Source organism: Ylistrum balloti, unplaced genomic scaffold (assembly GCF_031769215.1).
Source record: "Ylistrum balloti isolate Yb309-2 unplaced genomic scaffold, AGI_CSIRO_Ybal_v1 Utg370314, whole genome shotgun sequence".
NCBI classification, from domain to species: Eukaryota; Metazoa; Mollusca; class Bivalvia; order Pectinida; family Pectinidae; genus Ylistrum; species Ylistrum balloti.
The window spans coordinates 258120-330208 of NW_026782232.1; the positions used below are offsets into that span (position 1 = coordinate 258120).

Here is a 72089-nt window from a genome sequence, read left to right on the forward strand (position 1 = left end):
ACAAAGATTGATAAAAACACAAATGTGAGAACGGATTTCTAATACAACAAGTCACAAAAGTTTTTGGTATGACCAGTTTTGTAGAAGGACAAATATAACATTTTAGAGTGGAAACACTATAACTGAAGATATGAAAATGGAAAATAGAGTCAACCGATATGGAAGTATCACTGAGGCGATAAAATTACCTTGGATAAGTGCCCATCAACACTGGACATTTGTTATTATCACTACCTAATGTCACATCCTTTCTAAATAATCCAATCTTAACAAGAAATAATGTACCGTGCTTACTTTACGTTCTCGTCAATTGTCCTTTTCTATTACTCTTGATGAAAAGTTTCCATTTCCATGCTTACTCAACGGAATGTTCATATCTGTTGATTTTGCAACAACAGCAATCCACAGAAACAATAAATTTTTTCGTCAGTTAAAATAGATCTACAAGGAAATCGAAATTGTCCTGGTAATTAGGTCTCTTAGGACACGGTTATAACACCATACAGTGGGTATTCCTGGCCTAAGTGGATCAGAGCCCACACAGGGGAGTCGACGACAGATAATGACCCCCGACAGTTGTACATGTAAGCTTCCATAATACGACAGCTATATCAACGTATATTAACCATCGGTATTTTAAAGCTGACACTGCATTTATAAAAAGCTTTCCAAAACCTGTATTCTATAGCAAAGCAGTCCCCCGCAGCAGAAGGAACTGCCTCTTAACTCAATTCGCTGGTATGTAAGGAGAGGTAACCAAGTGCACCGGTACTACAGTCTGTCAGATTGTAACATCTACCCTACTAACCTACATCGGGTATACACCGAATTTGCACTTTAGTGTAATACTGATATTTACACTTGAGTGTGGCACTGATATTTACACTTGAGTGTGATACTGATATTTACACTTGAGTGTGATACTGATATTTACACATGAGAGTGATATTGATATTTACACTTGAGTGTGGCACTGATATTTACACATGAGTGTAATATTGATATTTACACTTGAGTGTGGCACTGATATTTACACTTGAGTGTGATACTGATATTTACACTTGAGTGTGGCACTGATATTTACACATGAGTGTAATATTGATATTTACACTTGAGTGTGGCACTGATATTTACACTTGAGTGTGACACTGATATTTACACATGAGTATGGCACTGATATTTACACATGAGTGTGATACTGATATTTACACTTTAGTGTGGCACTGATATTTACACTTGAGTGTGGCACTGATATTTACACATGAGTGTGGCACTGATATTTACACATGAGTGTGATACTGATATTTACACTTTAGTGTGGCACTGATATTTACACTTGAGTGTGGCACTGATATTTACACATGAGTGTAATATTGATATTTACACTTGAGTGTGGCACTGATATTTACACATGAGTATGGCACTGATATTTACACATGAGTGTAATACTGATATTTACACTTGAGTGTGGCACTGATATTTACACATGAGAATGGCACTGATATTTACACATGAGTGTGATACTGATATTTACACTTTAGTGTGGCACTGATATTTACACTTGAGTGTGGCACTGATATTTACACATGAGTGTGATACTGATATTTACACATGAGTGTGATACTGATATTTACACTTTATTGTGGCACTGATATTTACACTTGAGTGTGGCACTGATATTTACACATGAGTGTAATATTGATATTTACACTTGAGTGTGGCACCGATATTTACACTTGAGTGTGGCACTGATATTTACACATGAGTATGGCACTGATATTTACACATGAGTGTAATACTGATATTTACACATGAGTGTGATACTGATATTTACACATGAGTGTAATACTGATATTTACACATGAGTGTGATACTGATATTTACACATGAGTGTGATACTGATATTTACACATGAGTGTGATACTGATATTTACACTTTAGTGTGGCATTGATATTTACACTTGAATGTGGCACTGATATTTATACATGAGTGTGATACTGATATTTACACTTTAGTGTGGCACTGATATTTACACTTTAGTGTGGCACTGATATCTACACTTGAGTGTAATATTGATATTTACACTTGATTGTGATACTGATTTTTAAACTTGAGAATGATACTGATATATACACTTGAGTGAAGCTGTTTTACACTATGATGAGACGCAGACTGTTACTGTTAAATGTGACAAATATAGTAACACTCCGGAATGATACAGCTATCAAGAGATATCGGACAGTAGGTCAGTGGTGTATGTTGATGTACACCTGAAGGAAACATTACTCTTTACGTCTGTCTCGGTTCCGCGTTTGATGGTACTATAATGGACTCATCGACATAGCGGCCAATTAGGGTGACGATGTCCTTCCTCTTTCGCGTTCTAAACGTCCAATTGATATTGCTTTACAACGATATAAAGATTAAAAGACTGTCTACGAATCTAAGGGATTCAAACAAATCGGCAAAGAATTGATACTTAATGTTTTGTCGATCAAGTTGGTGCGTTTTTCAAAGGGACACCTGAGCTTCTTCATCAAGGTGCCTCAACGAAGGTGGCGGTATATCGGTTCACATCTAAATACCAGGTCGTCCATAGATAATGTGTGAATCTCCGGCCAGCAGCTTCTAATAAGGTACTTTAATGATGATGATTACCAAAAATATAGCACTCAAAATTACAAACGAAGAAGAGGTCTTATTATAAACTTTAGTTTATTTTGGATCTTCATTTTGAGCTTGAAATTGCATATATGGAAGAGACATTTTCACATGAAATAAGAAATAAAACATTTCTTAACAATGTTTTCGTCATCTTGTGACTTTTGCACCGATGTTAAGCGCACCGATGTTGTAAGGTATAGCATTCTAAAACAGAATTACTTATTATAGTTAATGTAGGTATAAACAATGCTTTCATTGAAACAATAGCTAAAGTTCTAATACAACAGTAGCCAATGTTCTATTAGTCGAACAGTACCCAAAGTTCAAGTATAACAGTACCCAAAGTTCTAGTATAACAGTACCCAAAGTTCTAGTACAACAGTACCCAAAGTTCTAGTACAACAGTAGCCAATGTTCTATTAGTCGAACAGTACCCAAAGTTCTAGTATAACAGTAGCCAATGTTCTAGTACAACTGTACCCAAAGTTCTAGTACAACAGTACCCAAAGTTCTAGTACAACAGTACCCAAAGTTCCAGTATAACAGTACCCAAAGTTCCAGTATAACAGTACGCAAAGTTCTAGTACAACAGTACCCAAAGTTCCAGTACAACAGTACCCAAAGTTCCAGTATAACAGTACGCAAAGTTCCAGTATAACAGTACGCAAAGTTCTAGTACAACAGTACCCAAAGTTCTAGTATAACAGTACCCAAAGTTCTAGTACAACAGTACCCAAAGTTCTAGTACAACAGTAGCCAATGTTCTATTAGTCGAACAGTACCCAAAGTTCTAGTATAACAGTAGCCAATGTTCTAGTACAACTGTACCCAAAGTTCTAGTACAACAGTACCCAAAGTTCTAGTACAACAGTACCCAAAGTTCCAGTATAACAGTACCCAAAGTTCCAGTATAACAGTACGCAAAGTTCTAGTACAACAGTACCCAAAGTTCTAGTACAACAGTACCCAAAGTTCCAGTATAACAGTACCCAAAGTTCCAGTATAACAGTACGCAAAGTTCTAGTACAACAGTACCCAAAGTTCTAGTACAACAGTACCCAAAGTTCCAGTATAACAGTACCCAAAGTTCCAGTATAACAGTACGCAAAGTTCTAGTACAACAGTACCCAAAGTTCCAGTATAACAGTACCCAAAGTTCTAGTACAACAGTACCCAAAGTTCTAGTACAACAGTACCCAAAGTTCCAGTATAACAGTACCCAAAGTTCCAGTATAACAGTACGCAAAGTTCTAGTACAACAGTACCCAAAGTTCCAGTATAACAGTACGCAAAGTTCTAGTACAACAGTACCCAAAGTTCTAGTACAACAGTACCCAAAGTTCCAGTATAACAGTACGCAAAGTTCCAGTATAACAGTACGCAAAGTTCTAGTACAACAGTACCCAAAGTTCTAGTACAACAGTACCCAAAGTTCTAGTATAACAGTACCCAAAGTTCTAGTACAACAGTACCCAAAGTTCTAGTACAACAGTAGCCAATGTTCTATTAGTCGAACAGTACCCAAAGTTCTAGTATAACAGTACCCAAAGTTCTAGTATAACAGTACCCAAAGTTCCAGTATAACAGTACGCAAAGTTCTAGTACAACAGTACCCAAAGTTCTAGTACAACAGTACCCAAAGTTCCAGTATAACAGTACGCAAAGTTCCAGTATAACAGTACGCAAAGTTCTAGTACAACAGTACCCAAAGTTCTAGTACAACAGTACCCAAAGTTCCAGTATAACAGTACCCAAAGTTCCAGTATAACAGTACGCAAAGTTCCAGTATAACAGTACCCAAAGTTCTAGTACAACAGTAGCCAATGTTCTAGTACAACTGTACCCAAAGTTCTAGTACAACAGTACCCAAAGTTCTAGTACAACAGTACCAAAAGTTCTAGTACAACAGTACCCAAAGTTCCAGTATAACAGTACGCAAAGTTCCAGTATAACAGTACGCAAAGTTCTAGTACAACAGTACCCAAAGTTCTAGTATATCAAAGCGATTTCTATGAAGCTGAAGTGCCACGCTCAACATTTCAAGTTCCTCAATTAAACAAGACGAAAGACAGAAAGTCAAAACGAATCGTCAGATTGTCTTTCTGAGTGCTCCCGTTAGAGTCAGCATTTATATGTTTTTGTTTTATGTTTTATGATTTTTTTTTGGGGGGGGGAGGGTGGTCTGCCTGTTTTCATCAATGACTTTATTTGACACATAATCAGCTGTTTCTCCCAGAGGTGGGACATTTGGAGACAACAGCGAAATCTGCACGCCAAATAGTTTCCTGTGTAGAGTCTCGTAATCTGTTTAAATAACATTTTAAAAAAAGGTTTCACTTTTTCGTGGCGCGACTAACCAATTCTTTCCTTTATAACGTTTTCAGTCATATACGAATAAAGTGTTCGACTAATTAGATTTAAAGTGCTGTCATGATGTATTGTAAAAGATTGCTCTCAATTGGTTTTATTCGACAATATGATATATTGGGACTAGTTTCCAATATAACACCATTAGTAACAAGTATGACCACCGTTTACGAGATTAACAGAATTACAGCGTCGTCGTAAGGTCGTTATCTGGCAGAGAACTCGGGGAATGATACTGGTCCATTCATCGTTCAAGACGTTGGCCAGCTCCTGTAAGTTTGAAGGTTGATTTTGATGTTCTCCCACGCGTTGCTCATGAACGTCCCTAATATGCTCAAATGGTTAGAAATAATGTAATTACGATGTACTATTAAATCTGCACGTTATTCTGCTGCAGAAAAATAATGGTTGCGTCTCTGATGTATGCTGGGAAAAAATTACGCCAACGCCATGACATCTTGGTAGAATTACTAGTCATCATCATCATCAGTCATCATCATCATCATCATCATCATATCAGAAGTCTGGTAGGATTTCCTGCGTAAATACCCCGAAACCCACTACACTCCCGCCGCCAAATTGGTCCCGTTCTGCAACCCAGCAATTCACTAGACACTTCCATCGTCGCTTCGATGCTCTGCGCCTTCCGTCACCGTATTCTATAAATATTCATTCTGTTTTGGAAAGAACATGACGCCCCAAAAATGTACTTGTTGTCTCTACGGCGATTTCGAACCCATTCGCAAGCGTTCTAAGTTTTATTAACGATAGTCGTTGCTGGCAGTCATTTTTTCGGGGTTCGCGGACGACCAAATGGTGACCCGGTTTTTATTCTTATAATACTGCAACCAAAATAGTGCCACTCGACGCCGAGACTCTTCATCCTGGATTGTACCTGGGACCCTTTCTCTCCGATGGAAGGGCTATTATTTTATGTGAACATGTATTCTTACTTTGATGGATGGGCTATCTCTTATGTTAATACGTAGTCTTACTTTGATGGATGGGCTATCTCTTATGTTAATACGTAGTCTTACTTTGATGGAAGGGATATAAATTTTATGTTTTAACCTGTATACCTTTTTCGATAGAAGAAATATTGTTTTATCTGAACATGTTTTCCTTCTTTGATAATTGATAATTTTAATTTTGGCCTGTATTCCGTCTTCGATTGAAGTGATAATACATTCATTACCCTATAGTTATAGTTTTCTACTAACCCTTATTCCTACTTTTGATGGAAGGAAGATCACTTTCTGTTTACATGCATTCTTACTTTGATGGGAGGGGTATCATTAACCTGTGCCTTACCTTTTTCGGTACTTTTTGTTAACCTGTTTCTGATATAAGGGATATTGATATATATGTTAATGTGTGTTCCTCATTCCGTTTAAGGAATATTGTACGAAGTTAACTATATTCCTGCCGATGCTGTGCGAAGCTGTTGTGAGTTTGACAAATCATCTGTTTGTTTTTGTAAGCTTAAGATGGTTTTCTTTGATTCAGGAAGACTTGAAAATAAGATTAAGTGCTTTGTTTTTCCACCATCGATCTCACTAACTTACTATCGACATCCATGGATATCGATTCTATAATGTTGTTTGGTATATCTTGTAGCAGACATTCTTTTATATCCTGTTTTATTTTGTGATCTAAAGCACTGTCAATCCCGTCGAGTCAGGTTTAATTTCTGACGTCAAGGTTAGATAAGGAAGGTCAGGTTTGTGTTTATTGACAGGGGTTAAATTTTATACGTAAAGCATGATGACAAACAATAATGAATGGTAATTCCGTGACTGCTGAACAGAATATTCAATACAATCGATACCCACATTTAGATCAGCTATCGAAATTGTTGTATCTTTTGCTACATAGTTTTCTGTAAGATTTCACAACCCAAACCCATCGCACTAATGACCATTTTATGAACTTTGAGAGATATTTTACAGGGAGTTTCCATCTATATATATATATATATATATATATAGCTGCTCTAGCAACATAGAATTACATTTTGTAAATGTCTAACTAAACTGCCCGTATCAGAGTTTAGGACTCATGGTCAAGTCTCTTAATAGTTTAGCTCCTCATGTCACTTTCTTTTAAAGATTTGAGGGTAAAACGAGTTTTCTTCCGGTTCCATTTAGATATGGAACGTAAGAGGGATGCCACCTTTGTACTTTTCAAGATTAGCGCTCGTGTGGTGCAATTTGTGTGTGAAGTGTTGACTTACTTTTATTAAGTTTCCTTCATCCTATAAAATTCTAACTAACAGTATTTCCTATTATTACGAAGACAATCGCACACGTTACATATTTGTATATCTGTCGTAGCGGACAAAATTCATGTCTTTTTAGAAAGCGAAAAGACAGCTTTGGTATATTTCTGTAGAGCTGATGTTTCCCTCACAAATATCTTCTTATTTATTTACATAACAGTACTTAGATAAGATGCATTTCTTTATGTTGAGCTTAAATGCTATTGAAATCGTGATCTAGTTCCCCTTATACATTTTCAGGAGTCTTCTAGCAAATCTTTCATTTGTTCATGTTTTAGCCTGGTTATATCAAACGTTTGTGTGAATTAAAATTTTATTTACAAATCTTTTTTTTTCCTTTGTTGTTTTTGATTAAATAAATCAAAAGTTGAATCGAAACAGAGAATCATTGGCCTACATAACAAACTGTATATAAAATCATTGATCAGAGGACATCATCATGCATAAAATATAGATAAATGCTCGATTCAATCCAATATATTTAGACTCAAGTGTACATTACTATACAACAGGATACAATATACACAGCTAGGTTTTAGTTAAACAGTCGGTTTATGGATCTTGGCAGCGTAAGATTTTATCAGTAAAAGATTCTCTCTCGCTGGAAATATCCATCTTCTTTCTCGGAACTGGATCCATTGTTTGGCATTAAGAACATCAGTAAGCTTTCATGTTATTTCTACGATATTATCCCACAGTCATTTATAGCCACAAGATCTGCGATTGCGCGCTGGTTCCTTTCAGACCGTAAGGATAAGGTTTGTTTCACATGGTGGTTGATATGTGCCATTGTGCTATTTCTTTATTTTTCGCCCCGATAAACATCGTCTACAAAATATCGACAAAACCTTTACGCGAAATAACTAAAAGACCAAGTTGTTATTTAGCGACCTGAAATAGCTGCACCGTTAATCATCGTGTTATCGTCCCACGAGACGAATAGACCATGATGTGAACAATGATTTATTTTTCGTTATATCGCAGAACAGTTTTTCGTTATTTCGTTCTGTTGCTGCGAAAAGATGGAGATAAGTGATGCACAATAACAAAATGGTACATAACTGGTTTCAGCATTTGTGTACCTATCTTTTTTATAAATTACTTCTTGAAAGAACTAGATACACCATTGATTGGTGCCAGAACACTGTCATCCAGTGATCATGGATAACTTCCAGAAAATAAATTTTTTTCCTGTGCTCAAACATATCTCATATCTATTTCCGGGAAAAGGCAAGTAAAAATCCATTAATGGATATTTGATAAAATATTTTTTTCAGATTAAAAACGACTGGGAAGTTCGTCGTGTCATTGCCAAATAAGGAAACGTTGTTTTAATAGCATTATTCGGATAATATCGACCAACACTTGTTAAACCAGCCAAAGGTAATTTTGAGGCGGTCCTCCCTGTAGTATCTGGTGGATACCCACCTACCAACCAATGACAGGCACATGCCGCATGCCATCCACAGCAAATAGGTTCGACTGTCTTGTCCAGGAACACAACCACGTCAGTATCCCCCAATACCGAATCAGTAACACAGAGTCGTTATCTCGCAAGACCATAGTATCTCGTGTAACATAACGTATGATACTGAGGAATGGGAATAAATGATTCTCCTTCGATTCGATATCAATTGAGTACGTCACATTCAGACTCCAGAGACTTAATTCAGATATAGCCCAAAATCAGTCTCCGTTCCTTCATCCACTGATCAAATATGATAAACTATCTCCATGAACACGATTATAGAAGATTTATACAGACATGGAGGGGGTGGGTGTGTTGGCTTGGAGGAGGAGGATGTCTCCGCAGGAATGTACTAGCATGATTACAATGTCATCTCGTGAGATACTGGAACCGTGTGCAAAAATAGTGGACTTCATTTGAAAAAAGAAAGTACAGAAACCGCTCTAAAGAACGGTCTAATTCAACACAGAAAACACAACAAAAACCGCTCTAAAGAACGGCTTAATTCAACACAGAAAACACAAAAAAACCGCTCTAAAGAACGGCTTAATTCAACACAGAAAATACAAAAACCGCTTCAAAGAAGGGCTTGATTCAACACAGAAAATACAAAAACCGCTCTAAAGAACGGCTTAATTCAACACAGAAAATACAAAAACCGCTTTAAAGAAGGGCTTGATTCAACACAGAAAATACAAAAACCGCTCTAAAGAACGGCTTAATTCAACACAGAAAATACAAAAACCGCTTTAAAGAAGGGCTTGATTCAACACAGAAAATACAAAAACCGCTCTAAAGAACGGCTTAATTCAACACAGAAAATACAAAAACCGCTTCAAAGAAGGGCTTGATTCAACACAGAAAATACAAAAACCGCTCTAAAGAACGGCTTAATTCAACACAGAAAATACAAAAACCGCTCTAAAGAAGGGCTTGATTCAACACAGAAAATACAAAAACCGCTTTAAAGAAGGGCTTGATTCAACACAGAAAATACAAAAACCGCTCTAAAGAAGGGCTTGATTCAACACAGAAAATACAAAAACCGCTCTAAAGAACGGCTTAATTCAACACAGAAAATACAAAAACCGCTTTAAAGAAGGGCTTGATTCAACACAGAAAATACAAAAACCGCTTTAAAGAAGGGCTTGATTCAACACAGAAAATACAAAAAACGTTTTAAAGAAGGGCTTGATTCAACACAACACAGAAAATACAAAAACCGCTTTAAAGAAGGGCTTTATTCAACACAGAAAATACAAAAACCGCTCTAAAGAAGGGCTTGATTCAACACAGAAAATACAAAAACCGCTTTAAAGAAGGGCTTGATTCAACACAGAAAAACCGCTCTAAAGAAAATCAACACAGAAAATACAAAAACCGCTTTAAAGAAGGGCTTGATTCAACACAGAAAATACAAAAACCGCTTTAAAGAAGGGCTTGATTCAACACAGAAAATACAAAAACCGCTTTAAAGAAGGGCTTGATTCAACACAGAAAATACAAAAACCGCTCTAAAGAACGGCTTAATTCAACACAGAAAATACAAAAACCGCTTTAAAGAAGGGCTTGATTCAACACAGAAAATACAAAAACCGCTCTAAAGAACGGCTTAATTCAACACAGGCTTAATTCAACACAGAAAATACAAAAACCGCTTTAAAGAAGGGCTTGATTCAACACAGAAAATACAAAAACCGCTCTAAAGAAGGGCTTGATTCAACACAGAAAATACAAAAACCGCTTTAAAGAAGGGCTTGATTCAACACAGAAAATACAAAAACCGCTCTAAAGAACGGCTTAATTCAACACAGAAAATACAAAAACCGCTTTAAAGAAGGGCTTGATTCAACACAGAAAATACAAAAAACGCTTTAAAGAAGGGCTTGATTCAACACAGAAAATACAAAAAACGTTTTTAAGAAGGGCTTGATTCAACACAGAAAATACAAAAACCGCTCTAAAGAACGGCTTAATTCAACACAGAAAATACAAAAACCGCTTTAAAGAAGGGCTTGATTCAACACAGAAAATACAAAAACCGCTCTAAAGAACGGCTTAATTCAACACAGAAAATACAAAAACCGCTTTAAAGAAGGGCTTGATTCAACACAGAAAATACAAAAACCGCTCTAAAGAACGGCTTAATTCAACACAGAAAATACAAAAACCGCTTCAAAGAAGGGCTTGATTCAACACAGAAAATACAAAAACCGCTCTAAAGAACGGCTTAATTCAACACAGAAAATACAAAAACCGCTTTAAAAAAGGGCTTGATTCAACACAGAAAATACAAAAACCGCTCTAAAGAACAGCCTAATTCAACACAGAAAATACAAAAACCGCTCTAAAGAAGGGCTTGATTCAACACAGAAAATACAAAAACCGCTTTAAAGAAGGGCTTGATTCAACACAGAAAATACAAAAACCGCTCTAAAGAACGGCTTAATTCAACACAGAAAATACAAAAACCGCTTTAAAGAAGGGCTTGATTCAACACAGAAAATACAAAAACCGCTCTAAAGAACGGCTTAATTCAACACAGAAAATACAAAAACCGCTTTAAAGAAGGGCTTGATTCAACACAGAAAATACAAAAACCGCTCTAAAGAACGGCTTAATTCAACACAGAAAATACAAAAACCGCTTTAAAGAAGGGCTTGATTCAACACAGAAAATACAAAAAACGCTTTAAAGAAGGGCTTGATTCAACACAGAAAATACAAAAAACGTTTTTAAGAAGGGCTTGATTCAACACAGAAAAAACAAAAAATTGCTCAGAGAAGGGATTAATTTAACAATGAAAATACAAAAAAACCGTTCTATAGAAGAGCTTATTTCGAACACTAAAATACTGCTTTAAAGAAGAACTTAATTCAACACAGAAAAATGAAAACCGCATAAACGGTGGGCTTAATAAAACACAGAAAATACAGAAATTGCTCTAAAGAAGAGCTTATTTCGAAAATAGAAAATGCAGAAACTGCTCCAAAGAAGGGCTTGATTCAACACAGAAAATACAAAAACCGCTTTAAAGAAGGGCTTGATTCAACACAGAAAATACAAAAACCGCTTTAAAGAAGGGCTTGATTCAACACAGAAAATACAAAAACCGCTCGAAAGAAGGGCTTGATTCAACACAGAAAATACAAAAACCGCTCTAAAGAACGGCTTATTTTGAAAACAGAAAATACACAAACCGCTTAAAGATGGGCTTAATCCGAACACGGACATTCGAATGAAATTTTCTGATACCATTTTAGCAGTGTATTTTTTTACGATATTTTACAGGAATTTTTATTTGTTGACTTTCTCTGAGATGATGATAAAGAAACCATATCTCACCGCTGGTTAATAAGTACTAACCTTAACGGGTTAACTTGTTTCCATTGGTTAATTCGTACTAACCTTAACGAGTTAACTTGTTTCCACTGGTTAATTCGTACTAACCTTAACGGGTTAACTTGTTTCCACTGGTTAATTCGTACTAACTTTAACGAGTTAACTTGTTTCCATTGGTTAATAAGCACTAACCTTAACGGGTTAACTTGTTTCCACTGGTTAATTAGCACTAACCTTAACGAATTAACTTGTTTCCATTGGTTAATAAGCACTAACCTTAACGGGTTAACTTGTTTCCACTGGTTAATTCGTACTAACTTCAAAGAGTTCAACGTGTTTCTTGAATCCTTTATGAACTCGTCATCACACAAATGATCAATGCGCGAGATATCAATTATATTTTGCTTTTGGTACGGTGTAGACTTTGTAAAGTAAACAACTCTTATTTACCACTACATTTCATTATTGCAAAGCTATAAACTATTTAAAAACGATTGTCTTACGGTCTCAAGTATTTTTAACACTGTATATGTCTAAACAGTGTTGTGTGGAATCTCCTTGAAAAATATTTGTGTGAAAACTTTATTTTCTTTTGGTTGTCTTTGAAGTCCTGAAAATGGGCCTCAGCGATTTTCGTTAAAAGTTTCAAAATATGTTTAAATATCATTCAGAGTTTTAGCTATTAATGTTGTTGTAAGTTCAATTAATTGATTTCGTATATATGAAATAACTTTGTATAAGAATGTTACTTTACAGGGTTAGGTGTTGTGACGTATGTGATAACCTACAGAGTTTTTTAATTCTTCCAAATTTAGTTGTAGGTTGGTTGTTCTTTGCTAAAACACAGACCGGAACAAAAATATTAGCAATGTAATTCATCTTTGATATCACAATTAAGCAGTTAACATTTTATCGTAATATTTATTGGATTACCCTGTGCTAATTGATATATCAGTATTGCCGAGTACAGGTACAAATCTATTTGATACTCATTAGTTCAGTGTTTGTTTCATTCCGACGGTGTCTAAGTTATGTGGAACATTGATTCTATCCCTGAGAAGTCAAGACTCTGGTGACCAGGTCAACAGGCAGATTATCCCCACAATCCAAGCAATCTTTTTTCCCGATATCACCCCCGAGAAGTACAATTAAGTATGAAAGAGAGATCAGACCATGGGCTGGCCACTGACGTCATGCCACAAACAGTGTACGTAGGAGTGTGTCACCTTATTTGACTGATCACGACTCAGCGGGCTCTAAAAGTTCAATCTGATGACATCCCACCAACCGACCCAATGAGAACAAAACAACAAGTTTGGAGGCGAATTCACGTGTCAAATTGCTTTCTTATCTCTGTATAGGATTAGAAATACGATCCAACACAATACTGTTGGTTTTTACAAACCATACATAGATCATACCGTACCAACATTGATGTGCTAGTAATTATATAGGAGATATTCCTTAATAAATTGAGTATTTGTACTGGTAAAATATTAGAAATAATGTGTAACATGTTGTCACACCATTTGTACCGCCAGTTACACCTTGTTTTAGCATAACATGTCACTCCCTGATACAGTATCACACTTTCGCTACCAATGTAAGTACCAAACTGTCACACTCTATTCTAGCACAGAACTGTGACTTCCTGTAATAGTACCGCACAGTCGGACCCCGTGCAGGTACCACACTGTCACACAATGTGCTAGTATCAGGCTGTCACGCATTGTGATAGTACCACACTGTCACACAATGTGCTAGTATCAGGCTGTCACACATTGTGATAGTACCACACTGTCACACAATGTGCTAGTATCAGGCTGTCACGCATTGTGTTAGTACCACACTGTCACACAATGTGCCAGTATCAGGCCGTCACACATTGTGTTAGTACCACACTGTCACACAATGTGTCCAGTATCAGGCTGTCACACATTGTGTTAGTACCAGACTGTCACACATTGTGTTAATACATCATGGTTACACCTTGTGTTAATATCCTACTGTCACATCCTGTGTTAATACATCATGGTCACACCTTGTGTTAATACCTAATGGTCACACATTATGTTATGACCTCATGGTCACATCTTGTATTAATACTTCATGGTCACACCTTGTATTAACACCTCATGGTCACACCTTGTATTAATACCTCATGGTCACACCTTGTATTAATACCTCATGGTCACACATTTTGTTAGTACCACACATTCACAGCCTGTGTTAATACCTAATGGTCACACATTGTGTTCATACCACACAGTCACAACCTGTGTTCGGACCACACTGCCACAACCTGTGTTCGGACCACACTGTCACACCCTGTGTTCGGACCAGACTGTCACACCCTGTTTTCGGACCACACTGTCACACCTTGTTTCCGGGTCACACTGTCACACAGAATGTTATCATCGCACGTCACAATCCTAATACCGCACCCTCACCCCTGTATTAGTGCCACAATGTCACGTACCCTCTAGCACATCTGACGTGTCACGATGTTAGAGTGCGTGGGAGACACATTCTCTGACCTTCCGAACCAATCTGTTTAACTAGGAGAGCTAACTCTCTCCCACGATATCATAATAAAGCACAAACATAGTTTTATTAGTATCGAATAGCTGACTTGGACAAAAGTAAAACAAAATGTTATGTTTATTGATCTTTCTAGTTAAGTAAAATACTTCCGCATCATCAACATCAAAGCTATGAAATTGTCCTATTGTCCTTACAAAATTAGGTCATAAAATTTCGTAGTTATAGAAAGCAAAACAACAGCTCTTAAAGAAACACTAAAGCCCCTTGTTTCGGACAAATTCAAAACAAATCAAGTATCGTTACTTTATGAGGACAAACTAAGACAACACCAGTATCGATCTACAGCCGGGCAAACTGAAAGACAATAGAATCAAATGTTTCTGCTACGGTACATGGGGACAACAGCTGATGTCTCAACACAGTAGCAGCAATTCGACAACATCAGAGCTCATGCCTCTGCGTCATAGCATTAATCGAACAATATCAGAATTGAGACCTCTGTATCCTAGCAACAGAAGCATAACATCGGAACTGAGGACTCTGTATCCTAGCAACAGAAGCATAACATCGGAACTGAGGACTCTGTATCCTAGCAACAGAAGCATAACATCGGAACTGAGGACTCTGTATCCTATTAACAAAAAGCAAAAGATCAGAACTAAGGCCTCTGTATCCGAGCAACAGAAGCATAACATCAGAAATGAGGTATCTGCATCAAAAACCAGTAGACCAATATAAGCATAACTAGCAACAACAAAATATAATTCAAGTAGGAGTATCATAACAGAATTGAGGTATTTATCTGTTGGCAACAAACGTCCAATATAAACATTGAGGCGACTACTTCCTAGTAACAAAAAAGATCAGAATTGAAGCCTTTATCTCATAGTAAAAAAGACCAATATAAATATTGAGACATATATCTCCTAGTAACAAAATACCTACATAGACATTAAGGCCTCTACCTCCTAGTAACAAAATGACCAATATGAATATTGAGGAATATATCTCCTAGTAACAACAGACCTATATAGACCTTGAGGCCTCTACCTCCTAGTAACAAAAAGACCAATATAAATATTGAGGCATATACATCCTAGTAACAAAATACCTATATAGACCTTGAGGCCTCTACCTCCTAGTAACAAAAAGACCAATATGATTGTTGAGGCATATGTCTTCTGGTAACAAGACCAATATGAATATTGTGGCTTCTACCCCCTAGTAACAATAAGTGATTATTTTATCAACAGCACAACATCAAAATTGTGGTTTTAACATTCTTAAAACAATAACAACAGTATTAATACATTGGGACTGAAATGTCTACATCCTAGTTACCATAACATTTACATCCTCTTCAACAACACAATAAAGACATCAGAATAGACAACAATAACAAAGAGATAAGATGTGTGGTCCCTTGATACTGATAATAAAAACAAAGGGTAACATCAAAATTCATGCTCATAGTCACCAGATATGTTTTGTAGAAAATATAGGCTTACAATGCATAGAGGTATGTGTATTAATGTTACTGAGAGGGGAAATGTCTCTTAAACAACGCCGTCAGTCCAACACATTGACTGGACTGATACCTGCCGTAAATTGATATGGTGATATATCGCGCTGTTATCCATTACCGCGTCTGCTATTAAACCAAATATTTCATTATATTTAGGAAATGCGGAACCGAATGTGAATGTATGCAATATTTGTGCGCAGTACCTATTCTTTTAACAAACACATAAGATAGTTCGCTAATATTACCGTCGCCATCATCCCCCTTCATGCGTACCCAACTCACCTGTCTCTCATTCACATATGCTTTGTAATTCCGTGAACCTTTTCTGCACAAACAGCATAACATATAAACAACTCCTAGGCTGTTAGATTGTCTCCAGCTTTGTCCATACTTATCATTCAAATGTCTTCCAAGTAGCCATCATTGAAACCTCACGTGTGTTCACTTCTCAGTAGCTGTCATCGATAGCAGACGACCTCGATTAGAAGCGTCGCAAAATTGTCTCCCCTTCATGGATATAACTCCAGGTTAATTGAAAATTGGCGGCGCCCTCTGAAAATGCGCCACTGTAGCGTTCCAGCGAAACGTCAGTACTGCAGGCCTTCAGTACTGCGAAGTGTGTGTGACATTAGGGCGCCAGACAGTCAAACGGATGTCATCCATCCTCGTATTGATTGACATACTTGTTGGCTCGCGTCGCCTGTTAGAAATTATTGTTATAGATGCAAATATCACAAGGAAGTTGACAGAAGAATTATCCGCACGTGATAAAACCGAGACACCATAATTTACGATCCTGATATAGCATGGTCAATGACCCTCCGTTATATACAATCGTGCTGTAACAGTGACACGTCGTCATATACCACCCTGCTGTAACAGTGACACGCCGTCATATACCACCCTGCTGTAACAGTGACACGCCGTCATATACCATTCTACTGAAACAGTGACACGCCGTCATATACCACGCTGCTGTAACAGTGACACGCCGTCATATACCATCCTGCTGTAACAGTTACACGCCGTCATATACAATTCTACTGTAACAGTGACACGTCGTCACACACCATCCTACTATAACAGTGACACGCCGTCATATACCATCCTGCTGTAACAGTTAAACGTCGTCACACATCGCCCCTCTTTCATAATATTTCGCCATAATATACCATCCCGCATGACTGAAATGGTTTCCATTCTATACATGTGTTTGTAATTGGTTTCCATGGAGATATCTGTTTTTACTTCAGTGCCAGATATTTTTTTCTTCCATGCCTGCTAAATTTCATTTGTGTATTGTTATTTTCTCTGTCTCTTTCTCAATACAGTCGTCTCCACAATGCACATCTGCATACGTCATCAGTCAGGCTCACCTGTCCCATGACGTCATGACACCTTACAGTGAATTCCTCAAGGTGACGAGTAGAGAGTGTTTGACCAAATTCTTGCCATCTGTAGATGGATTTTACCTACTGTTTTGTCGTCACTACCATAGCCAGTCTGCTTGATTCGGACACAGAAAATACAAAAACCACTTTATTAAGGCCCTTAGTATTACTGATGCGTCCTATCAGAAGGACGAAACAACTGTATGATTTAGGTTAAATCATTGCATTGCTCCACTCTATCTAGCCCTAAAGTCGCATTAAAAGGTGCTGTCCACCTGTGTGCTTTTGGTACAATATTCTGTCTGTAATATTGACCCCTAGAAAAATCTCCACAGAAGTTGTGCAGGAAATCAAATCAAATTATTAATTTTGAAATACTTTCTATCCCATTGCTCTGAAATCTTCTGTCATTTTGTTACCTCTATACATCATCGGGGTTTCGATTAATTTCTTTTATCAGTTTGGATTGTCCTCAGTCGCCTCCTTGGTATTAACAATTTACGCCCTTGGAATCGCTGACAAGTCATAAAAAGACGAAACAGCTGTATGTTGTAGGTTAATTCATTATTTACTGTACCATGACTGTGACCAGATCATAACTTAAATTTGTGTAAACAACGCCTCGCGCAAAAAAATTTTGTCCAGGTCGACCTTCCTGTCCCAGTTACGTGCAAGGTCAAAGATCTAGTATGGCAAGTCGTCGCTGCCTCCCTGCCGCCCCGCAATGTACAAAGTTAATGAATGGTTTCTCTTTAACAGACCTCCGTTTCTCTACGTTTTTTTAATGTCTCAACATGTTTCCTCAGGATTTCGTCATGTCTCAATCTGTATTTTTCACTCAGTGAGAGTGGCGTTATAACCACACAAAACGTTGAGTTGCTGTCTGGTCCGTTACATAGAAGAAAGTCCATAGATACTGTTTGTTGGCGATTGAAGCAGGTCATACTCTGATTTCAGGAGGACCTAAATTCGACATGGTAAGAGTTTCTGATGTCAGACCAAGTCAGTTTTCTATCCGTGTCCTACTTTATTTATGCTGCCTATGTCTCTACAAATTTTGCTTTCCTGATCCTTCGTCAGTTTACTTGCTGTTGTATGTTATTATCATTATACCCATTGACCTCATACTGGGATTGGGCCGTTCCCTATCCTTGCCGATTTACAAATGTTTTACCAACAACATCCTTATCTCAGGCCGCTGATTGGTTTGCAGCACAGCCTGCAGACCATTTTCATTCCTTTCTCATCCGGAGAGGTAGCATGACTAATTTCTTGTGAAGGCCGATGCTTGTAAAAGTTTAAGGTCACTTTAGCTGTTTATGCAGTGACTCTCTGATTGGCCTCTACAGATCTTCCACTATTGAGGTGGTTACCTCTTATGAAGCAGGGGGCTATATCAGTCTAAGTAACATGCTGGTAAAGTCTTCCATGTTCTTCACTCACTCTTAGACCTGCGCTTGAAGTCTCTTGATATTGTTGGTATCGTTTATAGTGGAAGCAAACCACATTCCTAAGTCCTTTATCAGGTTGTTTAGTACAAACGGAATGTTATCACCTTGGATCTTCCTCAGAACCTTGTTCTTATCCATTTCACTCATTTCACTTCCAGGCAACTGCCAATTCACTTGTGTCAAAGGTCCAGAGATGTCAATGTACTTTTGTCGTCACAATGAAACCAACTATACTCTCGTTAGAGGTTCATCAATGCTCTTTCTTTCTGGTCTCTTTGCTGTCACGTCTACCGACCTGAAGGCATGATTCCCATTACACGGAAAACCATGGTCACATACCTGGGCCCGTATTCATGAAACCATTCTCATGCTCAAGCATGAATTTTGTGCCCAAGCTTTATGTATTGTTCAAGTTAAAAATTAATAAGTAAGACTGATCTTCCCAAAGATTTTAAAGCAATTTTGAAAGGACTTCAAGTCAAAGCTATATTCAAGGTTTAAATTTGACATTTGTCTTATTTTATGGTTTCATGAATACGGGCCCTGGTCTTATTCCCCTTGTACTTAATCATGCGTCTCCGTGTAAATCTTTCTTTTGTTCGTATGTTGCACTAGTTCTATGGAATTTTGTTTGGATCATGATTATGTTGCTATGTTGGTATTTTCTTTATGTTTATTGTGTTAGTGTTGAGGAGGTGGGCACGTCTTTAACTGACTCTGGCTGTTACTACAACATAAAACAGCCATAAACTAAAAAACCATTGATGTTGTTGAAGAAGTTATTCATGATCATCCAGATAATTGCGTTTTTCATGCCAGATAATTGTACATTTAAATTATTTCCATGTCATTTCTTTCAAAATAAAACAACAACTTTACCTTCTTCCAAAGACTTTGTTTGATGCCACGGATATGTCGTCTACCTGTTTCAGCTTTACTTTTCTTACTTAATATATTTTATAAGGAAGAATGGACTAGTTTTATTTGAAGTTAAAAAATTAGAGTCGTTGGAACAAAAACGGTTACACCGAATAACCTCAACAGTCTAAAATAATGGCTAATAAATCACTTTAGGAAAGGTTCATATACGATATTTATTTTGAGATTCACCTAGTGTTGTTGACCTTTATTCCTGAAGGGGTCGACTTCTCTGTCTATAACGTAATACCTTTGTTGTAGACAGTGAAATGTGGTCCTGCCGAGCGTCAGACTAACCATACGGTTCCCTGCTACTCTTAAGTCCGTCTGTACCGACCGAGGGCTACAGAAACAATACATCCTAATAACAGTGTCCAAATAAAGACATAATACGCACAGAGGTACAGCCGTAATTATCTCAGTTTTTCCGAGTCTACCATTAGTTAGCCCCGTGCTGGCTAGCAGTGTAAAGTTATAGATGTCCACGTCTATTATGAAATTATTTTAGCATTGACAACTACATGAGGTAGAATCCTGAGAACCATATTCAGGTTCATACAGAAATAACTATATCCTCGCATACATTTTAAAAGTCATTAGGTTTGATCTTTGACCGTTTAACCTTGACCGATGAACATCGAAATTTTACCAAGAGTATAACTTAGTACTGTGGCGTCAACATGAGATCAAGATAAAACACGTGTATCTGAAGCATTTTGCTGCGGACTGAGTGTATGTTCAAAGTGAAAACTATGTACCCCTTTATTGCGTGAGGGATGATAAAAGAAAGGCCAAGACAAGTTGAGTTTATTGTTGTTTTACATCCTACGAACAGCCAGAGACATTTGAGGACGTGTCAGATATAGCTGGTGGAGGAAAGCCGGAGTTTTCCGACAAATACCACCGGTCTGCGGTCAGTATCTGGCGACAGCTCCTCGAAGGTCTCGAATCTGCAACCAAGAGTTGGAGGGCGAGTCAAAAAACGATCAGTTGCCTTAACCACTTGGCCTGCCCGGCCTCTGAAATAGCAAGTATAAGAAGTTTACGACAACGCTATCTCCAATGCTTCAGGATATGCGTTTCTGACAGGACACACGAGGGTCTGTGAAAAGCTGCTTCTGGCATATACCGAATGTTTAGTCACCAGTAATCCTAAAAACACAATGAAATTTCAATCATGGTAGACACTATTTCCAACGGATTTTTCCAAAACATCTGGCTTCATCTACTAACGAATATTCCAGAATCCGGTTATATTTAAAGTAGGAAAGTGTCCAGCATTGTTTCTTTTACAAGGATCTGTAGGATCTGTGCGGGGTCGAAGAACGTAGTAATAAGGATCTATCCTAACCCACGCAGCTCTAGTCAACACAGCCTGACATATCACTGGAATGTTAATATCACGATATCCCAGTTCTATCATCAGAACGAGTTCCCTTACAATACAATTCAACTGGATCTTAACACAAAGACCTGTGACTAAGCTTACAGATTGTGCCCGTGTCCAAGCTTACAGATTGTACCCGTGTCCAAGCTTACAGATTGTGCCCGTGTCCAATCTTACAGATTGTACCGGTGCCCCAGCTTACAGATTATACCAGTGCCCCAGCTTACAGATTGTACCGGTGTCCAAGCTTACAGATTGTACCGGTGCCCAAGCTTACAGATTATACCAGTGCTCAAACATACAGATTGTACCAGTGCCCCAGCTTACAGACTGTACCGGTGTCCAAGCTTACAGATTGTACCAGTGCCCCAGCTTACAGATTGTACCGGTGCCCCAGCTTACAGATTGTGCCCATGCCCAAGCTTACAGATTGTGCCCGTGTCCAAGCTTACAGATTGAACCGGTGCCCTAGCTTACAGATTGTACCCGTGTCCAAGCTTACAGATTGTACCCGTGTCCAAGCTTACAGATTGTACCGGTGTCCCAGCTTACAGATTGTACCCGTGTCCAAGCTTACAGATTGTACCCGTGTCCAAGCTTACAGATTGTACCGGTGCCCCAGCTTACAGATTGTACCCGTGTCCAAGCTTACAGATTGTGCCTGTGTCTAAGCTTACAGATTGTACCTGTTTTCCAGCTTACAGATTGTACCCGTGTCCAAGCTTACAGATTGTACCGGTGCCCCAGCTTACAGATTGTACCCATGTCCAAGCTTACAGATTGTACCAGTGTCCAAGCTTACAGATTGTACCAGTGTCCCAGCTTACAGAATGTGCCCGTGTTCAAGGTTACAGATTGTACCTGTGTCCAAGCTTACAGACTGTACCCGTGTCCCAGCTTACAGATTGTACCTGTGTCCAAGGTTACAGATTGTGCCCGTGTCTAAGCTTACAGATTGTGCCTGTGTCTAAGCTTACAGATTGTACCAGTGTCCCAGCTTACAGATTGTGCCCGTGTCTAAGCTTACAGATTGTGCCTGTGTCTAAGCTTACAGATTGTACCAGTGTCCAAGATTACAGATTGTACCTGTGTCCAAGCTTACAGATTGTGCCCGTGTCCAAGCTTACAGATTGTACCAGTGCTCAAGCTTACAGATTGTACCTGTGTCCAAGCTTACAGATTATACCGGTGCCCCAGCTTACAGATTATACCAGGGCTCAAACATACAGATTGTACCCGTGTCTAAGCTTACAGATTGTACCTGTTTTCCAGCTTACAGATTGTACCCGTGTCCAAGCTTACAGATTGTGCCCGTGTCCAAGCTTACAGATTGTACCCGTGTCCAAGCTTACAGATTGTACCCGTGTCCAAGCTTACAGATTGTACCCGTGTCCAAGCTTGCAGATTGTACCCATGTCCAAGCTTACAGATTGTGCCTGTGTCTAAGCTTACAAATTATACCCGTGTCCAAGCTTACAGATTATACCCGTGTCCAAGCTTACAGATTGTACCTGTGTCCAAGCTTACAGATTATACCCGTGTCCAAGCTTACAGATTGTACCAGTGTCCAAGCTTACAGATTGTACCAGTGCTCCAGTCTACAGATTGTACCAGTATCAAAAAGACTGTATCAGTTGTGGGAATCCTGTCTCTGACTTTGTCATCCCTTGACTTTAGAAAGCAGGCAACAACGTAAATTAGGATGCTTATTCAATTCCTTTCCACATTTACTTATTTAAATAAAAATAAGGTCGAGGAGATGCCGTACAACATATCAATCCATTCTTATACCTCATTTGTCATTAGTATACAAATAAAACTCTAATTCCAATAAAAGCAAGGTTGTTTAATATGTCTTCGTAAATTCTAATATATCTCAAACACCTTATTAGCTTAGTTTGTTCGCGTCACAAAATGTCTCCTATAAGACAAAGATCGACATTTTAGATATTTCTGATTGGTTTGTTTTGCTGTTTGATGTTATTACTCTTTGTTTTTTCTTTGATAACATAACATTACTTGGACTTCACATATATTTATATGGAGTGTCGAAAATTGACGAATCAAGACGTTTACCATGCAATTTTACATGGCATTTTTTTATCCATAAAACATACTATTTCAGATTCTACCCAAGGTTTTACTTTCAATCAAATTGAATGAGTACATCTCCTGTCCTTCACTGAACACACACATATTTTACCAGTTTTTATTTCTTGAATACCTATTCTATTTTGTATTTTTTGCCACACTGTGACCTTCAATCTTTCAATATACATGTTTATTGCAAAGTGCCATGGTTATCAGAAAAGGTTCAATATAGTTTCAAAATAAAAATTACCAGCATTCAGGAACTCACAAAAGCAATTTATTTTACCACATATGTCATTAGCAAATTCTTAACAAATTAAAAGCAATTACTATAAACTTTAAAATGAACACAGGTCATGAATGAACGTTGATAACTAATGATTCTGAAATAAAACAAATGTCATACAATAACTTGACAGTTTAAAACTAATTGTTTACAACTGAACACTTACATACCACAAAAATATACTTTTTACAAACTCTAACAAACAAATGATCTAAAGACAAACATGACACTAACCAATGCCATCAAACAAATAAAACTATAATTGGCAGTAAAACTATATGTCTTCTAACTATGAAATCACTAATACAACCCCTGAGAAAACTTTAATAAAATATCGTATCATCTGCATAATTTGATGAATGGGTTCAAAAGATAATGATAATTCTTAATTACTTCCAACATATGTAAACTACATATCATTCACAGTTTGTTGACGTACATCATCCCTCAGCGATGATATGTTGGTATGAACATCAACAATACTTTAGTGATTGAATTAGCACCATTCATGCCGAGTTGTATATTTAAATGCTTTCACTTCTCTGAGTAATCTATGTAGTATTTACATGTAAAATCCTAACAATAATTATAATGATCAGTAAGACATCATCAATTGATCGCTTCAGAAACATAACCATTAACAGAACATTCCCCTTAGGTCGCAGACTTAGTGTGGGGAATATTGCACAAGTCAAGCTGATATATTGCCGAGACAACTACTGTGATAAGGTCCCATACTGAACATTTTGGACATCAATTTTACAGCCTGTTTGCTGTATACCCTTTTAAAACTTACAAAAGAAATATTATTTTGATTTAAATAATTGATACTGGTAATCAGAACAGACTAGGTGTCTGTTCTACCAAATCTTTACTGTCATCTTTAATTTCAACAATAGGTAACACTTTGTTTCTCTTCTTCATTTTTCCTTTTTCAAACAAACTAAGAAAATCAGAGTCACCTTCAGAAATGAGTTTATCGACCCCTGTCTGTGGCAAAGCTTTCTTCTTCTTCTTCCATTTGACAGGATCGTTAAAACAATCAAAACTGTCATCCTTGAGAGTGCTATCATTGAGAAGATGAATGTCTGAGGATTCAGACACCACAGAAGGATGTTCACTGTCAGTTGTATCACCTAAAATATCATTTTGTTCTTTCCCCTGACCCGCCAAAATCTCCCTTCCTTTTCCCTTACCAGGCGGAGGCTTTCTTGCTGATTTAGAAGACTTCATACCCCCGAGAAATATGTCATCTATGTCTTCATACACAGACATGTTTTGAGTATTATCAGCTTGTCCAGACACAACATTCTTTCTATCTAGACCTATTTCTTCCAGCAGTTCAGTAGATTGTGGCCCTGCCTCTCTGGTTCTCGGTGCCTCCTCCTCCTCCTCCTCTTTGTCGTATGTCTGCACGGACCACATAGGGGACATGGCTAGGCCATGAATCTTGGCTCCACTACTATTACCCTTACTAGGCAGTCGTGTTCTGGTTGTCATAACTGTGTTGCCTTTCTTCTTTCTTACCTTCCTGCCTATTTCTATACTGTCTGATGGATCACTCTCTCGACTGCTAGTCCGCATAAAGATTTTTGTTCCAAGAGATTCACTGTCGGACAGGTAGCTAACCCCTAAAGTAGGATTAACTTTCTTTTTCCTCTGAGATTTTGAAGATTTAGATCTGCTTGTAGACTCTACAAACAAACGGAAAGTAACATCACATAGAAAAATATCATCAGTTTTGCTGTGGACTACATTCCATTTATGTATAAACATCAGTCTACTTCCTATATTTTACCTGGCATGAACTTATATTCAGTACCATAAACCATCATTCTATCGCATTTTAAAGCTTAGACGCCCACCCCAGACATTATAACATGAACAGATCTGATAATATACTGAATACCTTGTCTTTGTTAAAATAGAAATCTTAACAAATAAAGTAAACGTTTACTCAAGTCATAATTATCTCATTATAATATTACTCCCTTTCACTTCTTTGTTTTTAATGATATTATTTTTCCTGTTTTAAATTTGTGAAGAAAATACAACAATTATACTAGTATTGTCTCACTATAAAGGTGACTCGGATTAAGAACAGTTATCTACCTCTGTTAGGAGATGACTGCTCTTTTGGAGATTCTTTGAAGATTTTAGACAGATCAGGATTTTCTTTCACATAGAAATCCTTCAGCATTTGAATTCTGGAACTTGAGTCTGACAGTAGCACAGTCTGAGCAAAGTCCACTAGCGACTCCTCTCCTGCCATCTGCTGGAACTGTCGCCTGAAATACATCTTATGTGCAATAGCATTATGTTAGTCAATCTTGAGAATTTGAACTTTAAAATGATATGTATCAGAACAGAATTTGGAACAATCCAAATATAATTGATTTGCCTCTGACTGAGTAAAATGTGGCCTCTGTATAACTGAAGTCTGGCCTCTGTATAACTGAAGTCTGGCCTCTGTATAACTGAAGTCTGGCCTCTGTATAACTAAAATCTGGCCTCTGTATAACTGAAGTGTAGCCTCTGTATAACTCAAGTCTGGCCTCTGTATAACTAAAGTCTGACCTCTGTATAACTAAAATCTGGCCTCTGTATAACTAATGTCTTGCCTATGACAAAACTAGCTTACAGCTATGCTATGATTGTCAAAATCTATTCAATTTTGCCTGATCATTACTGAATCATTTCAAATATCAATCACAAGAGTTCCTTGGAACTGTATGTGTCGCCTGCATAAAGTGTCACGGTCACCCAGAAATTGAACTGGATGTGTAACGATCAACCATAAAGTTGTAATACCAAATTTCATTTCTATAACTTGAAGCATAAAGGGAAAACTGCGCAAAGCAATATTCCTGAGAAATTTTCCAAGTTCAAAGGGACATTTCACTGCCAAGAAGGGTTACAGACTGCCAAGAAGCGAACTCGGTGCATGACTTTTGACCAAGAACTCATATACAAAATTGCATTTTCATAACTCAAAGCATAACCAAAGGAAGCCAAGAAAACAATATTCCCTGAGAATTTTCTAAGTTCAAAGGGGCATAACTCAGTCAAGAAGGGTCACAGACAGCCAGGAATCACACTTAATCTGTACCCTTGCAACAAGAAGCCATATACTAAATTTCATTTTGATAACTCAAAGCATAAGCCAAAAAAGTCCAGAAAACAATATTCCCAGGAAATTTTCTAAGTTGAAACGGGCATAACTCTGTAAAAAATGGTCACAGACAGCCAGGAATCAAATCAATCTGGACATGGATCACTAGCAGTGCATTCTGGTCATATAATTTTAGATTCCATATCTTGCTACAACAGAAGAGTACCTTCAGGACAATTAAATTAATTCTAATGATGTAAATATTTGTTGGTTATACCAGTGGCAAAATATAAGTTGTATGAGGTGTACAAGCCTGAGATATAAGTTTAGGCTTATGAAGCCTGGGTTACCCTCCAATGTAAACCTTCAAGTATGACACAAACATCTACTCTTGTTTCTTTGAATGTTAGCCTTGCCGGTAGAATATGCATAATATCTTCAAATGTGTTAGTTCATATGTTTAGAGGTCAACCTTCACACTTGAGTAAATGTCATACTTACTGTCGTATCCCTCTAGGGGTCTGACCAATCAGAACTTTTGAATTACCAATCACTTCAACTCTAGATCTGGCAGCACCTGGGCTAACAGTTGTCCTGTTTTTTCCACGACCTTTATTTTTTGGAGGTGGAATTTCTTCCTCTGATGATGACTGCAACAAAAATGGATTTAAGTTTTTGTATCAATGCCTTCTTGTAGTGTGGTGATAAAACACATAAACTAATATATAAAAACTCTACTTATCCAACACAACATCTAGTTATAATACATCAATCATATACAAGATATGATGGAAGAATGTATTACAAACTCTTATACTGAATAAACCATATGAAGTTCAGAAAATATTGGTAAATATAAATATTTTGATATCAATTTGAAATTTAGTCGAAATATAGGCATGACACTACAACAAATGCTTAATCCATGATATGAGCAACAAATCCATTACATGTAGCTTAAATGACTGAATTCTTCAAATCATACGCAACTTTTTATAGATCGCAAATGTGTGTGTAACAAATGTAGATCATACAAAAAAAAGAGACACATGGATAATCTGCAAATAATACTGTACCAAGTGTATATTCATAATATAATTACTGGAAACATATGCAAGACCTATCCCAGTACGGCATCTCTCTGATCCCAGGACTCCAGGTTTTGTCCAGAGGTGCCTACTACAGATATTTTTTTTCAGAAGCATAGACAGTCAAATGAACCATGGTTAAAAATAAATGATTTTGAAATCCTAGGGTCATGTAGATGTTTTACTGGTAAGAACATTTTAGAATAATCCTGACGATGACTTACATCAGAGAACGGAGCACAATAAGCAGCTGGGATTTGTGAATTCTGATGCAGTTCATACACGTCCTGAATAGCACATTTAGTCATGTGATCCTCTGCTTTGCTGCTTCCAATCACCTTCTTGTTCTGATGAACATGAATAACACCACATTTCTCTGTAGATATACCACAAAATAAAAAGAAATTATTTGACAAGCCTAGCCCTGCTTTTTCCTGAAATGCATAAATTTACTTATTAAACCCAAAAAATTTAAACTTAAAATTCCGGTCATTATGAAAAACTTCTTTAAAACTGAAATCAAAACAGTACTTCTAAGCATGTGCAAAAAAGTATTACAAAATCTATAACAATTCCACTGAGAAAAAAAGGAGCTTAGCAGGTACTTACTATTGCAATTTCACAAAGAAACAAGGGAGATTATTAATTATTCATAAATCTATTAAACTTCCACTGAGAAAAAAGGCTGTTTAGCAGGTGCATACTATTACATTTTCACAAAGAAACAAGGGAGATTATTAATTATTCACAAATCTGTGTATACGCGAATGGGTATTGGTGTAGGAATTCATAAATCTGTTATATTCCCACAGAACAGCTGAGGGGAATTCCACATAATCCCGACATCCTTACCATGCTCTTGGAAAATCAAATGTTTGAAGTACATGATCAATTAAGCATATTTAATTCCCAAATTATTAGACAATGCTTTACCTACCAAATACAGCTCCCACAGAGGAAAAGCTGGGATTAGATCTGGGCAGCTGATCATGGTCACCATCAACACTGTCAAACTGAGCACTGTGACAATCGGGATTAACCTTTGACCTCTTTACTAATTTTGACTTGCTGACTCTGACTTTCTCTACTTTGGAAGTTGCCTTCTCCTTGCTGGTTGTCTCTGTTTGACCAGGTAAAATTATCAGAGATTGTTTTAGTGAAACTTAACAGTCTACAACTAAATTATACATATGAACTCTTTAAGCAGACAAGCTTTTTTATGCAAGAGAGTCAAAAGACCTTTAAAAAAAAATCAAAATTAATCCTGTACAAACAATTACATCATTTACAACCAAAGTCTAAGACTTAAAATTTTAACATGTTGATCAGGGGCCCTTTCTTCACACTGCTGCCACTTCAACCTGTGACAAGGCTATTCTCATCCATCAGATACAGCAATCAGACCACTGCTTCAATACCAAGTAACTATACATACACACAGATAGTGTGGTGACTAGAAGTTTTAATACTTAATGATTTTGATTATGATGAGCACAGTACAATACAGGTCAACTTCTCAGTACTTCTATAAATAGACCAGGATTCAATTTCATTGCAGTTACTAGACAAGTTTTTTATTCAAGCTAAATTTACTGTCCAATAACATAAAAGAAAATAATATTTCCTGTCTCCTATCACTGTCTCACTAGTACCTACCCTCTTTGTCCAAGTAATCTACCTCCATCTCTCCAGCTGAGTCATCCAGCATCACATCACTGATGGCTTCCTCATCACTAACAATAGGTAAGTCCTTGCTAAAGTCAGATTCATCCTCCTTTTCTTCTACAGACCCAGCTGGAATGTACTTGGCTAAGTCATACCCTGCCAGACCTCGTTCCAAGTTAGAATTTCTCTATCAAAGTTAAGTTTGAATGTCTTTCAGAATGAATTCACCTTTTTTTTCAATTCTGCACCTCAATCACATACCGTATTTATTCCAATAAACGCCCCATCTCTAATAAACGCCCCCCACCTGTTTTCTCAGTAAATTTCAACAACTCAGGAGTCAGGTTACTAAGCTTACCTTTTAATAAATTTTAAATTCCTGGTATCCATGAACATGAACAAATGAATTTTGGCACAAGAAAATTACACTGTCACGACATGTACACAAGTAATATCAATTTAATCCATGGTTCATTTCAATATACTGCAGGCCTAACGGCCGGGACTGCCGTACGAACTATTGTCTTCACTTTCACTTTCACTTTCGCCAGTCTCGCTTTCACTCAGTTCTATTTGTGGAATAGAAGGTGCGTTCACATCACCCATTAAATTTTGCAAAACGTCATCTGCAGCTTGGACATCCTTTTCACTAAACCCCTGGAATTCCTCATCGTCAGAATCATGCTGGAAAATATGATCCTCGCTACCGTCCAGCGAATTTGTGATACCGCATTTTTTGAACGATCTTCTGATTGTGTCCGGGCTAATGCTATCCCATGCTGTCTTGACCCAAGACAACATTACAGCTTTAGATGGGGCTTTACGATTCCCTGCTTTGGTTTTCTCAATGGGGCCACTGAAACACCATTCATCATACAACTCTCCAAGTTTTTGTTTGAAGGGTTTATTCCACGACACATCGGCTGGCTGTAGCTTACATGTACATCCTCCGGGTATAACACAGATGTCTGAATTATATTTTTGACGAACCAGTTTTTTTACATCTTCAGTAAGATGACCACGGAAAGCGTCCCATACTAATAACCGCCTAGCTGTATTATTCACAACCCAGAGTTTTTTTAACCAAAATTTTATACTTTCCTCGTTTGCCCAGGATTTTTGTCCGGCCCCGCACATGTATACCACAATACCACTTGGTATGTCATCTTTCGGAAGGGGACGAATGCCTGGCATGTGCACAAGGGGGGCGATTTTAGTCCCATTGGCATATGCTGCCAGTGTCACCGTTATTTTTTGTTTTTCGTGGCCAGTACTGTAAACTCTGACCTCCTTTTCCCCCTTTATTGCCAATATCGATTTTCCTGGCATGTCAAACCACACCAGGGTTTCGTCCATGTTAGCGATATGGCTATCGGGGTATTCTTGTAGCCGACGCATTCTTAACACGAAATTAAAAAAACTGTCAATACGACCATCAATTAATGAAACTTCATGTTGTGCCACATGCGTAGATCGCCTGAACGAAATGATATGTCTCTTTTTGAATTTAGAAAACCATCCATATGAGGCTTTGAACGATTGACTACCATTTGCCTTATGCATACGCAGGGCCTCAAACCGCAATGCTTTCCCAGTCACTCGTATTCGGGCCTCCCGTCTGTCCTGTAGCCATCTCATCAGATTTTTGTCAATATCTTCATATCTGACATGCCTCCCATCTCCTTTACAGCGTTTAGATGTTTTAGAAAGATTTTTTAATTTTTCTTTGTTTTGACACCAGTCCCGCACTCGTTTTTTGTCAACACGAAACACTTTTGCAGTGGCATGTTTACCCTTCTCCACTGCGAAGGCGATTACTTTAAGCTTGAAAGCAGTGTCGTAATTTCGTTTTGTCCCAGACATTGTTATCGGGTATGTCGGATTTATTAAGAAACAGACTGGCTTATATACCGCTGTGTTTTTTTATTTTGTTATGCAAACTAGGCCTACAAGCGATGATGAACATTGTACGTTTTTGACTGAAGCTGACACGATTGACATCGTGTCATTTCATACAAGAATTCAGGTTATCAGAATGCAACTGACAACAATGTTTAAAGCTACAACGATGTTGGAATTACTGCAATTTTCAAATGCATTCTTTGCCGAGTAATTCGTTTTTAGTTAAAAGTGGCAGCCATTGCATGTCACGACCAACAAATTATGAAATTTTGTGTTCTATTAATCGCCCCCTTATTGGAATAAATACGGTACATGTGTATTATTTGTATATATCAGAACATGTACAACATTAACTCTAATGGTATCTGTCAAGAAAGAACGGCTAACAAAAATAACCAATAAACTAATACATATATAACTAAAGAGAACTAGAGAGACCTACAGAACAACAGAGTATTATTATGTATTATCTATAGAATAAATCGCTGCTGTGTATTTACACAGTCTACAGAGCCAAACAGTGCATGGTTTCAAATGATTCCCCAAGAAACCTGAAGCATAACAAAAAAAATTCCAAGAAAAGACTTACTTTTCCTCAGTACTTACTTTACCAGTGTTGCAGGCCAGGTGAGCTAAAAATTAAGTTCAACAAATTATTCCTACCTGCAATATATCCACAGTCAAACATCTGTCTCCACTATGCAGCTTAAACATGTTTTTCACACCAAAGAGTTCGCCTTTCTGGTCATTGTCACCAGAAATAGCATTGAAATATCTCTTTGCATTCAGTGTTCCCACAGCAACACTGTCCAGTTGCTGGAATCAAAAGAAGTGTATATTAGAAACTTTGATATCTAGAAAAAAAAAAATACTAAAGCAAATATTTCGTTCATTGTCAAATTCTGGCTATCCCAGTTTTCTTCAATAAGCCTTATGGTTTACTTACCTATTTGTACATCTGTAACAAGTACATGGGATCCTGTATGTAAATCACTTAAATATTCGCAAACCTTCCTTCGCAAACTCACCTCTGCAGACATATTTACGAATACATGATTTCGTAGACACTGGTTTAGAAATGAGTTTGAATTCGTGAATGATGAGCTATTCAAGATATAAACTGTGGAAAGCTCCTATATTGACAACCCATAGCAGCATATTGGCCACCATTTTGCTTATGAAAGTCATGTGACATGATTGGTCACGTGATACATGTTATGTCCATACTGAATTGTATTTACCTGAGTACAGTCTAGTATGCAGACAAAAAACTGGAAGGTAAACATTTCACATGCTATAATGTTTAAAATGTGAAGTGAGTTGCTTTCAAAGTAAGATGACATGACTTCAAAAGGCCAGTCATATTAAGCAGTGTTTAAGGTTAATTTTGCAACGTGTTTTTACCAAATAGTCAACCAAGCAGTAATTTCCGTGATGGTTTTCCTATTGTTTATTTTGTGATTTAATAAAATAGATATTTTCATGTTATAAACTCAGTTCTTGAGAATATTTTAGCACCTTCCAACACAAAAATAGCAACAGGAATTTACAATTATATCTATTAAGGCATGTGTGCTCCACCTCCACCTCTAACTTTTGATTCGTATCCGTACATTTGATTGACAATATTGTGTGATGTTCTACCCTCAGCAATACAGTGATGTCATTTAAAAGTACAGAGTTCTAAAGATGTTAGAATATGAACGTAACATAAGTCTACTAGATTTGTTTGTGATATGATAAAATATGTAAAAATTCAGCAGAAGTGTAAACAGAAGTAACAGTAGGTTAATGATGGAATAACAATGATTTTATCAAGTGATTTATACAAATAATCACAAGAGATTTGAATATGTGATTAGCTCATCTCACATGTAACACAATAATAAATATCATGTGATTTATAAGTGATTTAGATTGTTTACCTGTGTGTACAGCTGTGTCACTTATATGTGGTTCTATGTATGACTTACCTGTGTGTACACCTGTGTCACTTACATGTGGTTCTATGTATGACTTACCTGTGTGTACACCTGTGTCAGTTACATGTGGTTCTATGTATGACTTAACTGTGTGTACACCTGTGTCAGGTACATGTGGTTCTATGTATGACTTACCTGTGTGTACAGCTGTGTCACTTACATGTGGTTCTATGTATGACTTACCTGTGTGTACAGCTGTGTCACTTACATGTGGTTCTATGTATGACTTACCTGTGTGTAAACCTGTGTCAGGTACATGTAAAGACACCTGTGTGTACAGCCTGTGTCAGGTACATGTAACATCATGTAATGTGTGTCACCTGTGTCAGTTACAAATCACCCGTGTGTACACCTGTGTATCAATGCGGTTCTATGTATGACTTACCTGTGTGTACACCTGTGTCACTTACATGTGGTTCTATGTATGACTTACCTGTGTGTACAATGTGTCAGTTACAGAGGACCTGTGTGTACACAGTTAATAATTGAACTGTGTGTCACCTCCTCTGTATAGCCATCATCTGTATCTACAGCTGATCCCTTTACCAGTTCAGTCCAAGATATATTTGGTAAAAATTGTATGTGAAAGTACTTAATTCACCTTAAGGTTTTGATAATACACACAAATATCTGCCAAGGTCATGCTTCAAAATGTTTCAAACATGTAAAGAAAAGGACAGATGGACAAACAAATGCTATAACTTGTGCAAGGACTGACAGACAGACAATCTGATGGCCAGTGCTATAACACTTGTACAGGGACAGACAGATGGACAAACTGATGGCAAATACTATAAACCTTGTACAGGGACAGACAGATGGACAAACTGATGGCAAATACTATAAACCTTTACAGGGACAGATATATGGTAAAAAACTGAAAGATGGCAAATACACACTATAAACCTTGTACAGGGACAGACAGATGGACAAACTGATGGCAAATACTATAAACCTTGTACAGGGACAGACAGATGGACAAACTGATGGCAAATACTATAAACCTTGTACAGGGACAGACAGATGGACAAACTGATGGCAAATACTATAAACCTTGTACAGGGACAGACAGATGGACAAACTGATGGCAAATACTATAAACCTTGTACAGGGACAGACAGATGGACAAACTGATGGCAAATACTATAAACCTTGTACAGGGACAGACAGATGGACAAACTGATGGCAAATACTATAAACCTTGTACAGGGACAGACAGATGGACAAACTGATGGCAAATACTATAAACCTTGTACAGGGACAGACAGATGGACAAACTGATGGCAAATACTATAAACCTTGTACAGGGACAGACAGATGGACAAACTGATGGCAAATACTATAAACCTTGTACAGGGACAGACAGATGGACAAACTGATGGCAAATACTATAAACCTTGTACAGGGACAGACAGATGGACAAACTGATGGCAAATACTATAAACCTTGTACAGGGACAGACAGATGGACAAACTGATGGCAAATACTATAAACCTTGTACAGGGACAGACAGATGGACAAACTGATGGCAAATACTATAAACCTTGTACAGGGACAGACAGATGGACAAACTGACAGTGATTATTATAAAATACAAGAGATCCTAGATAAATAAAATCTGAAAATTCCTTTTAAGAAAATACAAAAATGTTCTTTACTAGTCAAACCAAAGATGGTTGCATGTTAGCCTTTTATTATTTCTTTTTTTACTTTTCTTTTGATAAGCACCAACATAAAAATGGTACCGGGTAATAGCAAACTTTCAGTTCAAAATCTATGTTGATCCATCCACTACTCTGAAAAGACCCAAAATCAAAAGGGGACAACTAGGGACCAATATAAACCCACATATGAAATCCGAAAGATAATCGTCCAGTACTTTTCAAGAAATTGTGATAACAAACATTCATAGTAAAACTCCAAGAGAGCCCACTGTCAGCCATTTTGTTTTTCTGATCAGTTCCAACATTAAAAAGGCAAAACTAGAGACTAAGAGGAACTACATATGGAATTTAAGTAAGAACCATCCAGTACATCTCAAGAAAAGGTGCTGACAGCTTTCAATGTCATAATTGATGATGGCTACCTATCAGCCATTTTATTTTTCTCATCAAACCCAAAATCAAATGGCACATCTAAGGACTAAGGGAAACCTTCATATAAAATTTGAGAAAGATCCATCCTGTAGTAACCAAGACACAGACTTAACAAGAATTACTAAAGGACTGACCACGGAGGAACAGATATATGCATGGAACATGAACAACATGCAATATGAAGAGCTAACTGATAATGGTGGGCTAACAAAACCTGTACACGGATGGACAGATAGACAAACTGATGAATACTAAAAACTACCAATAAACATATTGAAATGTCCAGCTGCAAAATGATAGTTTGATGATCCATTTAAATACTCTCTATTTAAAAACTAATCAAACCTGATATCAAGATGTGATTCAAAATTTGCTTAATCTGAAAATCTGCCGATATGACTTGATAAACAAGTTTCACACATATAAAGGAAAACATGTGTTACCTAGTGCTCAGTACAACACTAACCTGTCCTGAGCCTGAAGATCATGGGTTGGATTCCAATTTGGGTCAAATATTATCACTCTGTTAGCACCAGTAAGGTTAAGGCCAAGTCCACCAGCTCTGAAAACAATGAAAAAGTTAAATAAGATCAGATGTTAGAACAACAATGAACAATTACTACAAACACAATGTACAACTATCATTTCAACAATGTACAACTTTTACTTCAACAATGTTCTACTTAATTGGTAAAAATAAGGTAGAATGTCTACTTGCTTTGCTAGATGAGATAGAATGTCTACTTACTTTGTAGAAATGAGAAAGATGAAGATGGAGGAATCCCTGTTGAATTCCCGAACCAAGTCCATGCGTTTCTTAGCACTGGTGCTGCCATCTAGTCGTCGATATTCGTAACCTGTAGTCATCATGTACTGTTCTAGGATATCGAGTACCTAGAAAGTAAAGTAACTAACAATGGGTTCCTCGCTGAGGGGTTGTTGTATCACTAATTAGCTTACTAGGGGCTCCACAATAAGGGGTTGTTATATCACTGGTTAGCTAATTGAGGGCTCCTCACTTTGGGGTTGTCATACCAACAAGGGGCTCCCAAAGTAGGGGTTGTCATATCACTAGTAAGTAAACTATAGGGGGTCTTAAATAAGGGGTTGTCATATCACTGGTTAGCTGACTAAGGGCTCCTCAATAAGGGGTTGTTGTATCACTGGTTTGTTAACTATAGGAGCTCTTCAGTTAGGGGTTGTCCAATGACTGATTAGCTAACTAGGGTCTCCCAAAGCAGGGGTTGTCATACCACTAGTAAGATAACTATAGGGGTGCTAAATCAGGGATTGTTGTATCACTGGTTAGCTGATTAGGGACTCCTCAATTTGGGGTTTTCGTACCTGTAGTGTCACTAGTTTAGTAAGTAGGGGATCCTTAATTAGACATGACATGCCTTCTCATACATATATGTATTCAGAAAAAGTATATAGTCATTGTTAATTAATTAAACATGACATTCCTTCCTCTCATACATATATGTATTCAGAAAAAGTATATAGTCATTGTTAATTAATTAAACATGACATTCCTTCCTCTCATACATATATATGTTCAGAAAAAGTATATAGTCATTGTTAATTAATTACAACCTTGGTGAGGATCACAGACTACTGGATGACCCGATAGCCCTTCAGTCTTTAGTAGTCGAGTACTTACCTTTGTACTGTAGGAGAAAAGAAGCACCTTACTATGGTCCCTGCTGAATACAGACAGCAGTCCCTTCAGGATCTGGGAAAGGGTCAAAGGTCAAAATTATTATCAAGTACCAAAAAGATCTGTCATCTTGTTAAGTAAATCAACATCACACTAATTACAACAAGTAATCAATGTATAAATCTGATACTGACAGTAACATGCTTTTTGTACGGAATATTCTACACATCCAACTCAACACAACCTACAACGGCACAATAAACAATACAGCTTGCAGCATAGAAATAGTTCGCCGTGAAAACTATAATTATACCAGTGTATAGCTACAAGATGTTACCTTCATCTTGCCGCAGTATTTTGGGTCCGACAAAGTACGGAATGCAGCTTCTCTGGTTTCACTGAAGAACTCAGGAAATTTTTCTCGGATATACTTGATCACTTCTTTGGAGAATTCCGTTAGCTGTCGATCAGACTTGCTAGAAGGTACTAATAGTGCCACATGGTTTGCTATTTTCAACAGGATGTGCATGAAAGTGAATCGAATCTGCCTGGTAGACAAGCCATCTGGGGTCTTCTGTGAAATGCAATGAAAGAAATTCAAAAACAACAATCATTGCATGATAAAGAACACATCTTTTGTATAAAGCTGCACTCAAGGAAATACTCCAACTTAACTCTCACATGTTTTGATGTTTTGCCAATAGGATGAAAATAGTAAGTGGACTAAATTTAGATAATAAAACTGAAACATATGTTTTATGTATTTTGGGGTTAAATTAACGCTGGGTGAAAATTAGCAGTTTTAATAGAGGGCAAGAAAAACCTTAGAAAGACATTGTTTTCTTTATATACAGTAAACAATGCTTTCTTTAAGATAAAGATAATTTACTCTATGATATTAAACAGATTTAATATGCAAGGAAAGTTGATGTGTCGATAATTAATGTTTTATTTGAAGCAAAAGCACTATTCATCTGGCACTTCTTTCACCTATTCTATTCCGCAAACAATGTCTTACAAATGAGATTCATTTTATTCTTTCATGTTCTTGTCTTTTAAATGTATAATCATGAATAACCAAGACTGAAACTCTATGTTAATTAATAACTGACTCGTAAACTTGGTGCAAACAATGCATCTGCCAAATTTCCCTATCAATCGCTGAGAAAATGAGCTTAGGGAAGGTTTCTTGAAATTTCCAATTGCTATAACTGGAAAAATATATTTATGTCAAATGGTTTAATATGCCATCCAACCAAACCAAAAGTTTTCTTAGTTCATGAGCCATGATTGTGGAAAAAAATGGCTGCACAAAAACAAATATAATGCAACTACAAACATATTTTTGGTTCAATATCTCCATCCACTGAAGAATAAATTAACAGAAACCATGATGAAATGATGGCTGAATTGACACTGTATGACCCAAAGGTTACTTATATAACAGAGACATAAAATTAAGCATCTATAATGATGAGAGGTGATATTTAAATTAATACTGACATTGTGGCAGCGTCCTTTGATAATGTCACTTCCACAGTCACATGGTTCATCCATATCCAACACAAACCTCATTCCAGGGTGGGCAAGTACAGCACGATAAACCGATGTCTGAAACTCTGTCAGCTTACAAAACACTATGTTGTCATCTGGAATCAGGAAAGACTGGTCAGAATGAATGAAAAAGGTAGGAGTCAATGTGTATGAGACAGGTCAGAGCAATGCGAAAGAGACAGGTCAGTGTGTATGAAACAGGTCAGAGTAAATGTGAAAGAGACAGGTCAGAGTCAGTGTGTATGAGACAGGTGAGTGTCATTTTACATCAGACAGGTAAATCAATGCATATGAAATTGGTCAAAGTCAAGGTGAATGTGATGCAGGTCTGATCAGAGTTAATGTGCTGTAGAAAGTCACAGCAAATATTTTTTTATTTGAGTCGATGTATGTGTAACAGATATGAGTCAATGTGTGTTAGAGAGGTTACAGTGAATACCAGGTACGTTTCGATTTGAGTCCATGTGTGTGTGACAGGATGAAGTCAATGTGTGTGAGAGGTCACAGGCAATATGTTTTGATATGAGCCAACGTGTGTGTGACAGGGTGAAACCAATGTGTATGTGACAGATATGAGTCAATGTGTGTGAGAGGTCACAGGCAATATGTTTTGATTTGAGCCAACATGTGTGTGACAGGGTGAAATGATTGTGTGTGTGAGACAGGGTGAAACCAATGTGTGTGACAGATATGAGCCAATGTGTGTGTGACAGATATGAGCCAACGTGTGTGTGACAGATATGAGCCAACATGTGTGTGACAGATATGAGCCAATGTGTGTGTGACAGATATAAGCCAACGTGTGTGTGACAGGGTGAAATGATTGTGTGTGTAACAGGGTGAAATGATTGTGTTTGTGACAGGGTGAAATGATTGTGTGTGTGACAGGGTGAAATGATTGTGTGTGTAACAGGGTGAAATGATTGTGTGTGTGACAGGGTGAAATGATTGTGTGTGTAACAGGGTGAAATGATTGTGTGTGTGACAGGGTAAAATGATTGTGTGTGTGACTGGGTGAAATGATTGTGTGTGTAACAGGGTGAAATGATTGTGTGTGTGACAGGGTAAAATAATTGTGTGTGTGACAGGGTGAAATGATTGTGTGTGTAACAGGGTGAAATGATTGTGTTTGTGACACTCAATCATAATATACAAGACAGGTGTCAATGAATTGTTGATCAATAGTTGAGTAAATTAAAGCATTCTAGTTGTAGGAGAGAATGTTCTGGCAGAATAGATCACTTTTGTTGGTTAATTAGTCATATCACGCTCTAGTTATTGTAGAATATGCTTTGACAGAGTTTGACTTATTATGTTATGTTTTGGAGAAGACTCTGTCTGATTACTGTAAGTAAACTTGTTTGACCAAGTGGATTTTCCCTGGGTACTCTGGTTTCCTCTTACAATAAGTTGAAATAACTTGTTTTGCAATACTTGTAAATTGAAACTGAGAGTCCGATTTACCTTTATTAGGGAGCTGTTCAGATATCAAATCTTTTGTCCTTCTTAGTAACATTCTGCTTCGCCTTTCTCCAAACTCTAGATTTTCTGCAATAAATTGCACATTACAAATGTTTGGATAAACACTGTCGAATGTTGGACAACTACTATCATGATAAAAATTTTAAAACAAAACTGAAAATTCTGTAAAAAATGATTATTTTATTGCTAACACAATGCTTTCTTTCATTTTTTAAGAAAACATTTTTGAAACTTGTCTCCGATCTGGACACTTATTTCTGACAAACTGTTTTTATAAAAGTACCTGGTACCATCAAAGTACAATGCAGTCGCTTCATACATAATGTAGTAAAGTGTGAGTTAGACCACAGGAGTTTGACATTGTATCAATACCTGATATATAACCTGTAAACATTATGTCTATATCACATGATATAAATTGGCGTAAGCTGTTTAAAGAGAAACTATAAAATTTAACAGCAGCTTGTCAAACTGCTAAGACTGGACAACATAAAGCACATTGCAAAACAATTTATCATAACAATGTAACAAATGTTTACTTTTTCTCCCAAAAGCCAGCTCTCTTTTCGTAGCCATTTTCTTCTGGCCCTGTTCAATAGGGTCCACATAATCTTCCTTGAAATCTGATAGCATTCCAAGGCATCCAGGCTGGGCCCTTTAAATTAAAGAACATAAATATCAACAAAATATTTACAAAGCACAGCATTTATCCCGCTCAAAGTCAGGGGGTGGGCTTATTATCATTTACTGACAAAGCACCAGTGATATCAAAGGAGACTGCTCTGATGACTTTGTATGATCCTTACCAGTCGAGGATGCTCCAGAGTTCTATCATACTGTTTTGAAGTGCTGTCCCTGTCAGTCCAAATCTTTTCATACATTTCAACTTTCTTAGAGATTTTGTTATCTGAGCTTTCAAACCCTGTCAATGAAAAGTACAAAAATGTACAAGACAGCCTAATTAGGGTTCATACTGACATCTACAGGTATATAAGCAATTTCCAATCGTGTTCAAGGAATATCTTGTCTACCCTATTACACTGTCACTATCTAATGGATGGAAGATGTGCTGAAGAAAACATTGTTTTAAGTTGACGATCCGATGATAAAAATACTACTTAACAATGATCTGACAATTATCTGTTAGTTTTATGATACGGACAGGACTATATACAGAGGCTGGTTGTACCTTGATCTTATGGACCTCATCCACAAAAACAGCATCCCATGGTATATCATTCAGCTCTCTCTGTCAATATAAATGATGATGATAATACTTGATATATAAAACAGAAAAACTTTAATTACAGACACTTAAAACTTATAAGAATTCCAACAATGTTTCATGAGTTTACGTGTCAAAACTTTATCAGAAATGACAACAAGTGACTTTATCATATATACTCACACATTATCACAGAAAATTATTACAGATTAACACAGGCAATCATCTAATAATTAATAATTAATTAATTGGAGATTAACACAGGAAGTTATCTAATCACAGATTAACACCGTAAAAGACACCAACTTACACAATGATCATATAATATCTAATTACCCAATTATCACGGAAGGTCTCATAGGTAGTCACAACCACTTCATACTTTCCACGCTTCGTATCAGATAGACATGTAATTTTTTCTGTTGCATGATATTTTCTGTCAAAAAAAAACACAAACAGCAGATTTAGCATCAAGGTTTGTACTGTGAATATGCAATCAAAATGAATATGTCTTACACACAGAGCATGTCAAAAGTGAAATGATCGCCTATACATAAAAAATAGACTTATTTACACGAAGGACACATTGTCTGTCACACTCGAAGAATACTAATACACATCTTACCCTACAGTAAAGTAACCCCACACCTCCAGTTCATCCAGCCAGTTATATAATACACTCCCTGGACCAATGATCAAAAATGGTCCATGTTCAGGATCTCTGTTACTGTCTGATAGAGACACAGCATCTGACATCTGGTGAAACACAGAAATAACATAATTTACATAAGAATAAATTTTCTGACTTAAACTTTTCTGCAAAACTTAACAAGGATTTTTTTATATCAGAGAGACAAGGCTTGTTTAATACTCTCTTTCAGACATAGTGAATTCAGCTGATATCAACAGAGTCATTGTCTACATCCCATTCCGTTATCAAAGATCACAACAGAAATCAACAAGCTGTTCTCATAACATTCATTTCATCACATTTGTCAGTGATAATCAGATTTTCAGCATATGATCAGCATCTGGCAAATTTCTATCATACCTGTACATATCTGATAAACTAGATCTCACCTGTATATATCTGACAAATTACATCTTACCTGTACATATGACAAATTAGATCTCACCTGTACATATCTGACAAATTACATCTTACCTGTACATATGACAAATAAGATCTTACCTGTACATATCTGACAAATTACATCTTACCTGTACATATGACAAATAAGATCTTACCTGTACATATCTGACAAATTACATCTTACCTGTACATATGACAAATAAGATCTTACCTGTACATATCTGACAAATTACATCTTACCTGTACATATCTGACAAATTACATCTTACCTGTACATATGACAAATAAGATCTTACCTGCCTGATGAACTTCGGCTTCTGCTTCTGTACATCTATTCTATTTCCCTTCTTGTGTAATAGAGCTGACAGCAAACCAATCACCTACAGGATTTGATATTGACTTTTACAGACGTTTCAACAGATTTCAACAGGGAGTACAAAACTTTATTTGAGTAACCATCAATTTGATGAGTTATAGAAATCCAAACACAAAGGATTCTTCCTCCATCGTTGTCAGCACACATTTAAAGACTGATCAGAATTGTTTATCACAATTTACAACAATACACCAATTGCACCGTAACACATCTGAATTATCTACCTTATGTCTGATTGTTTACCTGAACAGTTTTTCCGAGGCCCATATCATCACCAAGGATTGCTCCTCTGTCCTGCCTGTAGTGACTGTACAGAAACTTGATCCCATCTCGCTGGTAGTCTCTCAAGTATCGGTTGATTGTTGCTGGTACCTAGTATAGTGAAGGTTGTAAAATAGTGTAATTGACTCAAACAAAGTACAATAGGGCAGAACAATATATGCCTGAACATGCCAAAGAATTATTCAGAATTTGTTGTAAGTAAAGGGATGTATGTCAAGACGGAACACTGTGCTCTGTTTTAATGATAAATCAAAGCATCTCCTGAAATAGTGTGATGTGTGGTATTAAAATGTTGGTTGGTACAATGTGCACACATTAATGACATAATTTCATTGGAATTGCCTCATAACAATGCACTAGAAGGAATTACATAACAACTACTTTAACACCCACCAAGGTGTTAGTCAAGGAACTCCCATTTTATAAGAAATCAATTTCGAGACTAACTTTTCCCTATTAAGCTTCTAATACCCATATCTATTTATGGTTATCATATTTTGAAATTCCAAGTGGGGGCTGATGCTAATGTTAAATTCCCATATATGTTGACCCCCACTTTTGAAAGAGATTGTCGGAAAACTGTTAGCAATCTCTGGATAAAATAAAAGGGATACTCCGCACAAGTTTGGATTTCAGAAGCTGTTTTTAAAAAATTGTACAATATTATCTACTTAAGTTCTTATGGACATTATACATCTCAATTTATCATTTAAATAAACATATTTAATTTGCCAAAATCTGTTATAGATCTAACAAGATCAATTTACAAACATTTGCTCAGCCCTGATTCCATTACAACACAACCTTTTTTTCAAAATTGTAAAATCACAATGACAATAAGGAAAACGCCATTTTATAAATTGGTTACAAAGCCTACCAAGTGTTAGAAAAATGGTTAAAAACTGAGTAAGTATATCTTCACATGGAATTAAATTGCTAATAAAAGGGCAATAACACCTTCAAAAACTGTTGAATCAAACAGCTGTGAAGAAAAGCATCACTTGATGATGATTCAAGCCTACAAAGCTTGAAAGAAATCAGTTAGAAAATAAGAGAGGTCTCTGGATAGGGTTAATGTCATGAAAACAATAAAGGGCAGTAACTCTTCCAAATACTGTCAAATCAAACTACTGTTTATGAAAACAAAACTTCATGTCATAGTGATTAAGTCTACCAAGTTTGAAACCAATCAGTCAAAACTGAAGGAGTTCTCTGAACAGATAAAGTTTACAACATAGGATGGACAGATAGACAATACCATACCATAATATGTCCCATGAAATTTTTTGATGAGCATGTAACAAAAATGCTTCAGAGGAGTAAAGCATCAAACACCATCATTGATTTAATTCATACACTTACTTTTACTGTATAGAGATCTATTCTGGGATAACAAAACCAATGACAACATCTGGATTTTTATACATAGTAGTCTTGTCAGGTAACCTAAGTGTTGTTTAATGCAAGATAAAAACACAATGTCGATAAAGGTTAGTATGAACACCACCTGATCATAGTGAATAAATAGTTCATTTTCACACCCATCATCACTTACTTCTATAGGATGTACACCAGAATTACCAGCTGACAGTTGAAATGGTATCTTGGCTGCTGCAGGGGTAAACTTAAACCTGGGTTTCTCCAGTTCTTGTTCATCAAATCCTGTAGACAACATAGCAAAAACATTAACACTACATGTAGACATCCCATAATGTGGATGTTATACCATGTGACTGACATGTAATAGAACATGTTATATACATAAACATAGGCTAAGTGGAGCAGATAAAACAGATATTAATGTTTGTATATATATGTAAGCTCAAAGGACAGTAAGACAAACATTTCCAGTCATTTCTATTCATTTTGCAGATAAATATGGGTGATTAAACCTTGAATTGGTGTCAGATGTAAAATTTTAAGTATTATGAAGGAGTTACAGTGCAGCGATCTTTTGAAGGTCATTAGCGCCACTTTTTTTGTGATATTGTAAACGATCAATTTCTTCACAAATCAAGATAAGTTTGCATCATTAACAGTTGTCATATAGACTCCATTTTACAATAAGAAATATGTATAATAACAGATGTATATTGTTGTTCTATGTTTACAAATTATGGTAACTGACCAATTAAAAGCTAGATCTCCAACAAGTTAGAGTGATGATTACTGACCATCACAACCTTCAGTCTCTCTGATTTCTTCCTCTTCATCAATCTCAGGCTCTACATCAAATTTCCTCCCCTTTGAGGTTGTGACTCCTGTCAATGATGACTCAGTGTGTGGACTTCTCAAGCTTTTTGCTGGTGTCGATGTATGTCCAACTGCGTCACTTCTATATGGCCTGACAGGTTTCTTTGGAGACCTGCCTGCCTTTTCACCTGATCTTTCTGATAATCGCTCATTTTTACTTCTGAAATAAAATACTGTATTACAGTTTGGATGTGAAATGAAGTTTTCAAGATGAAAATATAAAATAAATTATGTTTTCAAGATGAAAATAGAAGTAAAATTTTCATCGAGTGAAAAGATTAAGGTTAATATTTTGACACATTTTTGAGAAAAAAATTATCTTTCTTGAGTCCATTGTGGACTTCAGGAACAATAACTCTGATATTGATTGTCTAATAAACTATAAGAAACACAACAATCACCACACATCAACAAACATCACCATCAAATCAAACACACACAACATCCCTACAATCATCACATACCAATAGTCCATTACCCTAGCAGTTACCACACACCATCATAACAATCACAACACATCACCAACACATCACCATAACAATCACAACACATCACCAACACATCACCATAACAATCACAACACATCACCAACACATCACCATAACAATCACAACACATCACCAACACATCACCATAACAATCACAACACATCACCAACACATCACCATAACAATCACAACACATCACCAACACATCACCATAACAATCACAACACATCACCATAATAATCACAACACATCACCAACACATCACCAACACATCACCATAACAATCACAACACATCACCATAACAATCACAATACATCACCAACACATCACCATAACAATCACAGCACATCACCATGATAATCACAACACACCACCATTACACACCACCATCTCTATCACCACACACCATGACCACTATGATCACCACAAACCACCATAAAATCACTACACACCATTACCCTTAAAATCACCACACACAACCAACCTACAATCACCACACACCACTACACTCAACTCATCCTACACCACCACCCCCACAATTACCACAAACCTCCATCTCTACAATCACCACACTGCCATCCTTACAAATCACCACACACCTACAACCCTACAATACATAGTTACATACAGTCATAAGATTTACCTCTTCCTTTTCTGAAAGTCTACTTTGTTTTTAGGGGCCCCTTCCTCTCTGTTTTTAGGGGCCCCTCCCTCTGCCACCACTGCCTTGACCTTTTTCTTTGGTATACAGTAGTCTTCTTCCTCATCATCTGTGTCAGCATACTTATCACTGAGGAGATAAATGTTATTCTCATAAACTATCTATTTGAAAGGTCTGATATAGAAAAGGGGCTGAATAATTATATAGATTTAATGACAGTTAATAGTTCTTAGCCAATAATTACATACTTCTGTTGTTTGTGTTTACTTCTGATATATTATGTGATCAACAGAGGTTACACAACAAGTGGTTGTGGCACATGTATATGATATTTCTTTCACGCAATTTATTGTTCAGAAGTTACAAGAAACACAGGTTTTAGTATTTTTGAATTTTTTGGAATATAGCTAAAGAGACCAACTTATAAGATGTACTTAAACCACAAGTTTATATGATCTGTAAATGTTTCTTAGACGATAAAAAGATATTCCGACTTTGAATTGACCTGTTCTTTACCCAAGCATGTTTTGTTTACATCATCGTTTCGAGTGTTATGATATGACATTAAGTGAAAGGCAGCTAATTAGCATATAAAATTGACAATTTTAGAAACACCTGGAAATATTGTAATTCATTGCAAATTATAACCATATATAAATAGGTTTGTTATCTCCTAAAAAAGGGACAGAAATTGAAATATAAACTGAATTATTACAAAAACAATAGTGAACTACCTATTACACATTCAAATTTTCATGAATGTTTGAAGAACCCTTTTGGTCAAAGCTCCTCCTGTCAGCCAGTCAAAACATACTAAATATATACCCACCTATTATAGTAGAAATTAAATTATTAACACAAGTCAACAATAAAACTTGCTACTTTGAAATCATTGTGCTGAAATTATCAAATTAAAAAAAAAACACCTTGGTAATTTTCATAAATCCTTCTACAGGCAGTTTATTTTATTTTCATATCTGTCAAAATTCTTTCAAAATGTTTTTCAAATTTTAGAATCATAGTACAAAATATTTCAAAATATTGTGTCAATATTATAAAATGTCTTTTTTTAGAGGAAGAGAAAAGATATTTATAAATATTTTTGAGAAATATTTTTCCTGCCTAAATATATATTGTTTGGCTGAAAATAAACTGAAACACACTAATGCTTGCTCATATGTTTACCTTAACCAGGAAATCTGTTCTTTTCCATCCAGAGGCTGAAACAGGCTGTCACTATGACCAGCAGCTGGTTCTATAATACTAACATCTGAAAATATGAAATAGGATTGTTGTTTACACTTACAGTATATGAATATGTATTTCCAAAGCTGAAACTCAAACATGATATAATCCACTTAGAAATACAGAATAAGACTTACATTAAGGTTTCAGCTTGGTATGTCACCTATGATGTATCAACGATAACGCTAACCACTATGTATTGTAACAGCTGTGTTATAATTTATTCCTAGTTTTAAATTGATTTCAACTCAACTGAATGAGTATACTGTAACTCAACAGAGTTAATTTACATCGTGTACATTGTATTACAAAATTGTAGCAGATTGACATTCTTGACATTAGCCTCACTAAAATGAAACACTGCTAAACTAAAGGAAATAGAAACTCATGATCATATAAGAAAATCATTCACCTGGAAAAGTTTTTTTCTTGGAAATTTTCAGGAGAAAATTTACATCAACATCTTCATTGTCTTCTGATGAATAGCCATCAAAACATACAGTAGCAATCACATTGCTGTGTTTCCGTGTCAGCTTTCTTATTTTAGCTTTGTAGTATTCAGTATCCTTAGAATATGGGGCCATACATAGCTCTCCAACACTCCAAACTATTTGAAATAAAATAAAAATCATAACTTATTTCGAGCAGTATAATTTCAAATCAATTGTTGCCAAACATTTAACTGAAATTGACTCCTCTGAACTGAACCTACAAAAATTACTGCAAATTAGAGGTCCAATCAATCACTGACTTCTAATGACAATGGACATTACATAATAATTAATTAGTAGGAAAAAATTGGTACTACCTGAAAGGTCTTGTCACAAGGAACATGCACACATGCCAAATTATGAAAATCCTACCACTAGTTAAAGTGCAGTAGTTATAGGTAAGTTTAAAGATGACAACAGACTGCACACAACCTACCTTTCTCTACACCGTCTTCATCAGGTTCATACATTTGACACATCAATGATTAAGTATTTGTATAATATGGAAAAATTAGAACGGTGGTCCTTAGACCCACAAGCTTTGTCTACCATGCTAAAACACCAAAATGAAACTACCGGGGTTGTGTGAAGATAGAGCGGAACACGGCATGAAACACGGAACGACATACATTGAGAGACGGGTTTCGTCACAGAACAATTTCATATATAAGATACAGCATTTGAATTTCAAAAATCAGATGAATAGCTATTGTTCTAGACGAATAAAAAATACGAATATTCTTTTAAGTAATAAAAGCATATATCATATGCCAGGAAAGTACGTTATGATGAAATATATATGATTTTAAATCCATGCACCGATGCAGTAACATTGTACTCCATATAATTATTCCACAATTAAATTGCTTTCAACTTAATCAAGGTTTTAAAACCTTATACTTATTTACCAAAGGAAAAATAAACCAATCATTTTTTTTCGCTAATGAATAATTGGAAGAAATGAATCCGCGCACCGTTCTGCGTTTTCACAACAAATGTACTATTCGGTTTCTACTTGTATTATTTATCCATTTGTGTCGTATGGTCTGCGAAAAATAGTGTGAAAATTAATTGCAATTATTATAAAAGCACTTTGACCGTTTCTGAAGTATACAGGTGGATTCCGTGATATACTTAAATTGGGTTAAAAACAAGGTAATGAGTTCTCCCACGTAAATGTTATGACTATTTTGATTGGACAAGTGAAATAAGTCTTAACTAATCACATCTTTTGTTATAACAATGGCAACCCAAGTAAAAGGATATGGCTTACACTACGTACAACCTATGTATATGAAGAATTTATCTGATTTGCTGGTAAGATTACCGAAAATAGCCTCATCATTGTTATATACATGTCACATAAACACGATTCTATAATCCTCTCCGTAAAAATGTTTGCTTCACAACGTACTTCACCTGAATAATGGATTTCAGCTAAATGTTATATCCGCATGTATGTGCCTAAGTCGTTTACTTTCGATATTGTTCTTGATATATCAAGACAATTCGGAGCTGGTCTCGAAAAAGGTTTTCAGGACCTGAAATGATATTTCAGTAGTTAGGAACGAACGGATGTAATAATTAAATAAGCGTCACAATGAACATATATACAAACAGAATGTTCTAGATATATTCATCGTCAGTCAAATCGGACATGGTTGAAAAAAGAATATCGATAATTACGATAGTAACGAAAGATCCAGTACGTGTGTTAAATGAGTGGGGTGAGTGTTGCTTAAATGAAAAACTTGTGCCATATTACAACGATTGGCAACATTCATTGAATGGAGATCTGTATGATGCACTTACAACAGAGGTCATTATTTATTTCAGTGCTTCTATTACGATTTGAACCCAGAACCTGTGGCTTACTAGTCTGACACCAGATTACGCAGTAGATAAGTTCTCCCTTCTCAAACACTGTATTATCAAACATGGGTGCACATTAATTATTCAAATGCTTCTGCTAGTGGTGAATTAAATGGCTTTGGCCACAATTTTTCATAATGGCATATTTCAGCCTAAAATCATGCAATAATGTATATAGTCAGCAGTATTGCATCTCTCTTGGCACACAGACTATCACAAAAGCTAGTCCCATCCTCTTTTGCCTAGTCCAGTGAATATGCAGACTGTAAATATCAAAATATGGATGCCAATAATATTGGAATATTTCTGTACTACCAGTTAAAAAGGCATGTACCCAGTATACATGATTTAGACATTCGTATTTAAAAAAAATTCAGGAATTTCAATCTTCAAAATCCTTCATGTCATTTAGTTTATATGCTTTTACTGCTGAATTGTTGCTGAAATTTTTATTTTTCATTAATTAGTCCTTGATGTAACTGCATAATTCTCTTGTTTGCTATACATATGTACATGTTAAAATACCTCTGTCTCAAAACATTTTATACCTCCAAAACACAAAAAACAAATTCATAAAAAAACATCTTGAACACTGATTAATCATTTTCCATGTCATAGCAGTAACAGCTGTTTTTTACCTTCAGTGTGAATTTTCCACTGATTTGGTTTTATCTGAACAGTTTTATATGTGAAGTTTTTTATGGCGATATATAGTGTTTAGTTAAAGCAGTATATTTCGCTTGTAGTCAAAGGTATCACAGACAAACATATCGCTAAAGCTTGTGTCTTTTCTAAATTTGAAAGTTAACTAACTCAAGTTAGATGAACATGATAAACATCTGTCACTTATTGGGGAACCTCTATTATGCTCATTAGTGATATAGAAAGATAAGGTTGGATGGGGGAGTGGTAATGCACTCACCTTTTGCCAAGACGTCCACGGTTCTGATTCCCTGGGCAGAAATGACAAGGTATGGGGGTCTGGTTTCCTTCAACAGTAAGATCCCTCTCACCCTGCCATACACGTCAGCAAGAGTGATAAATATAGTCTGATAGCCTGTTTTGCAATATTTGTAAAATAGACAAAGTTTAAGAAGATATGGACCAGAACTATAATGCTAGGGTAGCAGTAGCTTTGAGAAATTCATTGATAACATTTGACATTTTTTAAAATTCATCAGGTACACACTATAAAGCCATATGTATCATCTGAGAAAGGACTGGTTTAATACTCCCGCAATAATTCAGCAATCATCTTAACACAACTTAAGTAAAAATTGTGCACCTCAGTATTATATTTTTGAATTGTTGCAACAGTTTTGTACAGCTTGTTGAACAAACCATATTCATAATTTCTTGTTCAAACAACTCTTTATAAAATTATTTGGCAATTTCAATGAAATTTAATTCAAATTTGATTGATTGAAGGGCTATGAATGGTTGTTTAATTTGAATAATTATCAAAGATAGAATCAATCATTCATTGGAGGAGAGTCAACATTTGCAGCCTTAGATTGAAAGGAGGGAATACTACCACTGTCAGAATACATGTACTTGTGGTCCAGAGTCATATCACTGCCGTTTTCTCATTAGTGAACATCTTGACATAATAATTTTTTCATGTTTTACTTTTTAAGATACATTTGACAAATTAATTTTAGTAAAAGATAACCTTAATACTGTTGATTAAAGTGGTAATTCTTGAACAAGCATGCTTTTGTGTTTGAACTGCTCTGCAATTTTAAACGCAGATTAGTATTAAGTGACTCTATTTTTTCTATTAATACCTTGTGAGTTTGAAAAAGTCAAAAGTGTCCCCATATATGTCCATTTATATATACATGTTAAGTTTTGGATTCTGATTGTTTTCTGGGTGGTTAGAGAGATGTAAGTTTGAGCCAAATACATTTACTGGAATATGTAAAATGTTTTATGATGAAATAATAATTAATGTACATTTTTCTAAAGACAAATTTCTTTCTTTTTTTTTCAGATGTAATAAAGGACACCATGGATGACAGTTCTAATAGAAGAAAGACCAGGTCCTCTGGCAGGAAGAAAGCGAGTACCAAGGTAGCAGATGGTCAGGACACCAGTCAAATTCCTGATGGATCAGAGACTAAAAGTAAGCCTAGTGGGGCATCTCCTGGTCGTTCCTCACCTGAACCAGATTGTGCAATTTGTCTGGGACGCCTTCAGAACAAGTCTTTCACAGACCGCTGCTTCCATATGTTCTGCTTTGTGTGTCTACAAGAATGGTCTAAAGTCAAAGCAGAATGCCCACTTTGTAAGCAGAAGTTTACCAGCATTATCCACAATGTGAGGTCAAACGAGGACTATGACCAATACCCTATCCCGCCAAAGATTCCTTCCTGGCAAGAACAGGCACGTAACTTTCGTTATCACACAACACTCACACTGGAGCGAAGACTACAAATCAATATTCCAGATTTTCGGCAGCATCCACAATACCAGGAACATGATTATACCCTTCAGCGACCTAGCATTCATAACCATATGACCACTCGATCACACTGGCGTCGTCAGAGACAGGCCTCTAGTTCTGATTTTCGCAGGAGGATCTACTTGAACAATCTAAGACTTGTAGAAGTAACAGATCCAAGAATGCGCACTAGAGATACAACGCCAAACTTTTTCAGAAGTAATCCAGCATGTACACATAGACTTGTCCCATGGTTGAATCGAGAACTTAATGCTCTCCTCCAGACCCAGCACGACCAGGTTCAGTTTGTTCTAGAACTTATCATGGGGTTGATAAAACGTGTTGCTATCACAAGTGAAGAGTTTTATGAGGGCGTTTACCCTTACGTTGGTCGACACGCTCGACATTTCATGCATGAATTTGAAAACTTTGCCAGGTCTCCATACAACATTGCTGCATATGATCAGCATGCTGTATATCAACCACAAACCTTGGCAGTAGAATCAGACTCTGACACAGACTCCATTCTCTCAGTGGGGAATGATCAGGATGATGACGATGTAATTGTGATTTCTCCTGGTCAAGAAACAGTAAGGAGACGTCATCCGTCCCCTCCTCATCATCAGCGAGACCAAGAATCACTGACTTACCGTGACCTCTCACCTTTACTACACAGGGTACGGAGTTTGCTGGAGTATCCAGAGAGTAGTCACCTGAGTGTCAACACACCAGGATGGGATTCTCCTACACCTGGGCCATCTTGGGCAGCTGAGACTGAGGTGTCTGACTCCTCAGCAGCTGTAACAAATGTGGACGATGAAACACTGTTGGGAGACAGACTCCGTACAGCGGGAGATGCTCATACTGCAGTAAAAACAGAAGACGAATGTGATATTGATGTTGAACACTCGAGGAGTAACTCCTCTAGTAATGATTCTGATACTGACTCCAGCAAAGCTGGCAGTGATATTGTGTTTGTAGGTTATGACCGCCCATGGCAGGAACGCTCTCCAATATTGTTATCATCCACTGATGATGACGATATTACTCCACAATCCACTTCAAACAGCACTGCTGCAAGGATGACCAAACACAAGGATGATAAAAAGTCACAGAGTGATAGACATAAAAAACGCAGCTCAGAATTATCAAAGAATTACTCGAGATCTTCTAAAAGACGTAGAACAAGATCAAGGTCAAGGTCAAGGTCTCGATCACAGTCAAGGTCTTCATTCAGACATGGAAGCTATTGGAGAAAGAGGAGTAATTCTAGGTCAAGGTCACGGTATTTGTCAGGTCACCGCAGACACAGGTCAAGGTCAAGAGATCGGTCAGGCTCAAAAAGGAAAAGAACATCTTCTCCCTCCAGTCATGACCATCTATCTAGTATCAATAGATCAAGAATGAGTTCAAGCTTGTTGTCATGGGACCAGAAACGTCATAGAAGTAAATCTAGTAGTGTTGAAATTACTTATGTAAAACGAAAGAAATCAAAACACAAGAAAAAAGAGAAGAAACATCATAAAAAACACAAAAGTAGAAAGCATAAGAGGCGAAAGAGAGCTTCAGATTCAGAGGAAAGCCAGGAAAACATGACTACAGGTTTCGTAAGGCCTAGGAGTTCTGTAACTGTTGTCAACAAAACAAAGGATCCATTACAGAAATCTGAGTGTCCTAAAGATGAAACTCTAAAATCTGATGATAACACTGAATATGTTAGTTCTACTACATTACAATCAAAATCACCAGAGTCCAATATGACATCAAGTGAACAGACAATGGCAACAGGTTCAACATCATCAGGATCTGCCTTAGCAGAATCCCCAGATTTGAAAGTTGTATGCAATAGTTCCTTAGATTCCAAGTTGACATCTTCTGAATCAAATATCAAAAAACCATACAAGAAACACCCAACTGGTCACAAAAAAAGTGTCCAGAACAAATCTGCCTCTCAGTGTACATCAGTGGACCACAAACATACAACTGCTACAGACACAGGTCAAGATAAAGACAGTGAACAGCCTTCAAAGTCATGTGAATCTCTGGTAAAGACTGGTGCTACTTCTGGATCTAGTACACAATCTTCAGAGAGCAGTGACAGAGAAAATCCTGATCAGGTGCCAACAATAAGAGGTCAAGAGATACAATCTCCCCATCTGTCTGATGATAGACTTGACACTCCTGAGGTTGAAAGTTCATCTGTCCTTGATAGTGGACTGAGAAACCAAAAAGACAGTGTTGACATTGATGTTGTCAATGTAAGTTGTAATTCCTATAACGATGAGGTAAAAAGCACACCAGGGAAGTGCAGTAATGAAACACAGCCTAGCACTAACTCAAGAGGTCAAAACTCGAAACCAATATTATCTGAAGTGAGTGCTCCTACTATTAAAGATTCATACCAAACAGATGACAGCACAGATGGGAACCAAGAGGAACAATGTGAGTTGAAAGTAACAGATATTCCTCAAGTGTCATGTTGTAATGCAGAATCTAGCTATAACCCTACAGATTATCATCGAGAGAGTGACAACACCACAGGTAAACACAAGTCATCCCCATGTATCGTTAATAGCCAAGGACCATCAACACCACAGTTAGGACATCAAACAAGCACCATAGAAATCTTGGATTCTGACTCCTCACTAAACAGTGACTCGGATACAGATAATGATGTTGATGAGAGTGAGAGAAGTGCTAATTTTAGGAGTGACGACCATCGAAGGTCATGTGTTATTGTAGCCTCGCCCCCTAATGCAACCATTGGCTACCCTAGATACTCGAACGAACAAGATGAAATTTCTTCCAATGCTATTTCAGATGCTAACAATCTTGCCAATACAAACTCAAATCAGTCACAACCAAATAGTCCCTGTCTTTACAGTAGTCCGATGTATAACTGCCCGATAGGAAGTAACCTAGCTATACCCAGCTTCAACAGTCTGTTTCATTCCTCTAGTGCCAGTATAATGAGGACAGACAGTTTTGTCAGTAATATGGCAATGTCAATATCCACTGCAGGCATACAGAGCCAGCACATGACCAACCATGTGTACCGAGCTAGTCCCGGAGGTCAGTGGGAGTCCCACCATTCTGCCCATAGTATCTCCCGTGCCAACATGGGCAATGTTGAGGTGGTACAGACAATGTCAGGGGTAGCTCACAGCAACTTATATGGTTCAACATGCAGTGCTACATCATCAACCATGGCTTACATACCACGTACCACTAGTGGACAGTGCTTACCTAACACCTCACTACAATCATACACAAGTGCAGAACAGTCCTATATGTCAAATGCAAGCACAAGTCAACAATATATCCCAAGTGCCAGTCAGGAACAGCTGTTACCCAACTCCTTACCCCAAGCTAACTGCCCTCTTAATAGGAGCAGCCTTCCCATTGAGGGCGGCTCACAGATATCTTCTTTACCAAGCTATTATACAAGTCCCAGTTCAAGCAGTTTGTGGTCACATGACCGACATATTGAAGTTGCAGATAGTAGTGAAGGGGACGCTGATGTTGATGTTCTGTATTTGTCGGACAATGAAGATGAATTAAGAGAAATCAACATCATGGACATCACAGATGAGGAGTCCTGCGGTGATGGATCTCATGTAGTAGATCTAGGAAGTGTTGATCTCATTAGCGATGACAGTGATGTGGAGATAGAAGAAACATCAGGACCAACAGATAGTGTGTGTGAGACTATGATCAATGGTGTACTACCTCATGGAAGTGTGAGTGAGGCGGTACTAGAGGATGATGCAGAGAGAAGTCGTAGGACAACATGTGATGTTAGTGTATGTGTGAGTGATGAGGAGGAGGACACAGCATCACATACTACAGGACAGTTAAGTTTTTGTTCTTCCTCAGAGGAAGACAATAACATATTATATGGTGCAAGCTGTTCAGAGGATAAAGCACTGGACGTCCGTTTCTCTAGTGATGAAAATGTGAATTGCAAGGAAAAATTTTCCTCAAAACCAAAGACTTTTGATGAATCAAAATTTTCAGAAAATATCAGTGAGGAATATGATGATACAGTGCCATCTAGTTCAAGTTATCACAATACCAGTATTTATTCAGATGTAGATTCTGACAAACCAATATCATCCATCAATCGTGTGGAATGTCACAATTCTAGTTCAGAGGAATCGGACAAACCAGCACCTTCCATTACCAATGTGGAATGTCACAACTCTAGTTCGGAGAAATTGCACCAGCCAGAATCACTTGATTCTAGTTTCCATTGTCCCAATTCAGATTCACAAGAGGTGTTAAATCAACTACCATCATCAAGTACTTGTACTATTAATCACAGTTCTAGTTCAAAATCAGACATACCCGTGTCAGGCAGTTCTAGTTTTGACTGTCCAGAATCTGGTTTACAAGAAGACAGCTCTTCCAGAGAGTATGAAACAGAGAGGGAGTCCTTTCACAATATGATCGGTAACTTGTCATACAGGAATGATATGGTAAATTGTGATGTTTTAAACAAAGAAAAGGAAATTTATGGTCCATCAGAAACTAATGAAAGAAACCTTGACAGTGTGAATGGTTCATCAAACCAGAAATCACCTGATAGAGATGCAATAAGCCCGATCTGTGATGAAAGTGACGTTGGAAGTGACAATGTGGAAAGGAATATAAAAATTGTGCAATGTTCCAAGTCATCAGATAATTGTAGTGCGCCTAGTGGACAAAGTTCTGATAGTGATACAGAGGAAGTGGAGAGTAGAGACAAATCAACTGACTGATTTATATTATTGTAAAGATATCTGTTTATTGTTTAACCATATACCAATAACAATTATAGAACATTTATTATTGTATAATTGTTTAATTTCACAGGGTTTTGCAGTCACCCCGGTTTGGGCTATTTTTACAAGATTAAACTTCGCATATGTATGTACATTGGTTTCTATGAATACAGGCATGAAACAGATCGTAAATGTTTTCTGGGTATTTAATTTTATGCTGTCTTTGATGACCTCAAACATAGAAAAATAAAATCCCCCTGGAATATTACCTGCTATAGAGTATTTTTAACTGAAAAAGGTGTGGTGGAAATGTATTATGAAAGAAGTAGTAAACAATGGAAACCTTTACAGTGCTCCCTTTGGTGTATTTAAATTTGAGTACTAGTTACATGTTCCAGTATACTATCAATACATATGTAGATGTTCTTGTTTGAAATCTTTGTGTGGTTCGTGTGAGCTTAGCTGTACAAGTATTTGTGTGTAAAGTTTAAATTCATGTTTGTGCAAATATTTTAAAAAAAGACGATTCCAATCATAACAAAAATTATCAATTGTAATTTAGAATATATATATATGTAGGTACCGGTAATACATTTCTAATTGATGTATACAAAATCAGGGCATTCTGGTGATTTTGATTTAAAGCATTTCAGACATAAGTTGTGTTGTAGTTTGCTGTTTTTATTCAGTTTTGCATGAGACATTTAATTGACCTGTTAGGAAGTGTATTATTATTTGTATTATAATTAAAGAAAGTTTTCCAGTCAAACATATATACATGTTTGCTGACAAAGTTCTGTCAGTAAAAACGACCATACATGCAAGAAAAAATTGGGAAAGGGGGTGGGATATATCAGTTTTGTGTTGTCGACCTGTTTATCCTTTTGTCCTTCCATCCTTCAGTCTGTCATTTCGATGTCTTGTCCAGAATTACAACTTACGATATGGGTTCACCTTGGTGAGACAGTAGGTTATGTATCAAAAATAGGTCACTATAAACTTAGTTTTGACCTTTGAGCTACATCAAAGAAAAGTTTGTGCAAGCTCTATTCCTTACATTTCCCTGCAGTCAGTGTAATTTCTTAATTCAGGCATGGGGTCATTTCAGTGCATTCTCGGCATATGATTTTACATTCAGTTGGGGGCTGTGAGTGTGCCTTATCATGTGTGTTTATGAGGTCACAGAACCAATGCAATAACATTTTTGTATCTAATGTGATGTCAGTTAAGTGTAGCACTGAGATAACACATGATTAAGTTGCTAACACTCTGCAATACCCATGTTTGCTAAGCTAATCATCTTTCCCCACTTAGGAGGTGAATGATTATATTCTTAAATTTCATATGTATGTTGGTCCATGGTACTCATTAAATAGGCTGACAGGCAGCAATTTTCGATTTTGATAGTTTAAGGTTGTTAGTGCTATTTCTGGACAAATTTTACGGGTCTTTTTTGATAGGGTTCACATTTGGTCCTTAAATATGCCCTTGCAATTTTGAGAGTGATTGGGGACACAGGCAGCCATTGGGATTTTGACAATGAAAATTCTTTTCTGGTATCATAAATAGCCACATATTTCTGTGATCCTGTCACTGATAACAGTGTTTACTGCTATAGTTAGGTTACCTTACCCAAAGGGCCAAGTGAGCTTATGTCCTGGCACAGTATCCGGCATCCATCAGTCTGGTGTCAAAATTTTTCAATTAAACAATGACATTCTCAATAACCAGTTGACAAAATATCATATTTGGCTGGTGTGTTGCTCGGATGAAGCACAACAAAGTGTGTGAAAAGGAATTACCTTGACCCATATTTATGATCACAGAGGTCATCTTTGTTCATACATTAAAACAACTTCTTCTGACTAACCAAAACGTGCAGAAGCATGGTATTTGGCTGACAGGTTTCTGGAATGAAGTCTAACAAAGTTTGCTAAAAGAAATTACCTTGACCATCATTTAAGGTCACAGGGGATCAAATTTGTTAAATACATCTAAATGACGTCTTCAGTCTAACCAAACAACACAAAGGCATGATATTTGCCTGACTGGTTCTATGGATGAAGCTTGACAAATTTTGCTAAAAGAAATGATATTTGGGTGATAGGTTCTTAGGGTGATGCCTGATAACATTTAAACATAAACAAGAATTTCAACACAGTCAAGTGGATATTGATGTTTAATACATATTTTGTATTAGTTAAGATATGGTAGAATATCTTTTATTTTTATTTTTTGTGTTTACAAAATGTACGATAGAACATATAATAACAATTTTAAACAGAAGATAGAATTTCAATATGTTGATTATTTTTTACCATGATTTATAAGAAAAGACTTTTCATTTTCTTCATTCATTGGTCATTGTGCAAATATCTTACTTCGGTCCATTGGGAGTATACTTGTCAAACTTGTAGATGTGAAATGGTCCTGGAGATTTTCGCTGCATTGACTATATCTAAGTTGTATTGATTGAAGTTTGTTTACAAAATTTCCCACACCTGTTTTAAATCTTTGTGAGATTGACAAGTGATTTTTTTTTTAAATTTTACAACCTCAGATTATAACAGAAAAAACCAAGAATACCTAATATTTGACCTACTTATGAAAGAATGCTTTTGGAAAGCAAAGTTATTTTATTGGATGTATGATCTTCAATCCTTCTCCACCCTACAAAAATATCCAATTTTTATATCCCAGGATCTTGCTCTTTTGGGGCTACTTTACCATTCAGTAGCAAAAAATGACAAAAGCTGTTGATCTCCCTGAAATGTGAAACTACTTCTCATTTTCATTAGTAATACGTGAATATATGCCCAAGGGACAAATTAATTGCCAGTAATAATGGTGCAGTATTCTTCTGAATAAACAAGTGAGGTTATGTCACTTGACCTACAGAATTCTAAAATGAAAGGCTGTATTGTTGAACTCGTCACTGTGATCAAATATGTAAATATATATATTGTATAGAAATAATTTCTGAATAATCCGCCAGTATTATGGTCAGTAAAGAGCCAGAGAGTTTGAATGATATCTCAGATTTTCAGAATCAGTGAATCTTAAAATATTTTACAATCTTTAGATTTTAAAAAAATCAAAATCATTTCCTATTTTTTCAAATAAATGACCTCATAAAAGTCCATTTTGAATGTCATGAAAAAAGCTATTTATATGAATAATCATTAAGGCTCCAACTAGAGCTGTATTTGAAGCTTTGTCACTCTGAAATACATAAATGTATAATTTTATCTAGGCATCAAACACATGCACATGTACTCTTTCTGATTTTTTTTTATGTGTGAAAGGGTGAAACATTTGACATATCAACTTTTTTCCTATAAAATTTGAATAACTTTGGAGAATGTAATGATAAAAAGTCTCCCAAAAGAGATTTATTGGAGGTGTAGGGAAATGTTGGTTTACTTGGTATGAAGATCTTGAGCCAGTGGAGATAAATTGTTTTGCAACAACATCAGCTTTACTTTGGGAAAAACACTTCTTGCGTGTTTATTGTAAGAACTGTTAAACCTAGACAAGGATTGTCCACTGATAATTTTTCATTGATTTCTGCCTATACAGTTTAGTTCATTGAGTAACCAACGTTGATTCATGTTTATTGGTGAAATTACATGTTTTACAATGGGAAGGTGGATTATTTTAACTGGTGTAGCATTAACTGTTAGAAGAATTTGATAAGATTCACCTCTGTTCTTGTCTTTTGTTATAAAACTGACTTTATTGATAAGTAAATGTCTTATTGGATTTCTGTCGAGGTTTCATGAGTATAAACAAACCCATTTTAACAATTTAAATGAAACACAGCATTTTCTGAAGGTGTGAACTCTATGACATGTGAGAAATTTGTGAAAGGGAATTTATTGACACAAGGTGAGATATCTTAGAAACAGATTGGAAGTAACCTATCAGATATCTTACACATTCAGTTGATATTTCAAGTTACAAATGGAAAAGTAAGAATTTTTTAACTAGTGGATAAGAGAAGACAAATGGATATAAGAAGCTACACTACAGAGGATAATGTTTAAAAGAGTGCTGTTGATTTATATATTAATGACTTTTGTTTCGGTATCCATTTATAATGTTTACATATATTTATTTATTTTGTTCAGAAGGTGTAATTATGATGAAAATATCATTTTTAATGTAAGAATTCAAAGTCATGTTAAAACTATTTATTAGAAATAGAAATATTTCATTAGCATGATAAATGGTGCATATCTTTATGGTAGAAATTTTCAATTGTAGCAATTTTTGTCTGTTTTATATATCTTTTTATTCTAAATTTATTTTATTTATAGAACAGTACTTGAGGGAAAAACAGCAAAACAGGGAGATCATAATATACATGTATTACAAAATGGAAAGGATTACAATTGCAAAGTCTTTATAAAGGGAGATAACCCCTTTCCTCTTACACTCTGAAGAGACTTGAGCTCAATTTGTACTTTATCTATAGGTACCAGCATATGAATCTGGCATAAATGTCATTTGAATTCTTATTTAACCAGTTTTGTGAAACAGTGAAACAGGCAACTCATCTGTAAACACTTATCCTAATTGTTTTGCCAAACATCAATTGATTGTTTTGCCCAAAATTGATTGATTTTTGTTTGCCTAACATCATTTCATTTTCTCCATGGCTTCCGTGTTTATGATTCAGCATATGTTACTCTACCAAGAAAATATTAATTGCCAAATGATCATATTCAGTGTTTAACTGATATGGGAAGACTCCAAGTTAGCAGGGTCCTGTAAATATCATATGATATGAATTAAATTTGAGGGTTTATGTTACTGTATTTTTTATTAAAATTGCCAGGAAAAGGAAAAAGTGGTAAGTCGTTACCAAAAAGGTGTTAAAGAGGTAAAAACCAATTTCAGATAAAAGAGTTCAGGAACAGGATGGACTCCATTGCTTTAAATATATGATGTTTATTAAGCAAGTTATATTTTCACAATGGATATGTGTAAGGAAAGTGTGACATATTTATATATAATAATATAGTTATAATTACACACTGTGGTTGTATTATAGTTAAGATGAAGAAATACAAAATATACTGATATCTATAAGTAGATTTATTTTTAGTTTTAGTGATAATCTTAAACATAGCTTTTTTTTAAATATATTTTCATTGAAAGTGTGCTTAAAATCTTATTTTACAACAATTAACAGCCATGAACTTGTTTTTATCAATCTTCATATTATTGGCCAGGACGGAGGCACTTGGGTGGTTTTGATGCAGAAGCCAATTTCTTTGAAGCATAACTTCAACCCACACAAGGATTGCACATAAGATTAGAAATGTTGGACATGTGTAATACCCAAAGACTGCTTATATGTTTACGTTTGCACTACACCTGAGAGTTGTACAAACCAGTATTATCTTACTCTATAATTCATGGGGATGAATACATCAACCATGTCTTGACTGCTGCATTGTAACTGATGGACATATATGGTTCTATCCCTGTAGTTTGCCTGTTAATTAATATTCCAATATATATGTATATGTATGATATAAAGACTGAAATGGAATGAATAATGTGAGTGAAAATGGGATAAGTGCAGCGAAAGCTTTAAGTAAATGTACCTCTGTGGAAGGGAGCTCGAGTGTTTGGAGTGGGAAGGTAATTCGGCCAAGCCTTAACCATAATATATTGTAAATTATCATTCTAAAGTGATGAAATCATCATTGTTTCAAGAAAATGTAATTTGTCAATAAATAATTATTGCATCATGAATACCTTCCTTTATATTTTCAGTCTGCAAGTATTTATAATGACAAATCGTCAGAGTAGAACTAATGCACAGATGTTATGTTGTTCAACATGTCACAGGAAGGAGTTGTATGATCCAACAATTAACATTTATTGTACACAGGGTTTCAGCTCATTTCAGAAAGATAATATGATAAGTAATACAGAAAAGATGACATCATCATTCAACTGGGTATCATAAAGAATATTTTATTAGAATGTCCATCAGCATTTCTTTATTTTCTGGAGAAAAATAAGTGGTAGGTTTACGTGATTGTACACAGTGAGAAAGTAATTATCATATCAACTGGTGAGCTCGGACTGTCTTGAATTTTATTTTACTCACCAATATTCTGCCCAAGGATTGTACAGAATACACTAATGAATAGAACTTTTCGATATAGATTAAGCTATAGATTCGCTATGCCGAAAATGATACGAACTACAATTGCCGTTACGTTCTTTAAGGACACGTCAGTGAATATAGGGACATAAAACATTGATATCTAGACTGTATATGATAGCTGTTCCGTCCTAGGACATTGTCAGTGAGAATTAGGACATAAAACATTGATATCTCGACTGTATATGATAGCTGTTCCGTCCTAGGACATTGTCAGTGAGGATTAGGACATAAAACATTGATATCTAGACTGTATATGATAGCTGTTCCGTCCTAGGACACTTCAGTGAGGATTAGGACATAAAACATTGATATCTAGACTGTATATGATAGCTGTTCCGTCCTAGGACACTGTCAGTGAGAATTAGGACATAAAACATTGATATCTAGACTGTATATGATAGCTGTTCCGTCCTAGGACACTGTCAGTGAGAATTAGGACATAAAACATTGATATCTAGACTGTATATGATAGCTGTTCCGTCCTAGGACATTGTCAGTGAGGATTAGGACATAAAACATTGATATCTAGACTGTATATGATAGCTGTTCCGTCCTAGGACACTGTCAGTGAGGATAAGGACATAAAACATTGATATCTAGACTGTATATGATAGCTGTTCCGTCCTAGGACACTGTCAGTGAGGATTAGGACATAAAACATTGATATCTAGACTGTATATGATAGCTGTTCCGTCCTAGGACACTGTCAGTGAGGATTAGGACATAAAACATTGATATCTAGACTGTATATGATAGCTGTTCCGTCCTAGGACACTGTCAGTGAGGATTAGGACATAAAACATTGATATCTAGACTGTATATGATAGCTGTTCCCTCCGAGGACACTGTCAGTGAGAATTAGGACATAAAACATTGATATCTAGACTGTATATGATAGCTGTTCCGTCCTAGGACACTGTCAGTGAGGATTAGGACATAAAACATTGATATCTAGACTGTATATGATAGCTGTTCCGTCCTAGGACACTGTCAGTGAGGATTAGGACATAAAACATTGATATCTAGACTGTATATGATAGCTGTTCCGTCCTAGGACACTGTCAGTGAGGATTAGGACATAAAACATTGATATCTAGACTGTATATGATAGCTGTTCCGTCCTAGGACACTGTCAGTGAGGATTAGGACATAAAACATTGATATCTAGACTGTATATGATAGCTGTTCCCTCCGAGGACACTGTCAGTGAGAATTAGGACATAAAACATTGATATCTAGACTGTATATGATAGCTGTTCCGTCCTAGGACACTGTCAGTGAGGATTAGGACATAAAACATTGATATCTAGACTGTATATGATAGCTGTTCCGTCCTAGGACACTGTCAGTGAGGATTAGGACATAAAACATTGATATCTAGACTGTATATGATAGCTGTTCCGTCCGAGGACATTGTCAGTGAGAATTAGGACATAAAACATTGATATCTAGACTGTATATGATAGCTGTTCCGTCCTAGGACACTGTCAGTGAGGATTAGGACATAAAACATTGATATCTAGACTGTATATGATAGCTGTTCCGTCCTAGGACACTGTCAGTGATGAGACTAAGGCCTCAACGTATGGAGATGTAGACTTTATAATGTTAATGTTCCGTCGTGATAGAAGGCGGATAGGAGAATGAAATTCAGCGAAAGCAGATGTAAAATTGTAGAGAAGGAGGAATCTGTAATGCAATAAAGTGTTATTTAACATTCTGTGTTTTAAACAGCGTGTATAATAAAAAGGGAAACAGCCTTATAAATATAAGGTAAACCAAAATGATAGCCATATCAGCATACAAGTCCATCGTGCTGAATAACATTCAGATTTCTCACCAGTATCCAATATCCTGTTCGCTGACTGAATTTACGTGTTTTTAAATTCTATTCAACGGGAGATAGTCGAGGTAAAGCTAAAGTTGTGTGTCCGCTGCATTGATCGTGTAACTTATATATTCTAAGGTTGATTAATGTTGTCTATGATGCTTTATACTGTAATGACAGTCTCGTCTTCTTTGTTGTAAGGTCTTTATTGACGATATGAAATAATTTGTCTGAATCACTGAAAAATCAGAATTTTAATTCTAACTCAAATTTGTTTAAGCTAGGGCAAAAACCAACAAAATAGACCCAGCAAGTTAACGGCAACATAATGCAAACTCAGCTACGATGGAACTAGGGGAAAATATACGCCAAAAAACAATGGTAGAATGAGAGCGTTTTTTTTATCAAGAATTATAACGGTAGTTCATCAGTTCCCGTCGTTAACCCTGATTAAGGCCGTTAATCTTTACGTGTTAACCGAAGGTCTATTAATTAAATGTAGCTCATACCCAAGTCTGTATGTTAAGATATCAAATGTAGTCACATAATCAATTACTGTCGTTATAGTTAATTATGAAGTTTTTTTTTAACTTTTTAATCAACGTTTGATTGAATTACTGATTAGTGGGGGTTTTTTTTATCCCGTGACTATCCGTCAAAGTCCATTCTTGATCGATACGACAAAAATGGGTTTATTATGTCTGCATAGAGAGAAAAAAGTTGGGGAATTTCTAGGAGGTGTTGGGGTGCTATGAGATGTACGTGGGAATGATGTAACGAAGGAAATTAGTATCTACACTTTTCTCATGATTGTGAATGCTAAGTTGATTTCATATCCACAATTGTTCACGTGAAGTAGGTCTACCCAAAGACAAATTTGTTCTAGGTATGATACATAGATCTGCGGGTCTTACAACAGACTAAACATTCTTCGCCTTGTGAAAACAAAAGTTAATAGGAAGTCATTAATTAAAATATATGTAGCATTTATCAGGTAACTCTTAGACTATGCGGATATTATTTGGGATAATTGTACACAACAAGACCAAGATCTTCTTGAATCCATACAACTTGAAGCAGCAAGAATCATTACTGGATTGAGATCTGGGACTTCACATGAAAAATTATACAATGAACTGGGTTGGGAAACACTATCGGTAAGCAGAAAAAAACACAAACAAATAATGACAGAAAATTATACATGCACTGACACCACAATATTTACAAGAAATTTTAGATCCCTTGATTAACAATCAAGATAATTACCCCTATCCTTCCTCTCAGACAAACAAGGCTTTTTAACCCACCATTGTGTAGAACTAATATTTACTTTGAAAGCTTCTTCCATCACATGTACCGCACGATTAATACCTCTAACACTGACTTCTCAAATTTTCCCTCCATTGCATCTTTGAAAAACAACTTGAATAAAAATATAGAATCTGATAGTAGATATGTTATAATATTTAAAACAGAAGGTAACAGACGGGCTAATATTATTCTATGCCAATTAAGAAACTCCTGTAGTAACCTAAATTCTGATTTATACAGAGATCACCTTACTAACAGTCCTGCATGTACCTGCTCTGTTGCAAATGAATCGGTGTCTCATTACTTTTTGGAATGCCCTTTGTATGACAACCAAAGAATCTCTATGTTTAATTCTCCCGTCAATTACAATAATCATAATCACACAGATTTAAATATTCTTCTTCAGGACTGTCCTGCTTGTGATGAGCCTACAAATACATTAATACTTGAGGCTGTTCATACTTTTATTGGTAAATTGCGTCGTTTTACCTTTTATACAATTTAGAATGCCAAGATGTGTGCTTTAGTCAACATATTATAAAATATATTATTAATTACATTTAACGTCAACTGTGTAAAATATTAATTGAGCATGGCTGCTGATGAATGATATATAATGATATTCCTTGTACAAAAGAATAATTCTGTTAATATTAGTTTGTTAATACTTGGTATATATATATATATAATTACAGTATATATAAATCCTTTTAATCAACCAATTGATGACAGATGTGACCATGCATTTTCATGCACGTGGACATTTGGTCAAACTGTCAATAATATATTTCTTATATATATGTATTAGTTTCTATCTATTATACCTTAAGAAATGTTGTACAATATATTTAGTATACCTTCATGTATGTGTGTATGAGTGAATGTAGGATGAAAGTTAAATTCTATGAATTACCTCCCTTTACTGTTGTAAAAGTTACCTCCCTTGCGTTTGTTATTTTTCATTTCTAACTACATGCTTGGAGAGAATTTACATAGGCTTTGCCTGTTATTCAATCCAATTTAACGTTTACATCTTGTCAATAAAATTTGTTGAAATGAAATGCGGGTCTAATTTTTCAGAGGACGTATCATGATATGGCGTTGCCCGTCCGTCCGTCCGTCGCAAACTTTTATTTGTATCGAGATCTCCTCGCACAGTTTTTAACAGATCGCTTTCAAACTTGGTAGGTTAAATCACCATGACCTGAAGATGTCTTTTTTCCTGGACGGCAGTTTGATTTGACTATATCCCCAAAAAATACTGTTCCTTGTTTTTAACATAATGTTAATTATATATATCAAGGCTAAATCACCATGACATGAAGTTTTATTTTCCAGTTTGATTCAAAAAGTCATTGGCATGTTCACTATTTCATTTTTGTACAGAGATCTTCCTTATTTTTTAACCATTTGTTTCTGAATTTAGTAGGCTTTATAATTCTTACATGATATTGTGTTTACCTTGATGACATCGTGATTTTATTATTGTGTGAAGAGTTATTGCCCTTTGATTTTCAGCATTTTTATCTCGTCAAGAAATGTCCTCAGTTTTCTACCAATGTCGTTGAAATTTGGTAGACTTTAAAATCATATGCTACTGATTAACTACTATGGGTGTTATCTAGTGATGACTTAATAATGTAACATAAATCATACTGGACGCCGGTAAATGCCTATATATCCAGACCCATTACACAGAGAAAAAGCCTATTTGTGATGCGACAAGATGATTTGAGTCCAGTGGTTGATTACTCTATCTCTAAATGCATATTTCATTAAGTTTAATTTACGTAGTCCCTTTTTAAGTGGCAGGTTATGACGTCGTACAGACATGTCGTAGTAACCATTTGTTAGTTTATAAACTTGTATCATATACTCCATATATAACCCTTTATGACTCAACGTTGGTAATTTTAGTTTCCTCAATCTGTCTTGATAACTTAATTCTTTAATACGGGCACCTGTTTTGTGACTCTTCTCTGTACATTGTTTATTTTCGTTAATGTCCCTTTTGAAGGTAAGACACTAAGCATTGGTATATTCTGTATACTAGTATATAGACTTTTCCACCTCTTGATATATAATGTGTCGCGCCTTCGCCGAAATTATTTTTAGAATTATGTGTTGTGCGATAATCAGAAATCACTGTCTAGATCATCATGTGACATATAATATTCCTATTACTTTGAAACGATTACACGGGTACGCGTTAAAACATACAAACTGCGGTTCCACATGATGTACGGTGTTCTGTGAAAGAGGACTGATTTCGTTCTCTGTATCGTTAATGCTAATTTCTCGTCACCCTCGTTTTGAACTGATATTATCGAACTCATTGTTGTCCTGATATAATGACATGGTCACATTTACTAGTCTATAAAAGGACAAGTTCGTGTTTTATGTGTGACTTCAAACCCGGGTGAGGAATACTACCCACCATCGATCATGACAGTAAACACAATAATCCAGTCTTGTTTGCCAAGTTTTATCCTAGGCAATTACATCTTAAAATAACCTCTTGCAAACAATGAGTCTATTGACAAGATAAATAAAATTATACACGAGAGATTCGATAATGGATAGATGACAGATCAGTAATACGATATACAGTTGTATTGTAAGTTAAACATTACATGCACTCGGTCAACTGTGGTGCTCAGGGTAGTGCAGAACTGTGGTGGTCAGGGAAGTGTAGAACTGTGGTGCTCAGGGTAGTGTAGAACTGTGGTGCTCAGGGAAGTGTAGAACTGTGGTGCTCAGGGTAGTGTAGAACTGTGGTGCTCAGGGTAGTGTAGAACTGGTGATCAGGGTAGTGTAGAACTGGTGATCAGGTTAGTGTAGAACTGGTGATCAGGTTAGTGTAGAACTGGTGATCAGGTTAGTGTAGAACTGGTGATCAGGTTAGTATAGAACTGGTGACCAGGTTAGTGTAGAACTGGTGATCAGGTTAGTGTAGAACTGGTGATCAGGTTAGTGTAGAACTGTGGTGCTCAGGGTAGTGTAGAACTGGTGATCAGGTTAGTGTAGAACTGGTGATCAGGTTAGTGTAGAACTGGTGACCAGGGTAGTGTAGAACTGGTGATCAGGTTAGTGTAGAACTGTGGTGCTCAGGGTAGTGTAGAACTGTGGTGCTCAGGGTAGTGTAGAACTGTGGTGCTCAGGGTAGTGTAGAACTGGTGATCAGGTTAGTGTAGAACTGGTGACCAGGGTAGTGTAGAACTGGTGATCAGGTTAGTGTAGAACTGTGGTGCTCAGGGTAGTGTAGAACTGTGGTGCTCAGGGTAGTGTAGAACTGGTGATCAGGTTAGTGTAGAACTGGTGATCAGGTTAGTGTAGAACTGGTGATCAGGGTAGTGTAGAACTGGTGATCAGCTTAGTGTAGAACTGGTGACCAGGGTAGTGTAGAACTGGTGATCAGGTAAGTGTAGAACTGTGGTGCTCAGGGAAGTGTAGAACTGGTGATCAGGTTAGTGTAGAACTGGTGATCAGGTTATTGTAGAACTGGTGATCAGGTTAGTGTAGAACTGTGGTGGTCAGTAGTGTACTGTATAATTGTGAGAGTCAGTGTAGTGTATAATTGTTATAGTCAGTGTAGTGTATAATTGTGAGAGTCAGTGTAGTGTATAATTGTGAGAGTCAGTGTAGTGTATAATTGTGAGAGTCAGTGTAGTGTATAATTGTGATAGTGTAGTGTATAATTGTGATAGTCAGTGTAGTGTATAATTGTGATAATCAGTGTAGTGTATAATTGTGAGAGTCAGTGTAGTGTATAATTGTGACAGCCAGTGTAGTGTATAATTGTGATAATCAGTGTAGTGTATAATTGTGAGAGTCAGTGTAGTGTATAATTGTGAGAGTCAGTGTAGTGTATAATTGTGATAGTCAGTGTAGTGTATAATTGTGAGAGTCAGTGTAGTGTATAATTGTGATAGGAAGTGTAGTGTATAATTGTGATAGCCAGTGTAGTGTATAATTGTGAGAGTCAGTGTAGTGTATAATTGTGGTAGCCAGTGTAGTGTATAATTGTGATAGTCAGTGTAGTGTATAATTGTGAGAGTCAGTGTAGTGTATAATTGTGAGTGTCAGTGTAGTGTATAATTGTGAGAGTCAGTGTAGTGTATAATTGTGATAGTCAGTGTAGTGTATAATTGTGAGAGTCAGTGTAGTGTATAATTGTGAGTGTCAGTGTAGTGTATAATTGTGAGTGTCAGTGTAGTGTATAATTGTGATAGCCAGTGTAGTGTATAATTGTGATAGGAAGTGTAGTGTATAATTGTGATAGCCAGTGTAGTGTATAATTGTGATAGGAAGTGTAGTGTATAATTGTGATAGCCAGTGTAGTGTATAATTGTGATAGCCAGTATAGTGTATAATTGTGATAGGAAGTGTAGTGTATAATTGTGATAGGAAGTGTAGTGTATAATTGTGATAGCCAGTGTAGTGTATAATTGTGAGAGTCAGTGTGGTGTATAATTGTGATAGGAAGTGTAGTGTATAATTGTGATAGGAAGTGTAGTGTATAATTGTGATAATCAGTGTAGTGTATAATTGTGATAATCAGTGTAGTGTATAATTGTGAGAGTCAGTGTGGTGTATAATTGTGATAATCAGTGTAGTGTATAATTGTGAGAGTCAGTGTAGTGTATAATTGTGAGAGTCAGTGTAGTGTATAATTGTGAGAGTCAGTGTAGTGTATAATTGTGATAGTCAGTGTAGTGTATAATTGTGAGAGTCAGTGTAGTGTATAATTGTGAGTGTCAGTGTAGTGTATAATTGTGAGAGTCAGTGTAGTGTATAATTGTGAGAGTCAGTGTAGTGTATAATTGTGAGAGTCAGTGTAGTGTATAATTGTGAGAGTCAGTGTAGTATATAATTATGATAGTCAGTGTAGTGTATAATTGTGAGAGTCAGTGTAGTGTATAATTGTGAGAGTCAGTGTAGTGTTTAATTGTGAGTGTCAGTGTAGTGTATAATTGTGAGAGTCAGTGTAGTGTATAATTGTGAAAGTCAGTGTAGTGTATAATTGTGAGTGTCAGTGTAGTGTATAATTGTGAGAGTCAGTGTAGTGTATAATTGTGAGAGTCAGTGTAGTGTATAATTGTGAGAGTCAGTGTGGTGTATAATTGTGAGTGTCAGTGTAGTGTATAATTATGATAGTCAGTGTAGTGTATAATTGTGATAGTCAGTGTAGTGTATAATTGTGATAGTCAGTGTAGTGTATAATTGTGAGAGTCAGTGTAGTGTATAATTGTGATAGTCAGTGTAGTGTATAATTGTGATAGTCAGTGTAGTGTATAATTGTGAGAGTCAGTGTAGTGT

General features: G+C 36.4%; 1 protein-coding gene across 1 annotated transcript; it reads right to left on the minus strand.

The window, feature by feature from the left end:
• Positions 1–23786: 23786 nt before the first annotated feature.
• LOC132553286 (DNA excision repair protein ERCC-6-like 2) lies at positions 23787–48861 on the minus strand. The gene is made up of 27 exons (XM_060217516.1): positions 48803–48861; positions 48288–48482; positions 47816–47900; positions 46613–46759; positions 45402–45640; positions 44783–44889; positions 43189–43317; positions 42866–42949; positions 42102–42232; positions 41813–41912; positions 41441–41500; positions 41058–41173; positions 40791–40906; positions 40234–40317; positions 38719–38864; positions 37553–37789; positions 37219–37290; positions 36307–36452; positions 36025–36120; positions 32509–32584; positions 32144–32296; positions 29570–29765; positions 28851–29033; positions 28138–28289; positions 27327–27475; positions 25826–26001; positions 23787–25407 (listed from the first exon to the last, which is right to left on the minus strand). Exons 1-27 carry the CDS (start codon positions 48843–48845, stop codon positions 24551–24553), a joined length of 4275 nt encoding a protein of 1424 aa, XP_060073499.1. The 5' UTR covers positions 48846–48861; the 3' UTR covers positions 23787–24550.
• Between the last annotated feature and the right edge of the window lie 23228 nt (positions 48862–72089).

Coding starts and splice junctions, on each gene's coding strand:
- LOC132553286 (XM_060217516.1), bottom strand. CDS start 48,845: ATGTGTCAAATGTATGAACCTGATGAAGACGGTGTAGAGAAAG. Junction 48,483..48,802: donor TGAAGACGGTGTAGAGAAAG/GTAGGTTGTGTG, acceptor TATTTCAAATAG/TTTGGAGTGTTGGAGAGCTA. Junction 40,318..40,790: donor GCTGGCTTTTGGGAGAAAAA/GTAAACATTTGT, acceptor AATTTATTGCAG/AAAATCTAGAGTTTGGAGAA.